Source organism: Perissodus microlepis, chromosome 9 (genome assembly GCF_051167445.1).
Source record: "Perissodus microlepis isolate ML-2025 ecotype Zambia chromosome 9, ASM5116744v1, whole genome shotgun sequence".
In the NCBI taxonomy this organism is placed as follows: Eukaryota; Metazoa; Chordata; class Actinopteri; order Cichliformes; family Cichlidae; genus Perissodus; species Perissodus microlepis.
Genome location: NC_140469.1, coordinates 28,503,427 through 28,556,142, shown reverse-complemented (window position 1 = coordinate 28,556,142; position 52,716 = coordinate 28,503,427). Strand labels below are relative to the sequence as shown.

Here is a 52,716-nt window from a genome sequence, read left to right as displayed (position 1 = left end):
GGTGTTACCCTTTTTCCTGGGGTGGAGAGAAGCAGACTGCCCCAACTCGGCAGCAGCAGGGAGGCCCCACATTCCAGACCCCAATCGGACGGCCAACTCCTCCTCCTGGCCCCCCGCTCCAGCAGACAACAGAGAACGGGGGTGTGTGAAGACTCCAAACCTCCCTCTGCCTTCTCATATGTAGTGTTGATGCATGTGTGTTCTAAGGTGCATTTAAAACCCAGGAGGGCATGGAGCTACCTGCCAGAGAGCAGCAGGTAAGCGCATAGCCTCTCCTGAGAGCCCTCAATGTCTACGTGTATTTAAAATTGAGAGGTGGGCAACGAAGCCAGGGGTGAGGTGTACACCCTGATGGTCTTCTGGATGACGTGACACAACGACCAAGACTGTCCAAGCCGGGGCTCAAACCGGCAACCTTCCGATTACGAGGCGAACTCCCAACTCTTGAGCCACGATCGCCCGAGTTAACAATTAAAAACGATAACAAAATAACACTGAAAACTGATAAAAACCCTGAAAACTACACATTTCACACCCAAGCCTCAACTCTTGCGGCCCGGTGCCAAACAACCGGTCTGGGGATTGGGGACCGCTGGCTTATTGAATGTTTTGGACCATGTTTAACATAATAATAATTAGCCATTAATTGGAAGAGATGTATTGTTGATTTGTCTGCTATTTGCATACTGTCTCTCACTATATAAAATATATAGTGTATTATTTTACTTATTTTGTATTTGTTGTATTTTATTTGTATTTTTTGTATTCTCCTTCTGCTATCTGTACCTGAGCTGAGGTAACGCTCAAATTTCCCCGCGGTGGGATCAATAAAGTTTTATCTTTATGGGCAGAGGACGGGTTCGCCAGGCCACCCAACAGACCAGGACAGCCCCTGTCTGAGCCGCTCACATTCATAAATCCACTCGCACTCACACGCTCTGCTCAGTCACACTGGCTCTGATTACTAATCACTAACTAACTACTGTAAACTACTGGAACAACTATCTCCTCAAAAATGTTTGTTAAATTAACCAAGCTTATACAGACTGTATATAACTACCAACTACCAGCTGTGACAATCAGTTATCTATTTTGGCCTCAAGTGTTCCTGACAAACAGCACAGTTTAGGTAAATGGCCTGTATTTGTATAGCGCTTTACATAGTCCCCAAGGACCCCAAAGCGCTTTACACATTCACTCATCCACCCATTCACACACTGACTGTAAGCTACATCGTAGCCACAACCGCCCTGGGGCGCACTGACAGAGGCGAGGCTGCCGGATACTGGCGCCACCGGGCCCTCTGACCACCACCAGTAGGCAACAGGTGAAGTGTCTTGCCCAAGGACACAACGACCGAGACTGTCCAAGCCAGGGCTCAAACCGGCAACCTTCCGATTACAAGACGAACTGCCAACTCTTGAGCCACAATCGCCCCAGTAACACAAATGTAATATCCAAACTCACTATGTCATCATTTCAGAGGATTTTTAATTTGATTTATTTTCAGATAAAAGCAAAACTGAATCTGCATTAGCTGTGCCTGGACTGCATTTGACCAGACATGTCAAAAACTGCACTAACTGACATTTCAGTCTTAATATATGAAAGTCATCTATTTTTATGTATGAATGACCGTGGAAATGTTCCTGCTGTCATGAGCTAAAATGCTTTCTGAAAGGAAAAACATCTGCAACTAACACCAGCAAGTAAGAGCTTATAACGTGGTGTAACCTTCCTATTAGTTTAGACAGATGGCATCGTCATATCCTCTGTGTCTGCGTGTTTGTGTGCGTGCAGAGATCAAGGCGACTGTGGGGTGAAGATGTTACATTAAAGTGCAGTAAGAAAATCACAGTGGACACAATCTGCACACTGCATATGCAAATCCACATTGCTCCCGATACTGGCATAAATATTTTCAGCTTTATCAGTGCTGTTCAATCAAATATGCAAATAAAATGACCTTTGACCAGGATGCTGTCGTCAGGGGAGAACTACAACAGGAGCAGTCTGCCGCTCCCCTGTCAGTCCAATGACCTTCTGCACCGTAATGGCTTGCGTGGTTTCAAGAAATCCACGGGACTGCTGGGAGTGCGGGTGATGGGTCATATTTATAGGCCTGGACGTGCTTGTATCCATATGATATATTGTTAACGGAGTTGACTGAAGTCGTCTTTATTGGATACGCCCTGTTACGTTACAGGGCACCTCTTGTGAGAGCTGCGATGCATGCATGGAGAAACGTGAACATTCCTCTTATTTTAATAAAGTTTTGAATGATTTTAAGCTTTAACGCAGAGGGGACGATGAAGCGGTGTCTGCTTGCCCTGTCCCTCCTGAGCTTGTGGACTCTCGCAATGGAAGGTAAGAAATTTCTGCTTGTTTTTGTTTTATGGCCCAGGTCCATTCGCTTTGACCTCGTACACGATCTCTGTCGCCTTTCACAGACAATGCGGGTGGCTCCACTCCGCGGTCTACCGGTTGTCCCGGTAATTTATCCGGTGTCCAGTCTAGGAGTTTTAACACTGCCAGTGTTTCAAATTATCTGACAAAATTAAAAGCCTCGCTGAAGGAAAGAGAAATGGTTTTTCTGCAGCTCATGCAGATGCGTGTCAATGTTATCTATAAATAATGCAGAGTAACATTAATACATGTAAAAATAAATAAATAAAGGCCATCTGCCTGGATTCATTACAGCGTGTTTCTGTGGCATAACCTATCAGCTCCCGTGGAAACTCCGGGTTGTCTGCGTACATGGTCACCCTGTCAGCTTTTTGACATTTGCTGCTGATTCTGAAAAAACCGCCCACGTTAACTAATGGTGCTGATGATTTAACCTGAACAACTGCCGCTGGACTCCGTGTCAGCTGCTATCAGAAGGGGTTGTTTTTATTCGACTTCTTATGTCTCAGTGTTTCTGGGTGCAAAGAATTCCTTTATGATACGATGAATTGATGATTTTCAGCAGTTCAAAATCACACCTGTGTGTCTGACAGGGTTTCTATGAGACACACTGACTTGATGTTGATGATGAGTATGCCTCAGAGAAAGAAATGCCTTGTTTCTTTTGTCTTCTCCAGCTTCACCACAGAGATATGTGTTCTTGTTCTTCTATTTAGTTTTAAAAAATGTTAGTGTGTAAAACTGATGAAGAAAAAAATGCATATTTGAAATAAAATGGTTGAACAGATTTTCAGAGGAAGAAGTCATAAATAAACGTTTGAGCGAATTTCTGAAGGCTCGTCATGTTGCAGTATCTCTGTCAGAGAACGAGCTCGTCTAGCTAAAAGCTGTTTTTCCTGAGTTGGACCTTTCAAGTGTTACGGTTTTAAACTTTTTCAGATTCTGAGGAGTCCTGTCAATTTAAAACGGTGTTTATGCGTCATACAAACTCTCCAACAATCACAAATCTCTTAACCAAAATAACACTTGCTTTTTTCATCGTAACATTTACCACTAAACTGCGTGCAGCAACCTTTTTTGTGCGGCTTGTTCTCATAATATTCTGTCGCCAAACCTTTGCGTTGTGAAAGAGTAAGTCTGACAAACACATGCTGCATGTCTCATTTAAACTCTGACAGAAGCTTGTTAACATCTAAATAAGGTTTTGTTGTGGTGCAGAGCATCAGTAAATCTGGCCCATGGGCACAGTTATTTCTGCCATTAACCTAATTAAAAATATATTTGCATTCCCTTTCAGAGCGCCTCAGGGGAACCACAAGATGAAGTGTATATGTAACCTAATGTGATTTTTCAAGTATTCTCAGTATCTGACATTGTTAGCCACAAATCAGTCCGTGTCGAGCACAAATGCAGTCCTACAGCTCTTCAACATCGCTCAGATCCATGATGCATAAAACTGTGTCAAAATACAGCAAGTAATTTGACTCTGGAAGATCAGCAGTGTTTTAGATCAATGTCTGAATCTTGCAGTATACAATAAAGAATCCGGGAGCAGCAGTGTGGCTTCATGCTGAGGGAGCACAACAGATGTGATTTTTGCTTTGTGTAGAGAAGGCCAGAAAGACTTGCATTGCGTTTTGTGGATCTAGACAAAGTGTGTAATAGGGTGTTAAGTAAGGAACTGCGGCACTGCATGAGGAAGTCAGGAGTGACAGAAATGTGAGGCTGGTGTAAGACATGTATGAGGACGGAGAGACAGTGGTTAGGTGTGCAGTAGGAGTGACAGACTGGTTCAAGGTGGGGTGTTAGATTATTTTGGTGAAAGAAGAGCGCACAGGCAGGGTGTAGTGGGTAGAGATGAGTGTGAGGAGGGGTGACTTGTGACAGAAAGAGATCTCCCAATGAGATTTTCAGTGAGAGTGATCAGGATGGACAGGATTAGAATCAAGGATATAATAGAGGACAAAGCTAGGATAAGATTGAGGCAGGTGAGCTGCTGTGGTGATCCTTAAAGAAAGAGGTCAAAATAAAAAGACAGGTTATTTTATTTCAGTGTATTGATGAGTTAGGATCTGACGGTAAATTATATATTTTATGTATATCTTGTGTAGTTCTGCACACCGTACAAGTGAGCTATGTCAGAGATTTCAGGTTTAGAAGGTGGACTAGTCGTAATAAAGAAGCCCTCAGATATATCGATAACACTAAAGAAAGCCTTCATACATATTTAATGAGGTCAGCTGCACAAACAGCTTAGTCCTTGGACCAAATTTCCTAGCACTCTGCACAACCGCAGCTTTCAGCAACTAAAATGGCAGTTTGCTTACTCGGCAAACCACGGCAGCAGCTTTTTGACACAGTGACACTGACTGTTTCTAAATTAGGTCCTCGCACTGAAGTCAGATAAAACTGAGGCTATTGTATTTCAGAAACACTTTGTCTAACCAGATGCTTACTCTGGATGGCATTATCTTGGCCTCCAGTAAAATTGTTGTAGTCTTTGAGTTCTTTTTGAGGAGAATATGTAATTCATGCGCACATTTAACAAATACATGGGAGTCTTTTTCTTGCGTTTGTCAAAGAGAGCAGTCCCACATCTATCTTTAAAGTTACAAACATCCTGTCTTAGAGTGATGCTAAAAAACTCGTTTATGCATTTATTACTTCTATGCAGGACTAATTCATTGTCACGTTCTTCTAAAAGTTCATCCGGAATACTGTAGCAAGAGCACTGACAGCAACTAGGAAAAAGAATGCATATTTAGCTTGTTTTCATTGGCTCCCTGTTAATCAGGAATCATATGTAAAATTTCTCCTCACCTATAAGGTCTTGAATCAGGCCCCATCTTATCTTAAAGATCTTATAGTACCATATTACCCAATTAGAGCACTTTGTACTAACACTGCAGGCTTACATGTTGTTCGTTGAGTATCTAAAAGTAGAAGACAGGAGTAGGAGGCTAGTTTGAATCAAGGAGACAGACACTATCTCTGTCTCCTTGATTAAGTTTAGCAAAAAGTAAAGTTTTAAGTCTAAAGCATATAATTGGGGCTGGATCAGGTGACTCCGAATCCTCCCTCAGTTAGGCTGCAATAGGTCCAGGCTACTAAGACATTACCATGATGCACTGGGTTTTTCTTCTTCACTCTCTTCTCTTTAGTCACTGTGTGTTTCTACATCATTTTGCTTTTAAACATTAGTCATTATTAATCTATGGCTCTCTTGCACAGTCTTTATCCTGTCTTCCTCCATCAGTCACTGCAGATGGCTTCCCATCCCTGAGCCTGGTTCTGCTGGAGGCTTCTTTCTGTTAAAAGTGGAGTTTTTGCTCATAGGGGAGGGTCATCTGATTGTGGAGGTTTTCTCATATAAATAAGACTAAAACTAAATTGAACCCATTTTATTTCCTCTTTTGACAGTGCAGAGAAAAAGAGGTCTTTAACACTGCCTTCCACCAGAACTACACTTGTGGTTGTGTGTTCACAGATTGTCTTCTATCTTGGATGTAAAAAAGTGGTTATTTGAGTTGCTGTTGGTGTCCTATGAGCTCAAAGCCGTCTGGTCATTTTCCTCTGGCATCTGGCATCAACAACAACAATGCATTTTTGCCCAGAGACTGTGCACTCACTGATATGTCCTCATTTTCAGACAGGTCTCTGTAAATCCTCGTAATGGCTGTGTGGGAAGATCCCAGTAGATCAGCTCTGTATGAATCACTCAGACCAGCCTGTCTAGCACCTTTCTCCCTGAATTCTGTTGCTCATTTGAAGTAGCCATCATGTGATTTGATTGGCTGAGTAATATTTGCTTCAAGTAATTCAACAGGTGTGCAAAATCACAAAGTGCAAAATGTGTTAGGTTAGTTTAGTTCACTTTACATTTGTTTTTGTTTTTTTTGTTGGTTTTTTTTCTGTTTTATAGCAGAAGAGACAATGAGTTCAGGCTTTTGCCTTTTAAAGAAAGATTTAACTAGATGCTAGAAATGTCTCCCAAACCAGGAAAGGATTTTCTTTGTCAGTGTGAAGATCTGAACATATTTGTGAAATTTTACCAGCAATACTATTAGATTCAGAAAGCTGATTTCATTTAAACATTTAAACTTATTTTCTAATTGGTGTGTTAATTCTGCTTGCAAAATAATACAAAATCGCTTGGATGTTGTTTCTGCATTTTAAATTTGAAGCTACAGACCCTTTTGACGTTGCTCTGCCAGTTTGTCTCATTTAGCACCTTTTTCCTGTAGTTCTACATGTTTTTGTTGCTGTCTGACTGCAATAAGCTATGTTAGCAGTCAGGGATCTCACCTTCTTCAGGCATCCTGGTTGTGCATCCCCTTCAGTTCTTGTACATTATCTGTGTGTCAACCCTCAAGTGCCTTGCACAGAAATGTAAGATTTATTCATCTTCTCCTGTTTAGTTTACTGACGTTTATCAAACTGATTTAAAAAGATGCTTATTTGAAATAAAACGGGCAGATCTATTTTTAGATGAAGTCATAAATAAATGCTTGGTCTCATTTCTTAAGACGCATCATGCAAATATATTTCCTCAGAGCAAAAGCTCATCTAGCATGCTTTTTCCCAAATTGAACCTTTCTTGTGTTTGTCTGTTCTGATGTTTCAGATACTGAGGAATCCTGTAATTTTATGGAGAGATGCATCTTACCATGCAGTTCCCAGATTGGGAATGAAATCGTCATCCACTGGTTTAAGACACCAAGAGACCTTCGTGTCCACTCGTACTATCACAGCAAAAACCAGTTTGGACACCAGGACCAGTGCTTCAGAAACAGGACTTCAGTGTTCAAGGACCAGATCTCCAGTGGAAATGCCTCACTCCAGCTGACTAGTGTTGAGGTTCAGGATGAGGGCAGATATAAGTGCCACACCAGCACCATCGGAGGAAACCAGGAGTCATTTGTCAACCTAAAAGTAGATGGTATGAGAAAATTGCAGTAAACATCTGCTCATTTATAAAGATCACTCACTGCTTGTAATCTTCATTTATTTCAGCTCCAGTTAAAGAAGTCAGTCTTGATCTGGTTGAAAACTGGATCAGCTGCCGTTCAGAGGGAATCTACCCTGAACCTCAGCTCTCCTGGTCCACCAGCCCTCCATCCAACATCACCTTCACTAACACCACCACAGTCGAGCGGACTGAGCAGCTGCTTTACAACATCAGCAGCTCTCAGATGCTTTCAGCCGGTGTTTATGACCTTCTCTTTATCTGCACCATCAGCACTCGCAGGAACAGGAGGAGAGCCACTCTGCAGAGACTATGTGAGTATTTCAACCAACTCAGATTCTCAAACTTTGGTGCAGAGCAACTGTAGGTGGGTCAGCTACTCAGGCCCAGTACGACGTACACACAAGACGTCACTTGTGCTTTCGGTTTAAAAGAACAAACTTGAGTATTGCCTGAGAAGAGCTGTGCAGTTAAGGACATGGCATCACTTGTAATAAATTCACTGTGATTATATGCATGCAGATGTTTACCTTGGATAAATGTAACTGGGTCTGAATTGTGTGGGAATGTTTGGGTTAAAGTGGTGGGGACCCGATTGCTTAGGACTTCCTTGTAGTTGGAGTATCTACTGTGGTTTTCATTGTCTTTCAGCTCATATCAGTGGTCCCAGTACTGGTGTAACAATCACCTGCACCTCGCCAAACACTTCACTCACCAACGTCAGCCTCGTCTGGAAATTCAACCACACTCAGACCATCGTGAACCAGACTGGGACCAACTTTACCTACTCGGTGTCAGACGAGTGGAGGGAGAAGGTGAAGAATGTGTCTAAGTCAGGCAGTCTCATGCTAAAGGACTTATCTACAAAACAGGAGGGGATGTACACCTGTAAGCTCAGTAATGCTGAGGGGACTCACATTACCCACATCCACCTGAGAATAATCAAAGGTGAGATTAAGTTAACCTAAAAAGTCAGAAAATAAGTGTTGGGGGTTCTTTTTGTTTGTTTGTTTGTTTTTGCCTGTCCCGTGTGGTACTTTACCAATCAGAATTGTTGTCTGAAGGCCAGGAAAGATGCCCAACAGATTTAGTTTTTCAAGTGGAGAAAATATGGCAATGTCATATTGGTCCACTTGATTTATCTATGGCTACGTTCACACTGCAGGCGAAAGCGCATCAAATCCGATTTTTTTCTTTACCCTGTGCGACCCATATCCGATCATGGTATGACAGTGTGAACGGCACAAATCCGATATTTTCAAATCCGATCTGGGTCACTTTCGTATGTGGTACTGAATCCGATACATATCCGATGTCTTAGAAAGTGACTGCTGTTTGAACGGTCATGTCGCATTAAATCCGTCTTTTACGTCACCGACACAAGACAGACGCCAATTATCAGCGCCAGAGAAGCGCCCGAGAAGACATCGCGAACGCTTCCTGGCCATCCTGTGTAGATGTCAGTGAAACTGTTGGGAAGACAACGTTGGAGAAACGTGAACATGTTATTTGTACTGTATAATCTGCAGATTCTGACAGAAATCTGCAACTATCCTTTGAAGCACCGCTCCTCTAAAACAGCAATAAGGATCATTATTGGGTTATCTACATTATTATGTAAATAACAAAATAACTTAAAGCAAAAATTGGGAAACGTAAAGTCCGAAGTCTTTATATTAAGGCCATCTGTCAAACAATACTGTTTGCTCTGGGTCTAAACAGAGCGCGTTGTGTATGACATCTTCTTTTGCGCATGCGGGCCGCTTTGAGCGTTCACACTAGAGCGCGTTTCCTGTCGCATTTTATTTGTAGTGTGAACACGCAGACAAAAAAAATCGGATTTGATCAAAAAATCGGAATTGAGCATTAAGACCTGCAGTGTGAACGTAGCCGTTGTTATTATTATTATTATTATTATTATTATTATTATTATTATTATTATTATTTCTTAAGTGAGTTTTTTTGGAAGTTCCCACTGCAGGGAAAAACTTTTAATGAAAAGATATCACCTTCAAACTTCTATTTGACTATTAACAAACATTTTTTTTTTTGCATTAATATTAATAGTTTTTTTGAAATGATAATGTTTCAATATTCAAAATAGGAAATCTGATCATTGATAAAGAGAAATTCAAGATTATTAAAAATAGAGCTGTCTTTCGCAATTATTTTTGGATTGAACCTCTTTATGCTTCTGAGTATTTCAGTTAAACAATGTAATGGGGCCATATGAGCATCTCAACCATTCATTTTTATGCAGCAAATGTCACATTTTTACTGATATTGTCTGTTCAATCAAAAACAACACTCAACATTTAAGTACATACATACAAATGTATACAAGCTTTTTAACAAAACTAATTAATGAACAAAGGTAGTTTGTGTCAGGGTCGATGGCAGGGACTCAAGCGCAGAGCAGGTTGACGTTTCCAAAGTTTATTTACAACATCAGTGCAGAATATATACAGTGAAAGGGAAAATCCAGGGTTCCAAAGGTCCAAGGGGGACGCTCTCTCACACTCGTTCTCGTCTTCACGCCCAAACTCACACACGTTCGCACAGCGGGAAGGTCACAGGTCCGGGGAGGAAAACTATCGCACAGGAGAGGGAAATTATTCACAAGTCGCGAAACACTTAAGCACAGCTTCACGGGAGCTGAGAGTATCAGCCCGTGAAGCACAATCATCCAGCGATGAGAAGATCTGCGTCCCAGCCTCAAATAGTGGACAGGTAATGACAGCTAATTGCAAACGTGTGTGTGGGCCAAGGGTGGGCACCTGCAGTGAGCTCCGCCCAGGCAGAGAGGAGGGAGAGAGAGAGAGAAAGAATACAAAACACAAAACGCACGGGGACCATGTTTGAGGGCATTTTACAGTTCTGTTGATTTTAAAATGTCTTCTGCACAGGAAACTGTAGAATATCAGCATCATTACTGGATTGTATTTACAAAGTTTAAAAGAAAGAGGAAAAAATATAGAAACTGTATTTTAACTGCAAAGTTTTATACTGGATTTGAACTGGATTCCTTGAGGAATTTATTAGTAGAAATTGACTCTTCTGTTTCAGGACGTCACATTAACCTTGTAGCCATTATCACAGCTTTGGGGTCTGGAATTGTACTGATCGGCCTATTGACAACTGCTGCAATCTGCAGCACACAGAGAAGGGTAAGAGGCCTGTATTGCACTTTTCATAATTCATTAGCTTGCACCATCAAAACTGAAAAGGTAAAGCTGTATGGGCTGACTGAGTAGTAGGAGTAGGGCTCAAACACAGGACTCGGAAACACAGGTGAATAAAATAAAAAGGTGTCTCTATTAAACTGAAACAAAGTACAATATAACATGAGTAACAAAACGAGGAAAATTAAAACTTCAGCTCAGCAGGGAAAATGTACTTTGATGGAGAACACAACTGTGAGGGACAATGAGACAAAGGAGAGTGAGAGACTTGCACAATATTTACACATTAGGTAACTGAGGAGATGGGAAACGCTGAGCTAGTCTGTCTGCATCATTCTGCCATCATGAGGGAAACTTAGCTGTTCATGTTGGAGTTGATAATTATTGAACTACTGTTACTAAACACGTTTAAGTTAGATTCACAGAGTGAAAGGTAAATTTCAGCAGTACAACAATGATTGTGACCATGCTATAATCTAACAGCTATTTTATGTTTGTCATTGTTCATTGATTTGTTATTCATTACTGCAGCTCTGCTCCTGTTTGTCGCTGCAGCAACTCAATACCTGTTTTCACTGCAGCGATTCTGCTTCTTTTCATCAGTCAACGCCGAGTGTTACCAACACCAGGACCATGTCTGAGACTGCAAATCCTGAGCATCCTGAGCCTGAACCTTTGCAGCCAGAGCTATAGTGTCCTTATCCAACTGATCCAGGGGCTCAGTATCCAGAGGTCCCCAAACCAGCTGATCCAGAACCCAGGAGTCTCATGTTCCCTGTGTCAAAAGAACCAAAGACCTGCACTAAGAAGATGATCTCTAGTCATGATGGTGTCACACTGTAAATTTGGCTTTTTCTTCAACCATGTCATGAAAGTCTTACACTTTGGTGTCCTCAGAAGCTCATCTCTGGTTTTTGTAGATGATGTGGTTATGTTGGTTACATCAGGTGGTGGCTCCAGCTCTCACTGGAGCCGACACAGCAGAATGATAATTAACATCTCCTCCAGGTCTGAAACTGTGGTTCTCAGCTGGAAAGAGGTGACAAGTCCACTCAGGGTCAGGAACAAGTTGCTGCACCAAGTGGAGAAGTTTAGGTATCTCAGGGTGTTTTTCACCCGTGAGGGCAGCAGGAGATTGTGGACATGGATGAAGTGATGCAGATGCTGCATCTGTCTGTTTAGTGAAGGGAGGGTCAAGCATGAAAGTGAAGTCATGAATCACCTGTCCATCTATGTCCCTACCCTCACCTATGGTCATAGCTCTGAATAGTGACTCAAAGAATAATATGACGGAGACAAGTAGCATAAATGAACTTTCTCTGAAGGCTGGCTGGCCTCTCCCTTACAGACATGGTGAGGACTTCAGCCATCCGAAACGGGCTCAGAGTAAACTTCTACATTGAAAGGAACCAGTTGAGGTGATTTGGGAAACTGGCAAAGACAAAGGATAACGAGAGGATGGGCAACAGGTGGGAACACAGTTGGAACGAATTACTCCCTAAAGAGACAGGAAGCAAAACAGAACACAGGACTCACTGATTTAACTAAGCAGAACATGGATCCATGTCTGTCTAATGTAATATTTTTAAGGCTGTCATGGTTTGCAAATTTAAAGTGCTGGGGTCCAAAGTGATATTTTTTTATGGGGCCTCAAATTCCTCGTGGCAGAATATTTGCTGCTTTTCTTATTATTGCAGGGTTGGCAACCAAAGTAAAACTTTCTGGAACAGCGCTGCCCCCTGGTGGGTAAGGTTTTAATTACAAAATAGTTTTTCAGTTACTGAATGAGAAAGAAAGGATGGACACAGTATATCCTGTCATTTCAGTGCTGTTATAAGACATTGTGAGTTTAATTGCATTACACATTAAAACAAGTATCTCTGTGCTTCTAAGGCACTTAATGCATTTCAGCTCCACCAAAGCACAAACTACTGCACAGTTTGCAGCTTTAACAGCAGCCGTCTGACAGTAGGGCGCTTCAACTGTGACTAACAGTTTCTTCCTTTTAAAGGGAGTTTTTCCTTCCCACTATTGCCATGTACATGCTCATAGCACAACATAGTCCCTAAAATGAAGACATTTATGTGCAGAAATCTAGTTGTAGTGGCCTCCTAAGATCCTACATCCTCATATGAGGACTTTACGTTTATTTTCTCACTGGCACTGCACAAATTATGTATAAAGCAATAAACAACCTACTTCCTGCCAATATTCTTAAAAAAAAAAAAAAAAAAAAAAAAAAAAAAAATTCTAAAAACGAACAGGGATACAATTTGAAGGGGGAATTAAATTTAAAGCTTCCCTGTATCTCTAAAGTGTGTGTGTGTGTGTGTGTGTGTGTGTGTGTGTTAATTACTAAACAGTGGAAAGGGGGTGGGTTTAAATGAGCTTATGCTTCTTCCTACTCCTTGTCGAACATTTAAGTTGTTTATGATTATTATTGCTTTCTTTTTCTTTTGTTTTGCTTTGTTTGTTTGACCCTTTCTTCTCTGTTGCCGTACTATTTTAATACGTGTTATACACATGTTCAGAATAAAGAGTCAATGCAAATACATTTTGACTTTTCTGCACAGTATTATTTATTCTGCTAATATTTTGCTAAACAATGACAAGGACTTTGTTTTATGCTGTAAAATACAGCTATCGTCTCTATATTGTCCTTCAGACTTTTAGATAGTTGAAGCAAATGTTTATTACCCTTGTTTCTGGAATAAGAAAATAATTATAATGAAGGTATTAATTATTTAATGATACTGAAAATTATGTTTTGGTTACTTTGGTATCTAATTTTTTATCGTCTCTACTTTAGTATAATCTCTTATTTTTTTTTTCTGTGTGTATTTGGATGTTCGCCTATATGAGTGTGTTTATGCAGCTCCATTGATTATTTTGCTGTTGTTATTGGCCAGGATATCCTTGTAAGAAAGTCTCATGTACACGCATTGTTACTTGCAGTGTTTTAATTTAAAGCCGTAAGATATCTCCATACGTTCCCCTTTCTCACTCTCGCGGCTCACGTTTTGTTTTTTAAAGGCAGCCTAGTCACGTGACCGCGCAGCAACAAACCACTGTGGAGCAGGAAGAAGGGGGCGGAGCAAAGTGTCGCTGCAGGAGGGGAAGTGTTTGCACTGACAGAGCAGCTTTTTCGTGAAACGGGGGCAAAGTACTGAACTTAGAGGAAAGAAATTATAAAAAGCGTCGATTCAATATCATACCACCTATCATACCTACGTTAACGTCTACATTTGGATCGATCCTCTTACCCTTGTCTCCTGGATCGTAGCTGAGATCAGCGTTAATCACGTGGGTCTCTGCTCCCTGATCTGTTTCCTGTGTTTGGAAAGAGTTCCAGCTTCATCACGGAGTTTCTCTCGGTTTGTGAGCTCATCTAAAGGTAAGCACCGAGCTAACTTTACTGTGAGTTCAGTTCATGTTGAGTTTAGCTCCTGAATGAGGTCTTCTGCTGCTCTCCTCGGTGTCTGTTCACAGTTTATTGTGAACAGTTGAGAGAAGAGTGAGAGAGTGTTTGGAGAAAACCACCAACTAATCATTAGCTCAGCACGCTGGGAGAAGTTGAGCGTTTGCTGGCAGAAAGTTGGAGCAGAAAAGTCTTTTCATTGTCCCTGCAGCTGTTTTTCTGCCTGCACCAAACCTCTACAGCCTCATTTCTATTTGAAGTGATAACAGGAAATGGATGAGAGCGATCTGCTGCAGTATCAGGGTCACAATAAACTTTATTGTCCAGCTGCTGTGGATGAACACATGAGAGGAACTGAACTCCTAAAATGATCTGTAGACAGCAGCTGGGTAGTAAAGGGATTGCAAAAGAGAAAAGAGGAGCATGGAGATACCAACAAGAACACACAGGACAAAACGGAAACTGGAGGAGACAAAAAGATAGACATGCAGCAGTGACTCGGTCACTGCAACATCCTTATTTACTGTTCAAGTGGGCACAAGTAAGGAATCCATGGTGCCTTTAGGTGCATACCCAGCAGTCTACACTCCAAAAGCCACAGGAGTTCACTCCAAGCATTTATTAAAACCACTCATTCTTATGATCTGAATATTTTAACCACGTGTTAAGCAGCAAGCTCCACCATATTGTTGTTAACCCTTTCTCTGATCGCATTAATGAAACCTTTTGTAATAATTATATAACAAAGACTTGTGCATTATACATGCCCTGTACTTTAGGTATGATTACTAAACCTCCACGATATTTGTGTGTTTTTATATGATTAGCTGGTTTAACTGAAGACACATAGTTATTAAATCCTAAAGTCAGCATGTGCCATTCACTTCTACATTAACAGATGTTACAAATTTAAAAATAAATAAATGAAAGCTCCTCAAGTACCTGTGTAATCACTTTAATAGTGGTTACATGCTCAGGTCATTTCTTTACTACAGTTCTAATTAAAAATCTCTGTCTGTATGACATGTTGATGAACAGGTGCTGCTGGAATCTAAATGATTCCATGTAGATATCATAATGGGCATGACTTATCTGATAATTAAAGAAATTCACAAGGTTAAATTAGTTTGTCTTTTTCACAGAGACATTTGGAGCAAGCATATGATGGAGTATACTGGTTACAACGTAATATTTTTGATGTAGAATATAATAAGTAGAAACCTATTAAAAAATACCTGTAAAGCAATGCATATGTTTTGTGTCACTTTAGTTTTGGCCCTGTTTAACAAACACTTTGCTGAATTAGTAATAAAAATGAGGTTGTTTTGATAACTTTAATATTGATATAATGTTAGCTCTTAATTACTTAAAATGCTACAAAAAATTATAAGAAAGTAATGAGAATGTTTTTATGTCAACCAGGAAACCTGAAACTGTTTTAAAAAAACTTTTCTGGCTTGAGTTTCCGATGCACCTAAAGGCACCGTGGCTTCTCTACTGGGTCGACACATGCCTCTTTTCCAATAGTTCCTAGTCAAGTCGACTCAATTCTTAACTCATTACAGTCGAGTACCAACTCAGTGTACTTAGGGCCGTTACAGTAACACGGAGAAAAGTCCCATGACATAATTCATATACATCAAAAACAACAGAACAATGGAGAACATTGAGACGATGGTACTTGCTGCTGAACTGAGGGTAAGCATCTCCACCTCATTTCTGGACCACAGTGTTCGCATCGACTAGGTAAAAAATTAACTACCTGGTACCAGCTAATACCTGAATGCTGAAGGTTGAATCGAGCTGAGCCAAGTAGGTGGTAGTGGAAGGGGCTAATATTGGTCAGCAACAGCAATCTATTGTCAAGAGTAGATGCTGTAGCCGCAGTCAAGGGGAGGAAGATCTTTTCAAGCAGGATTTGTAAAAAGCATTTTGACAGTCACACAAAGATGGACAGCTTTTGTTCTGAGGGTTTGGAAAGAGTTTGTCTCTGTCAGTGTCTGCATTCACTTTGTTCCTCTAATAGAAAATCAATGTGTAGATGTTTATTCATGCACTGACTGCTTCTATTCATCCTGCAGATGCTGGAACAAATTAATGGTCTAAAAGTTGTTTTGCTTGTTTTTTTTTTTTTTTTCTTCCAGGGATCAAATACAGACATTCACAGAATAAATGTTGTTTTTATTCAAAAATACATATTTTAGTGCACATTAGAATGAGAGTTTTAGATGCCTACCCTAGATAATAGGCCAGAACTAGTCATATCCCACAAAAGTGTATAAATCCAAATCCATCCTTTGAGATATGAGTTTAAGGCCCTTTCATAGTAAAAAGGCTGCTTAGAACCAATGTCACAATTACTCCTGAAGTGTTACTTAATAAGAGAGTTACCCTACTTTGCAGTACAATGATTTCTACAAAGAGTCACAGAGTAAAATTTGTACTTTTAACATATGAGACACTTTGACTCTTCAGTGCAGTGTGGAGCCTAACAAAGATCTGTTTTGTGTCCCAGCTGATCAGCAGGAGGAGAAGAGTCTGACGGAGCAGCAGAGGAACATTTTCAGCCATCTGGACTCAGCTGAGTCACTACAGAGGAAACAATGAGCTCAACACAGAAGGTGAGGAAAATATTGCTGTTACATTTTTTTTTAAACTGATGTTAAAAAGACAAAATAAAAGGTCACAGGACACTGAAACAAAGACTTTAAAAATCAAGATTAAAATTAAAACCACACATTTTTATACATTGAATAATTTTTTTCAGTGAGCAGTATTCAGGACATTTCGTTTTGATAACAAGAACTGAGAGAGTTCTGAAGGCAGGAGGAATCTAACCCTGTATTATCAACGTATACCTAGGAAAGTGTAATTCCTTATCAGGATGTTCAAATAATGCTTTGAAATTATGTTTAGGATGACCAGATAAAGTAATTAAATCATGAACTGTCACGCTGTGCTAATAAATGTTACAAACAAATAAAAGAAAACATGGAAAAGTATAGACCTGCTACATATTTAGTGCCATTCTGAGTTAATATTAACATTTGTGTATAAGGACTCATTGAGTTACTTTTAAAAAATCAAATGGCTTATTGGCTATTTTTGGTCTAAGATATATATTTTCAATTTTTTGAGCAATATAAAAGATGGACTAATCCATTGTGATGCGACCCTTTGAATTTGACCTCCACATTTTGAAGCATCAGCCACAATTATCTCCAAGTAAGGAAATAGGATGTTTTCACTGAGCATATTTGTCATAATTACTGAAATATTTGATGATGTCATGTTCAGAATTTGTATATGCAGATATTTTGAAGAACATCTGCTTGCTTTACTTCTGAGAAACTCTGCCTATCTAAGATGCCCTTTTTATATTCAGTCATGTTAAGATAATTGTCTAAGACGCCTCGAGTGGCCTCTAGAAGAACTGCAGGATTTGGCACTTCTGTGCCACCTTCAATTTTCAGCCCATTAAGTTTTGTCTTGGTTTTCACTCGCACTTGGTGGGATTTCATGTGCTACTACCACATACTAAACATTTCTACATATTAAACAAATATCTAGGACTTCTTCCACTTGTACAATATTCCTAAAATTAGAAAAATTAGTTCATGCATTTATTACTTCTTTGTTGCACTTTTGTAATTCATTATTATCAGGATGTCCTTAAAACTCCCTTAAAAGCCTTCAGTTAATCCAAAATGCTGCAGCAAGAGTCCTGACAGGGACTAGAAAGAGAGAGCATATTTTTCCTGTTTCGGCTTCCCTTCATTGGCTTCCTGTTAAATCCAGAATTGAATTCAAAATCCTGCTCCTCACATACAAGGTCTTAAATAATCAGGCCCCATCTTATCTTAATGACCTTGTAGTACCATATCACCCTATTAGAGCACTTCACTCTCGCTCTGCAGGCCTACTTGTTGTTCCTAGGGTATTTAAAAGTAGAATGGGAGGCAGAGCCTTCAGTTTTCAGGCCCCTCTTCTGTGGAACCAGCTTCCAGTTTGGATTTGGGAGACAGACACTATCTCTACTTTCAAGATTAGGCTTCAAACTTTCCTAGTTATGCTGCAATAGACGTAGGCTGCCGGGGATTCCCATGATGCATCGAGTTTTTCTTCTTCAGTCACCTTTTTCATTCACTATGTGTTAATAGACCTCTCTGCATTGAGTCATATTCCAATAAATAAATAAATTATTATTAATCTCTGTCTCTCTTTCACAGCATGCATTTTGTCCTGTCTCTCACTCCACCTGGGAGTAGGTGGTTCTCCTGGAGGTTTCTTCCTGTTTAAAGAGAGTTTTTCCTTCACCTGTCACCAAAGTGCTTGCCCATGATTGTTAGGTTTTCGGGCGGGGGGGGGGGTGTATTACTGTAGGGTCTACCTTACAATATAAAGCACCTTGAGGCGGCTGTTGTTGTGATTTGGCGCTGTATAAATAAAATTGAAATACATGGAACTAAAAATTGATCTGCTTGAAATTCTCTTTTCTATTAAGCAGCCTTGTTGCTAACATGACTGCATATTGTTGTTGTTACTATATTTCAAACATGTAAACAATATATAGGTACATTTAGTAAAGAAAATAAGAGAGAGAAAAAAATACTACATAAAAGTCAATATATTTCAATATAGCTCCCGTTCTGATTCCTTTACATGTTCAAAGGGAGTGGGAAGAAGTACACACTTATTTAATCCCACCCCTTTGCCATAAGTTATCAGTTAATATTTAGTCAGCTTAAATAGTGAACAGATTTCTGATATAATATATACTATAATATCACATCATGACATTTTTTAAATAGAGACATTCACTTAATTTCAATATTTTTCCCTTTCTTTATAGTTCGAGAAGATCATATTTTTATAACTCTTTTTGAACTGGTTTATGTTTGGACATGGCTTTAATTCCATATTCAGACTGTTCCACAGTTTCACTCCATGCACGGAAACACAAAAGCTTTTTCTTGTAGTACGTACCTTCCCTGTTTTGAAGTTACAAAAACCCTTAAATAATAACTTCCTTCTTTCAAAAAAAACATGCTCTGAATATTATGTGGCAGTTCTTTATTTTTTGCTTGGAATAGACTTTGTGCTGTTTGGAATTTCACTAGATCGTCAACTTTCAATATTTCAGACTGCAAGAATAGTGAGTTTGTATGTTCCCTGTAACCTGCATTGTGGATGATTTGAGCTGCTTCTTCTTCTTCTTCTTTTTTTCTTTTTTTCTTTTTTTTTTTAAGAGTAAAAAGTGAATGTAGTGTTGTTATATAGTTGTTGCCCCAGGCCTCTGCACAATAGCTTAAGTATGGTGAAACCAGTGAACAGTAGCGAATATGAAGTGATGTTCTGTCTAATACCTGCTTTGGCTTGTTTATTATTGCAATGCTTCGTGATACTTTGGAATGAATATATCTTACGTGAGCTCTCCAGTTAAGTTTTTCAACTATTATTACCCCCAGAAATTTATTCTCACTGACTCTTTCAATATCAACACCATTTATATGAATCTTAGCATTTGTATTTAAACTACTATTTCCAAATAACATATGTTTAGATTTATTCAAATTTAATTATAATTTATTTTTATCAAGCCTTCGTGCTGTTTCATCCTCGGATTTTAAACTAGTATTAATTTACGGTTCATTTTGTTCCACGACTGCATTTCACTCATTGCCTCTGTTTGTATCTCTGTCATTGCAGGACCAACATGGAGCAGGAGGTCCGAGCACTCAGGAGGCCGACAAGCCTCAAAGAAGAAAGGGAGAGAAAAAATACACCTGTGACGAGTGTGGGAAGGCTTTTACTCGGCCTGGAAACTTAAAAACACACCAACTCATCCACGGTGGTGTTAAAGCATTCAATTGTGACTTGTGTGGAAAGTCTTTTACTCAAAAGAGTGCCCTAAAAACTCATCAAAGCCTCCACAGTGGAATTAAAGCACACACCTGTGATCAGTGTGGGAAAAGTTTCACATGGAAACAAGGCTTAGAAAGGCATAAGCTCATCCACAGTGGAGTTAAAGCATACACTTGTGATCAGTGTGATAGAAGTTTTACTCAAGGTAGCCACTTAAGGATTCATCAAGTTTCCCACTCAGGAATTAAAGCATACAGCTGTGACATCTGTGGGAGAACCTTCAGCCATATAGAGAATCGAAACAAACACCAGCGGATTCACACTGGACAGGATGTGTACTGCTGTGATCAGTGTGGCAAACGATTTGTAGCATACAAACATTTACAAATCCACAAATTTACTCACACTGATGAGAGACCCTATAAGTGTGACCTGTGTGATAAAGCTTTTAACGCTCCATATTCCCTGAAAGTACACCAACAGATCCACAGCAGAAAGAGACTCTTCAAGTGCAGTTACTGTGAGGTATGTATTTGTATTCTCCTCTCTTCTCCTCTCCTTTCGATGCGACAGAGTATCTAATCAATTCAGGTTATTTGTTTGTCTGTTTGTCACCAATGTATCATCCACAGTTTTCATGATGTCGTTTTCAAAGTTTGTGTGATGGTAGACACTGATAACTGCTTGAAAAGTTTTAGTTTTGTAAAAATTGGGTCATGGTCACAACGAACATGAAAAAAAGTGAAAACTTTAAATTGTGCACAATTTGTATTATCCACAATACTAGGCCTTGGAGGACATGAGCATCTAGGTTGGCTAAGCATTTGAACTTGACCTTCATTCTATGTGCCCAGGGTTAAAGTTTCAAGAAACCATATTGAGTATTATATCACATGCTAGGGCATGGAGAGAGCTGTACATGACACTTTCTTTTTTTTTTTTTTTATATGAAAACCCTCCGCTATGAATTGCTACCTTATCATGGTGAAGGGTTTTGTGTGTCCTGGAGATCCCAGGTGCTATGTTGGTAGAGTCTCCCATGGGAAATTGGTCCTTGACTGAGGGACAGGCAAAGAGTGATTCAAAAAACCTGTGTGAAAGAAAAATCTAGGGAACAGTTCACCTTGCCCTGGGATAGGGTTACCGGGGCATCACCCTGGCCAAGGCCTGGGGAGGGTACCTGAGGGTTAACACCTGGCGTCCAAGCCTTAGTTCAGGGGTGGCCAACTCCAGGTCTTGAGAGCCAGTGTCCTGCAGGTTTTACATAACACCCTGGGTCAACACACCTAAATCAAATGATTAGTGATTAGTTCGTTACCAGGCCTCTGGAGAACTTCAAGAAATGTTGAGGACGTAATTTAGCCATTTAAATCAGCTGTGATGGATCAAGGACACATCTAAAACCTGCAGGACACCGGCTCTCGAGACCTTGAGTTGGCCACCCCTGCCTTAGTTGCTGGGACCCAGCTGGGCACAGTTCAAAGAATGGCCCACCACCTGCAGGAGGCACCACACTGCATTTGGGTTTAGTGCACTCTGGTGGACTGATCCCCGGCTACCCAGGCTAGTGATTGGGACATTGTACAACACCTCTCTGGTTAGAAAAGAGCCTTAGTTATTGCATTTGGTTCAGAGGTACCAGCTACATACAGTCAGGCTCATCTGAACGTGTGGCTTGGGCTTGGAACCAGTCTGGATTTGCCCTTTGTGTGAGGTGTCGGGCTTGGCTGGGTATCTTAGTATCCCTTCGGGTTGCTGCCGGTATGGTGGAGTTTCTCCAGAATGAGAGGGTTTGTTCCCTATTCCTTTGTCAGTGAATAGGTCCCGACAGTCGTCTGTGCTTATGGGCCGATTGACAGCTTCAAGCAGGGGTGTCAAACTCCAGGCTTTGAGGGCTGGTGCCCTGCCGGTGCGTCTTATAATCCGGTGTACTTTATGTATGAATTCTGGCTGTGTTTACTGTTACGGTAAACACTTCAAGACATGTTGAAGTAATTTAGCCATTTAAATCAGCTGTGTTGCATCAAGAACACATCTAAAACCTGCAGGACACCACCCATCGAGCCCTGGATTTCGACACCTGTGGTTTAAAGTGTCCGGCCTTCTTGGAGTCCGTGGTTGGGGTGCTTGAGGGTGCTCCCCCTGTGGACTCATCCTACTGGGAGACTGGAAGTTTTTACAGCTTGGCAAAAGTCTTGAGCCAATACTTCTCCAGTTATATGGTAAAAATAATAAAATACACAATTTTAGTATGTAATGCATTAAGGTCAAAGGTCAAGGTGACACAAAATAGCAAGAAGTTTTTGCTTTAGTTTCCAATGTGTCATCTGCAGTGATGGGAATAACGGCGTTACAAGTAACGGCGTTACTTTTTTCAGTAACAAGTAATCTAACTAATTACTATTCCTATCGTTACAATGCCGTTACAGTTACTAACAAGAAAATGCGGTCCGTTACTATTTTTCAACAAACAGACGGTTGAAGCTGTGTTCAGTTTACCGCATCTTATATCAGTTGCACGGAAGTAGCTGTAAGTAATCTGGACGCTACAGCTTTAAGCAGCTGTGCGCTCCCGTGGACGGTAATCACGATCACTGTCTAGCACAACACCTGGAGCTAAGGGGGCAAAACAATCGCATGAGTGCTGCTGTTTGACTGAGGAAGAATAAAGTAGTCGTGGTAAGCGAATCACATGACCACTTAAAGACAAAGCAACAAGGTGATATATACCAGTTTATAAATTGTGTTGATAGGCCACGTAAAACCATGATAAACAATATATACGCGGCGTTTTTTCCTCAATAGTTTTGTCACGTTTACTAAGGACAGCGCAGCGAGACCTCTCTGCCAGGAAAAAAAAACTGGGGAAGTTTTAGGAGTGACGGCGAGAGAGAGAGAGAGAGGCAGCAGAAAAAGAGAGAGAGAGAGAGAGTTTTGAGATGTGAGAGATTTGTGATGTTTAGCGTGTTTGGAGTGTGTAGTTAATGTGTTGTCTTGTGTAGTTAGTGTGTAGTGTTGTGGATAGTTTTGTGTTGTGTATCAGAACAAAATTTGGCGACTGCTGTCTCCAGGTAGAAACAGGAGTGATACAGCTGCTGTCAGACCTGCAGGTATCAGGCTGTGATGTTCTCCTTTAGAGTGGACAGAAATTTTTGGAGTGGCACAAATAATTTGTGTGGCATCTTATTGAATGCAGAACAGCTGATTGTTCTGTAAATAGTTTGAAATGGTTATTTAAAAGATCAAGATAAAAGGTAAATGGATGCAAATAACTTTGTTTGCAAAACTTGTGCATAGGATTTTAAAACTGACAATTTATATTTGCATTTAAAGTTATGAAATATGATTCATTAAACATGTTTGTGGTTGTTACAGTAAAAAAATAACTTTTTCTACTCTGATTTTATGTTTTTTGTCTGATTTTAGATCAGTTGTGTTAATACATTATGTAAGAAATGAAAACATAACTGTAAATTCAGACACGTGAGGTTGTGCTGAAAAGGATGATACAAAACAAGGCAAAGTTTTTAAAGGTGAAATGTGGAGGTAAAATCAAAAGTAGTTCAAAATGGCCAATTATACCCTGGACCCCAGAGGGTTAAACGTTTTTTTGTTTGTTTTTTAAGTAACGCAATAGTTACTTTTCAAGTAATTAATTACTTTTAGAATATTGTAACTCAGTTACTAACTCAGTTACTTTTTTGAAGAAGTAACTAGTAACTATAATTAATTACTTTTTCAAAGTAATTTGCCCAACACTGTTCATCTGCCAACTTTAAAGCACTATATTAGTCTTCATTCTTTATTTAGTGAGTCAAACAAAATTCTGTTCTGGATACAAATTTGGGGTAACATTAAGTTAAGCGCGTGTGCATCTTGAATATGACGTGCTTATACTTTTTTGTATAATTTTACTTATAGTAGTTCAGTAAGGTAAGTGCTATGATCCAAATCAGGGGTGTCAAACTCCCCTGATTTGGATCAAGGACACATCTAAGACCTGGAGTTCGACACCTGCGCTCTAAACAGTAAAATGTAATTGGACATCTGCAGAGATGCTCTTTATTTCAGGCAACCTTCAGGATAAAAATGTTGAAGTGACTGACTGACACTGTGTTTGTGTCTTTGTTTAGAAGCAGAGCGACACAGATGGATGCAGTTCTCAACTCTGTCGTTGCTGTGGTGGTGGGAAAGAATTTTTTTGTGACTTTTGTGGAAAAATGTTCAGTCAGCAAACAAGCCTCAAAACACACCAGCGAAGACACACTAGACACAAACTGAACTACTGCAACAAATGTGGGAAAGGCTTCCCCACTCCAAGTACATTAAAACGCCATGAACTCATTCACAGTGGGGTTAAAAAGCACCTCTGTGATCAGTGTGGGTCATCGTTCATCAGTACAAGTCAGCTTAAAAGGCACAAGCGAGTCCACACAGGAGAGAAACCATACAAGTGCAGACACTGTGACAAAAGCTTCTCACATTCAGGTAATCGTAACCTTCATGAAGCTACACATTAAAAAAAGAACTATAGCTGTGACCAGTGTGACAAGAGCTTCAGGAATCTCATGTGGCAAATGAACGGTTTTACTGTTACCAGTGTGCTAAAACATTCACTTCATATTCTGCTCTCTGCAAACATCTGCAGGATCATGAAGGGCTGAAATCATTCCCATCACTGGATCACAGTGAATCAGAAGAGAGAGAAAGAACAGAGACTGAAAACCCTTGAGATCAGGCTCCACAGAGTTCAGATAGAATCTCCTCCTCCCCCTTTTGTGAGTGTGGACGCTTCCTCTCTTTGCTCTTTAAATGCTTTGCTTCTTTTATTGATTTTTTAAAATTTTTTTTATTGATTTTTATGCTGATTTTTTCCGTATGAGCTTACCTGCGATAGCTTCTGGAAACTTATAGATCATTAGGACTAAAGCGTTCTTAACAGAAACAGCAACATTTTTATAGTTACCGTATCTTCAGCGCTCCGTGTGTCTGTGGCCTAGACACAGCTAAAGCCTGATTACAGCGTCTGGGCACCGAACAGCCTCAATAGCCTGGAAAGGTGCTAACTGCTAGGCTAACTAGCAACAAGATGCCTTCCCTGTCCACAGATGACTACCACAGCCTCCTGCAGAAGATTCATCGCTTAGAAGTAAACGTGGAGGTAAATGGACTGTGTGGAAATGAAACAACCTTGCCTTTGATTCAAAACAATGGCGATGAGCAAGCTAGTACACAGCTAAAGAGCACAGATAACATGACCAAGAAAGTAGACTCTGTGCATTATAATAAATCCTCAAGCGATAATCCCCCCCTTATGCGTGTCTTGAAACCAAGACATAAATCATGTCTCAAGAAAGGGGGAGGACGTATCACAGGCAGGGCACAGCGAGCTGAAATCTCTGAAACTGACTGGCCTTCACTTCCTACGACACAGAGAAGCTCTTCTACCCCTGTATACGGGAGGAAACAGGACTGGACAACCGTGAATAGGAAGGTTAACAACAAACCTCCAAAACAACTGAATGTGAAACTGCAGAACAGATTTGCTCCACTATCAAAGGACCCTGGATCTATATCGGACAACCATCCATCTAAAAGTAGCGAAGTAAGGTCTGAAAATCTGTTGAAAAGTGAAAGGCCACAGGGAAAGCTAAAGGCTAGGCCTGAAACTCTGATTGTGGGTGACTCTGCCGTAAAGGATGTACAAAGCATGTGCAGTAAGAACTCTTAAGTCCTCTGCTTTCCTAAGGATATGGTCAACAACCTGAAGGAGAGAATTCTTCAAATTGCAGATGAATATCCAACTGTGACAAACATTGTTCTGATGAGCTGATGAGGCAGCTATGAATGAAAATGTTCTGCTCGTCACATTTTAAGCTTTCTAAACTGTTCTGCTACAGTGTTCATGTCGAGTGGTTCGCTTTGTTCTAGCAGTTGAATGAAGAAATCTGTTGTCGTGTTGTCAAGTTTTTATTGAATGTATTTAAAAACATGTTCTGCAGATGTTTTCTTGTTAAGGTTGTTGGTGTTGTGAAATTCTGCAACGATTAAATAAAAGTTTAAAATGTTAAATTAAGAAATAGTTTGAATCTTGATTTCACTTCCTGTATTTCAGAGTAAAGACTGAAGTGACAGCCAACCTGATGTAGCAGCCAAGAAAGATTTAGTTTGTCTATGAACAGTGAACACCTGTGTGGATCAACGCGCTTGTTTTCAAAAGGTTTCTCCAGGCATGGAGAAGATCCAGGCCCCAGACATCCAGAGGCCCCAGAGTGTGAGAGCCCAAGGAGGACCACTGGAGGGGCATCCGTGCCACCCTCTGGGAAGGGCTGAGGATCCCCAGACGAGGGGTCACCCAGCAGCCACAGAAGCCAGAAGGGGCTGCAGTAGCGTGCCTGCCAGCTCTGCCGGCATCCAGCTGTGCCAGAGTAAACCTAAGGGTCCCCGCACTCCCCAGAAGAGGCCTGACCAAGCCCCGGACCCAGGCCCTGCTGAGCAGCCACCGGGAGTGATCTGGTATATATCAGAGCGCCCAGCCCCGGACACGAAGAACCATCAAGAACCACCAACGCACCGACACCTGAGGGCATCAACCACCCCATACCTCCCTCATGTGTAGTATTGCTGCGTGGAGGATGAATGAATGAATGAATCAAGGCATCAAGGCTTTATTGGCCACATGCAGGTTGCCCCGCAGTGGAATAGAACCCCCCCCCCCCCTCGACTTACACACACAACATAGACATCACATGGGAATACAGGTCGGAGATCGGCAGCGTTACAGAAAAACACTGAAAAAGTACACAACAATGGGAAAAGTACAAGAGTAAAAAAAGAGACCTCTACTCATGCTGGGCTCCTGGGAGGACAGCATGAGAACAGGAAACAAAAAAACTCCTCTGCACAGAGAGCACATAAATGTCCACAGCACAACATTATGGAACACGTGACAAGCCACAGGGTTGGGTAGGGGGTGAGGAGTAATCCGAAGGAAACACAGCAGTCATCCTGCCCTGCGCTATTATTCCAGCGTGGACTCAGACCCGCCGTGTTCTCCAGGAGAGGACAAGCATCGAAGGCGTTTGGAAAGGGAGGGGGATGAGTGCGTGTTTATTAGTGTTAGTGTATGCGTGTCCAGAGTTCAGCTGAGACAGTGTCCTTCGCCCTATCAGGCTAAGTAAACAGTCTGCCAGCCAACCCAGGTGGCCTTGCATGGAGTGGGAAGAACAGTCAACACACAGTCGTTATCAGGGTGTTTTTGTTCGGCTCCAGCCTTGAGCCCACAGCTGGCGCCGAGGAGGTAGCCGCATTATGATGTTGATGTTGTTGATTTTTCTTTTATGCGAGCAGCTCAGGAGAATTTCAAAGCTGTTCTTTAACACTCCGACACTGGTCTCTCAATCTCCCGTTGGAGAGCCTCCCCATGATGGTATCAAACTTCCGTTCCGTGGTGTTGTCATTCTTTTGCTCAGATAGCCGATTCTGAGAACTCACAACTGCAGTGAGCTGTTCTGCGATGTGATCCAACTTTTGCTCAAAGGTGTCATTTTGAGCAGGCCTCTCCTTGATGTAACCCAGTATACGCTCGGAGGTGTTATTCTGAGTCTTCACGGTAGCTGTAAGCGTCTCCAAGGTCTTAACCATGCTGCTTTCAATGAGCCCGTTCTGAGAAGTCGCTCCTAGGGATTGATCTAATGCGGGTGCAGAGGCTGTATCAACTAATGCGATCTATTAGATGGTTTCTATATTGGCTAGAATTTAGATTATTTTTATTTCTCCAGTTCTTGAGGACCATTTTCTTGGCAGTGCATAGGGCAGTAAAAACGATGGCGTTATTTTTGTGCCACTATTCTGAGCGCACGTAGAAAAACATTTGCAGGTGCAAGTGTTGCATTTTGAGGAGAAATTTATTTTGAGCGAAGAAAAGCTGAAAGACCTTATACTGTAGTACCGTATGATCCCAACAGAGCACGTCGCTCTCAGACTGCAGTCGTACTTTTGCTCATTAGTTTTGAAAACTAGAATGAGAGCATAGCCTTCAGATATCAGGCCTCTCTCCTGTTGAACCACCTTGTTGACATTCTATGACATCCTTAAATCAGTTTACTGTTTTATATGGATGGGGAGGAATTCACATGAGCAGAAAGGAATAATTTATTCAGTTATCAAAGTAAAGAACAGCAAGTCTACAAGATGATCGAGGAAAACTAGAAACTAGACTCATTGTACAGAGCAGGTACTTCCTTAACAACAGTGCTCCCTAGAGTAATGTATGCATTACTGAAGACAGTAATGCATATATCATGTTATGTTTGATTTTTCGTTTTTGCTCATACATAACAGTTAAATATTTAGGATGTTGTGTATGGCGTTATATTTGTACCACTATTCTGGTCGCAAGTAAAAAAAAAATTGAGCGCACGTAAAAAAAAAATTGCAGGTGCAAGTGTTGCATTTTGAGGAGAAATTTATTTTGAGCGAAGAAAAGCTGAATTTGAGTGAACAAAATTCATTGCTGCGTGCAAAAAATGTATTTCAGTGTTTGCTATTATCCACACACACACAGAATAGCAGCACAAATGCACTTGCGCTCGCTCGCAATGTGTTGCTCACGCTCTCAACATTTCTGCCCGTGCGCGCTCAACTCTTTCTGTACACCGTTATATTTGTGCCACAAAACCAGCCAATCACAGACTTGGATGCAAAAAAAATCTGATTGGCTGTTTTGGTCTCCAATCAGCTCGAAATGACAAAATGCAATATCCCAGAATCCATTTCATCCAAAACTCAAACGAGGCAGTGGCGGAGAAACACAGTGGTGGAGTTTGAAATATTACTCTGTCTGGGTCACAAAATAAACTTTTAAGATATTTTCATGCAAGAATGGTGCTGTGTAAACTTCTAATATCTGCTCGATTTATCAAGACATCACATATTTGCACAAGTGCTCTGACGTTTTCAGAGATGCCTGTTACCCACCAGCTGACCGGGTGGTCACTCGGGTTAAACATAATATGTAAGGCTGAACTGACAAAAAAAAATCACTTACTACACCACCAGGTATTACAGGAAAACCATAAAGCCTTGTTGGTATATATGTATGATTTGTATCACCTTCATGTTTCCCTCTCACCACGTATCCAAACCGATATCATGAGCAGCAGCTTTTACAGCTGTGGCTCCAGCAAACGTCAGCTGATACTAGAAAGTAATATTAAATAAATTCTAACAACAGCTGATCAAGCTACTGTTGTTTAGCGCATCTGCTGCTTTCCTCTTTCTGGTGCAAAGTGGGCGATAAATAAACAAGAGAGACCATCAGCTGATCACTGATCAGTTTCATGATTGAAGTAGCAACAGGAGAGAGAGGGGAGAGAATGAGAGAAGAAGAGGCAGCTGACAGTGTAAAGACAGAATAACTCCAGCTTTGTGTCTTTTTTTTCATTGTAGCTGAAGTACAGGACGAATCGCGTTCCTTTCCCCCTCAATACGGATGTGTTGTAATTGGTCCAGCCGAGAGTTGATCGTGACCAATTGGCTAATCCACCACCTTTCATTGTTTATACCGTTACAAAAACAAACAAACAAAAACATGAAAAATCACCATCGGCCCACCGGGCAAATGTCCAGTATGCCCAATGGCCAGTCCAGCTATGCGGTCAGCTGGTGGGTAACAGGCATCTCCAAAAACGTTAGAGCACTTATACAAATATGTGATGTCTTGATAAATCGAGCAGATATTTGAAGTTTACACAGCACCATTCTCACATGAAAATATCTTAAAAGTTTATTTTGTGACCCAGACAGAGTAATATTTCAAACTCCGCCACTCTGTGTTTCTCCGCCACTGCCTCGTTTGAGTTTTGGACAAAATGGATTCTGGGAAATTGCATTTCGTCATTTCGAGCTAATTGGAGACCAAAACAGCCAATCAGATTTTTTGCATCCAAGTCTGTGATTGGCTGGTTTTGAGCGCGCACGGGCAGAAATGTTGAGAGCGTGAGCAACACTTTGCGAGCAAGCGCAAATGCAAAAACTGAGCGAGAGGGGCTGCTATTGTGTGTGTGTATGGATAATAGCAAACACTGAAATACATTTTTTGCACGCAGCAATGGATTTTGTTCACTCAAATTCAGCTTTTCTTCGCTCAAAATAAATTTCTCCTCAAAATGCAACACTTGCACCTGCAATTTTTTTTTACGTGCACTCAGAATAGTGGCACAAAAATAACGCTATAGTTGTGGGGATAAAACCAAACCTACACTTGGACCCTGAAACCGGAGCCAGAGCCGAAGAAAAGACTTTGGGGAATGCTTTCTGATGGATCTGTGGACATCACAAAAGTCGAGCAGGAAATCATTTACATTGTGTCTGTGTCCAGCAACGTAGAGTTTACTTCTGACTTTCTTGGACTGATTGAACTGGGTGCTGACCGCACCGCATAGGGGTGGACTTATGAGACTTCTTGAGGACACAGGCTTGGATGACTGGACAACAAAGTTGGTCGCTGCGTGCACAAACGAGGCTGCTGTCAATGTGGCTATGTTCAATGGCGTTGTGCCAAAACTCCGGCAACTTGCTACAGTTGGAGACTCTCTTGTGCACATTCTCTGCACAGCACACACACTGGAGAATTGTTTAAAATCAGTTGATCGCAAGGTTCCTAACTGTGAGACGTTTAATCGCTGTGTGGTCAAGCTGCTGCAGTTTTATTTGCAAAAAAAGTGGAGCAAAAAAAAATGCTACACTGAAGAAGCTGTGTGAAGAAAATGGGATCCCCTTTGTAAAACTGGGTAAGTCTCATAATACATGGAGGCATGAAGACCACCTGCCAGCCATTATAATGCAACTGGCTACAAGTGATAACAGTGACTTGGAGCATATCTGCAATAGAGCGTTTTCAATGCGTACTAAAAACCGTCTCCTGGGACTCACCTGAGTAGCTCACTAAAAAAGTTATGTGCACCCCTGGTTAGAGTCTGACAGCTGCTGGTAAGAATGACCTGCAGTAACACTCCTTCCTGCACTGTGGGTGTAAAAGTCTACTGCTGAACGAGCTGCTCAGTGCTTGTACCGTCTCATGCAGAGGTGGGAGGTGTTGTTCATGATGGATGTGAGCTTAGACCACCGGTCCGTCATTTGTTTCGTACCAGGTCGCGAGAGTTGAGGCTCAAGTATGAAATGTATGGTTTTCAGGGTTTTTATCGTTAACTCGGTTTCCCTGGGACTTCTCCCGTGTGTTATGAATAAATTTTAAATATTTACATGTTACCATAGCGACCAGAGAGCATTAAGGGGCAGAGAGGAGGATGTTACTCTCAATGTTGTTGGAGCATTTCAGGAGGAGGCTGCTAATAAAGTTACACAATTACATAGTGAATTCAGGTTTATTATTATATTTACAAAATACCACAGTTTTTGTCTTGGTCATATCATTTTATTCTGTTGTATTTATCTGCAACACCTTAAATGCTGGTCTGGGAAAATATGTTTTGACATTAAACTGGTCCATGGTGCAAAAAAGGTTGGGGACCGCTTGCTTAATACATGATAGACACCAAATAAACAACAAACTCAAAACACTGGGTCAAATACCCAGAACAATGGCAAGGACATCTATATTGTCTATATCTATGCATAGTGTTGCAATGCTATGAAGGAACTGCAGTGTTTGGAGGAGTTAAGCATGCCAGCTAACATTAATATTCTGATTCAAAAGTTTCCATTTAAACTGAGAGAAAAACGAAACAGGATCTTCAAGAGGACTGGCCAAAGAGCATGTTTCCCAGATTTTGGATAACAAATGGAGTTTCAGCTGTGCAAAGGGTCATAGCAAAATGTTTATTCTGTAAACTGTATGGAGGAAAACCCAGCCAATAGTACAGCGTAGTATTGTAAAACGGTATGTAGTAGTGTTCACTTGCATGACAAGCAGGGCCGTGCACCTTGAAGGGATTACTTTTTAGATACTGACTCATGTTTAATGCAACATCACAAAGTTATTGCTTGTCATGAAGTGAAAACCAGCTCTCCCTCCAGGACTATTTGACAGAAAAGAAGGTGAAAACAAATCCAGTACATTTCAGACCTCTCTGGAAACTGTGGATTTGAGAATATTTACCATTGCTACAAGAATGACAGAAATGGATAAGGTCTGGTACGTGTAGTTCATCTTCACACAAAAACAAACGTGATTGAAAAACCTGTAACAAAAATTACTTTTGTTATGTGAAGCTACAAACTGATGAACTAGATTACTGGTAGAATGATGTATGAATGAAACATGGTTTGCCCTCTTATGCATATTGTATGAATGTATCATGACTTATTATGGCTCCTTTCAGTTAAAAACCACTCCTGCATGTTTTAGTAATAAAATCTTTAATCAGTTTCATAAATTGTAACACTGCTCATTTTAAGTGGTTTTTTTTTTTATTTAGTGCAAAAGCTGGATATTAAACTCATAATCAACATAAGCAGCTGTTTGTTTTCATTAGTGTGTTTTCACTATGTTGACAAAACAGAACATAAAATACTTAATATAACCATGAGATGTGATTTGAGAAGTATTTTGTATATTGTGTAGGAAAAGCTGCTATGTACTGTAAAACTGAGCATCAAAGTCTGTGTCCAGCCAGAGACGTCTACCTCAGATAAAACTGACATATTAGATATCAAATAACTGAAATGGCTGAAACTTTAATCCCAATGTAAAACAGAAGAAAGTTCCTCCATCCCTATAACTGTGTTTTTTTCTGTACTGTGTCATAAATCTAGAGTGAGAACAAGAGTCTGATACATGAAAACACCCATTCAAAGGCATTGTGTAGTGCAGATTAGTGTGTGTTAGTCAGATGACTTCAAAACACAAATCTAAAGCAGGTTTTCCATCTATGAAAGTTCCTGTTCTGATGAGTCGAGAGAGAAAATAATTTCAGCTGCTAGTTCAATTCCAGCTTCTTTGGTTTTGTTGTTTAAGTCTTTTCAAGTTTCTATCAGTGCAGTTTGAGAATATTGAAAAAAACTATTCGGTGACAGGAAAGAACCAGCGAGGAAAATCTGAGAATATCAGGAACAACGTGAGCGTTCAAAGCTGTCATAGAAAATGTTTTTAGTTTAAGGTCAAAAATATATATGAAAAAAATCTAAAGTAAACCATACTCATTAAACTCAACATATTATTACTGCTTTGAGAATTACATGGAAAAAACAATAACAGATGAAATACTAATTCAAGAGTAATGTAAAAATATCAATATAAAGTTGATATTTCATGTAAAACTACATAGTACAGAATTAATAAAAGTGCACGTTAAAGTGAGATTTTGTTCATGTTTATCTTGTTTTGTTCACACATACTTGACTCGACTCGACTTTTGTAATTCCTTTATGATCACATTGTTCTAAAAAGCTTCCAGTTAATCCAAAATGCTGGAGTGAGAGTCCTGACAGCAGACAAATCATCTTTCTACCTTGTTAGCTTCTCTTCACTGGCTCCATGTTAAATCTAGAATTGAATATAAAGTCCTGAATAATCAGGCCCCATAATTTCTTAAAGACCTTATACTGTAGTACCGTATGATCCCAACAGAGCACGTTGCTCTCAGACTGCAGTCGTACTTTTGGAGGAGAGCAGAGCCTTCAGATATCAGGCCTCTCTCCTGTTGAACCAACTTCCAGTTTGGATTTGGGAAACAGACTCTTCTCTCTGCTTTTTCTTCCCACCATCACAAAGTGTTTGCTCATAGGGGGTCGTCTGTTTGTTGAGGGTTTTATCTAATACTGCAGCGGTGCAAACTCAAATAGCTGATAATGAAGAAAGAAAAAATACTGATGCAGGCATTACCAACAAGATGGATCGGCTCGTGTGGCGTCAGATGGATTTTTTTTTTCCTCAAAGGAAAACTGGCCTCAGTGATTCCTTGAAAGTCAGTGTTTCTGTTAAAAGACTCTTAAAAACAGTCACATGCTGTGTATTTATTATGAAGCACAACTTCTACAGCTCGTTGACTTTCTATGACATCCTTAAATCAGTTTACTGTTTTATATGGATGGGGAGGAATTCACATGAGCAGAAAGGAATAATTTATTCAGTTATCAAAGTAAAGAACAGCAAGTCTACAAGATGATCGAGGAAAACTAGAAACTAGACTCATTGTACAGAGCAGGTTGTTACACCAGGGATGTCAAACTTATGGCCCGCAGACCATATCTGGCCCACGATGCAATTACATCCGACCTGCAAGATAAATTCATACATCAGTTATTAATGGCACATCGGTAAATGGGAGCCACATCTTCAGCCCTGCTGAGAATCCATGCCCATAGGCTTTATTTTGATTGGTACACCATGCGGCCATACAAAGGCAAAGACTGTTGGGTCTGTGTTTCCACAAGCCCCACTGGTTTAGTAACTTATTCTCGTTAACGACAAAAACAAGACGAACATCTTTTACTTGCTAGCAAGGGAGGCCCCACCCGGTGTCTCAGAAAGCATTCTGAATCCTACCGCAAAATGACCCCAACGACGGCCTCCTCTTGCTGCCTTTTATTGGGAAAACAGTTCACACAATACACATCACAGCAAAGCACCGCCCACATGGTTCTAAGACAAGGCACTATGTGTGTGTACGTGTAAACATCTGTATGCATGTGAGAATGTGTGTGTGTGTGTGTGTGTGTGTGTGTGTGTGTGTGTGTGTGTGTGTCTCTGTGTGCGTGTCTTCCAACTGTTTCTAACAACATCCATAGTCATAATCTCCCCCACACCCAATATATGGATCCTTTCAGTTTCTTTCCTTGTTTTAACAGTGCTGTTTTGTGTTTTCTGTTAGCAAATCTCACAATGATGGCTGGTTAGTCACCGTCATTTTTTCGGGGTAGAGGGTGGCAAGCCTCAATGTTGTTATAATCCACTTCCACACCTTTGGACCGTAGAAAGGTAACCACGTGAAGCTCCGTGGAGTTGACATCTTTCTCTCCTGGCCCTCCTACATTGTCAGCTGCGACCCCCCGGGCGTTTGATCGGGGTTTGATGCGAAGCCCCGTGATGATGACATCGTTCATCCGGGTGTACTGCTCCAAATCCACCACTCTGTTCTCCAGGTACGCCAGTTGCCGATCCTTCTCGGCGTTCTGTATGCGGAGAACCTTAACTTCCTCGACCAGGACCAACTCCAGCGACTTCTTAATATCGTCGCCTTCCTCAGCTGATAGAACTTTTTTCGGGTCCATGCTGAGAGACGCTCTTCTAGCGTCTCTCAGCATATGAGAGGCATAAGAGAACCTCATCCTTGCTCCGATAACATACAATTAAACAATTAAACACAATGAACTGGTTGAACTAATAACAATAATAATCAGTTAACGATTTCAATGTGTCTGTCTGTATCAGCGCCTGTGTTTGTGTCCATGTCAGAGTGTTTTTGCATGTGTGTGCCTGCATCAGTGTGTGTGTCTATATATATGCATGAATGTGCCTTTTGTTTAATGAATTCATCTTGTGAGTCGGTTCCACACCTCTTTCAAGACTTCCACATGGCACTTTGTCACAGCCTGTGGGGGTGGAATGAGTTCAAGGACATCTTCAAACAGGTATCAGAGGATATCATCCTGATGCGGTCAGAAGAATCGGTTTGACCCAACACGATGCATTTGACCTGAACTTGTGTTGTTTGTATGTTTAGAATTCTTCCCTGCCTTTACATTCTTTCTCCATCTCTCACACTCACTCTGCAGGTATTTCTCCCTTCTTTCAGGATCAGCTTTAAGGAGTTCCCGATACCTTCTTTGCCTTTCTGCTGCTGTTGTTGGTGCCACCTTATTCGCATTCTTAACATGGAACATAAATCACATTCACCATGCATGTAGTATAAGTATGTTGATTGAATATAACAATAATTAATTTAAATAATTGGATAACTTAACAGCCAAAGTATTAAAATCTCAACCCCATCACAATCTCACAACCCCGTTACAATCAAAAACATAACTGGTTGAGTGTGACAGGGTTGAGATTTTTGCACAAACTGGCCACTGCTCAATGTAGTGAGTACCAGACAGAGAGCACATGGCATGCATGAAATTCAAAATCACCATATATTCATGAAATAACAAAAAACTTTTTCACAAGTTATAGTTTTCTATCTTTTTTTCATGTTGCGGTGTTGAGTCATTGAGTTTGACGACCACAATATCACAAGATAAATGACTAAAATAAAGGAAAAGATGGGAGCAACTTGCCTGTCTCTGTGGTCCTGTTGTCCAAAAGATTTCAGTGATACCACTTCCTGATGTATACGGAATTCTGGATCACACCATTGTATTTATGGGGGTGGGATCATTCATGTAACAGGGTTGAGGGGTTACTCAGGTACAGAAATATTGTGATTTTAATGAATAATTAACAATTAAATTTGAAAAAAAGAAACATTAACAGCAAAAGAGCACAAATAGATGTTTAGGTTGATATCAAAATTTAATAACTTTTTAAATAGTTTTATTTGGTATTGTCAAAGTACTTCAAACAAACTTTCATCAAGGCCATGAGGGACATGGCAAAGGCTGGTGTCAAATGAAAAAACTGTATTATTTTCCATAAAAAGATAACAATTAGTTTAGTTTTTTACATTGTATTAAAGGGTGCATATATATATGTAATAGGGGTGCAACGATACACAAAATTCACGGTTCTGTTCGGTTCGATACTTGATCCCTGGTAGCCCTTCGGGCAGGGACTCTTCAGTTTTTGGTAGCCCAAAATAAATTTAAGTAGCCCGAATATAAAAGAGCAATTTTTTGATTGATGTTTTGTTTCCTGTTTTGTTTCCGTTACAATACTATACATTAAAGTATAATATTGTAAAGGAAACAAAACATTAATCAAAAAATTGTTGAAAAACAAATTACAACATTGTATAAAAATTACAATCATCAACTCAAATACTTGGTTCTAATTGAACAGAAATTTCTATGAACTTGTAAGAACTGTGTAGAACATGAATCAGTCTGTGTCAGATCCTGAATCTGAAATTTCCACTGAAGTCACGGGTAAGAGGCAAGCGGAACCAAGATCTAGGCCATTTGCTTTTTGAAGTTTGCAAAGACTGCTAAATTTTGCCAGTGGTAGTTCACTCTTTGCAACATAGTACGCTGTTCTAAACTGATTTTCAGGTTTATTTTTAGTATGTTATTTGCAATTGGTGTTTGTTCTGGGAAAGATATTGCAGACTGAGCAATAATGCATTTCTTGCATTTCTCATGGGTTCTAATGGGGGGCCTTTCTTAAAATGACTGGTCCCAGTAACAAAGGCGCTTGTCGACTCAGAAATCAAGAGAAAACCAACAACACACCCGGCAGAACATTATGTTATTTACACAGGTGCGCATAAGTGGTCTGCATGTGCGCATTCGCTGTCAAAATAAAAGACGCGCACCAGATAAGAAGTTGCAACGCGCGGAAAAATCGCTAGCCCCGGGACATTTTGCGAGCCCTGTCTCTGATTGAAAGAGAGTTTATTACAGAGAAATGGCTCTTTCCAAAATAAAAGCTATACTATACGCTTCTTCTGGGCTATATTCTCAGCAGCATATTAAACATATCAGGTCCCCATAAGGAGAATCATGTGCTAACGGCTGTCTAAATGACTCGGGTAAAGTTTGTAGCATGCGTGCTTGTTGTTTTTGTCTGCTTCCACTTGTCTTTGCACTAGGATGCTATCGGAGTAAATGTGCAGTCATATTTGTTGTGTTCCCACTAGTGCTGTCAGCGTTAATCTCGTTGAAATGATGTTAACGCCACAACACGGAAAATCTCCGTTAACGAGCTACCGCGGATCGCCCCGTGCGTGTGGCTGGACGGCCAACACGTTAACGAGCTAACTGCGCTAACACACTAGTTCCCACCCATGTAATTGAGCATTGCATGGCACATCCAACATACTGTTTTACTTTAGTCCATGACGCGCTTACCTTCAGGGTCATACGTCACATGAAAACCAAAATAGTTCCAAACGCCAGATCTGAATGAGGGTGGGGGAGGTTCACTTTGCCATGTTGCAAGGAGAGCTTAACTTCTGTCTCGCTAGCTTGCTCTGGGCTCAGTGAATCTGCGTTCAACTACTCCGCCTAGGCTGCACTGTCGAGCGCAGATCCACTGAGCGCTCAACACAGACAGCATCGTCAGAAGGAAAGTTGATAAAATAAATTAAAAACTTTGTATTGTTCGATACATATGCGTAGCGAACCGAAAGCACTGTATCGAACGGTTCAATATCGATACGAGTATCGTTGCACCCCTAATATGTAAAGCTGTTTAAATACAAAGTTTGGTGATCCAATAGATGAAATACACCATAAGATGTGAGAGGGACTCAAATTGTGCGATTTTCATGGAATGACTCTACTAATGACTAATATAATAACTTCAATATTGGCCATATTATATTTTTTCATTACGAAAGTGAGATGACTTTAGTCTCATGAACAACATCAGCTAATTGTTATTTACTAGCTAATCTTAAAATGACTGTTCAGTACAGAAATGAAGCCCAACAATCATGTTACAGTCCTGTGGTCTCAGCCTCAGATACTCATCAAATCACACAGAGCTCATGTAGAAACAAACAAACAAATGAACAAAATATGTTCTTCTTCATTTCTGTCAAACAAAGCTGTATGAAACGTTTCCAGCGGTTAGTATCATGGTTGCTAGGCAACCTGGACAGCGCCTCGGAGGCTAGATCGTCCCATTTCACAAGCCTACAATTCTCTCACTTCTGGCCTTAGCGGTCTTTGAGTATGCGGCCCTTGAGGACTGTTAAGGCTTCAGAACCGGAATTGGGATACAGTCAGATTATGTAATTCTTATTTATGCATTATGTAACTCTTCTACACCCAAGAAGAGTTCCCAGATGGTACAGTGGACACATGTGTGACTCCTGTGATTAAAGTATCTTTCTTTCAGCTTAACGAGTGAACCGTCAGCTCGTTCAAATACACGTTAAAGTCGGTTTGGCTCGACACCACCGAACAGAGGCAGCAATATAACATAGCTAACATTAACAGTGCAGTGAATCCTGCTTGTGCCGTGATATTCAGGACTGTAAACCGAGCAGCATCACTGACTTTCAGCTTGTTGTGTTTGTGGATATATGACTGACTTTAATTATCCATAAAATCATCACATCTCTGTAAGATTAAGGTCGACTATCGAACGGCGTATATTTTAAAGTAAAGGCTTTAAAACCAAGTTAACGCTGAAAGTACAAACATCGCTAATGTCACATAACTTTGCCGACATGTGGCCAACAGTAATGTTTTAATGTTCTTCATTATTAAACATTCGCACACAAATAAGTGACATAATATTCAGTACTTTTAAAAGGTTACTCTTCGGCCGCTCCGCTTCAGCCGTTTTCTTCGGCAAAATTATCCACACCCACCGCCGCGCTATGAAGTCTGGCATATGAGGGGCCACAAAGTCTACACCGCCACATCCTGAAAATTCAGGGAAATGAAGGACGCATTTGAGGAATGCATTTCGAGCAGCCTTCGAATTGGGACAGCCTTCGTCGCGTCGCTGTGACGTAATCGGCCTTTAAGGCTGCAGACCCTGAATTGGGATACAGCCAGAGTCTCCATTTCAGACAGTATATACCAGCTTTTGTATTGAGTCGATGGGCCACGTAAAACCAGAGTTATGATAAAAAAAATACATGCAATGTTTTTTTCAGAGCAAAACAGTGGTGTTTACCGTGGGAAGAACGGTAAAAACGGCGTTTTCTACGGACAGCACTAGCAAACTATGGCGTTATTTTTGTGCCACTATTCTGAGCGCACGTAAAAAAAAAAATTGCAGGTGCAAGTGTTGCATTTTGAGGAGAAATTTATTTTGAGCGAAGAAAAGCTGAATTTGAGTGAACAAAATCCATTTCAAAAAAATGTATTTCAGTGTTTGCTATTATCCATACACACGCACACAATAGCAGCCCCTCTCGCTCAGTTTTTGCACTTGCGCTCGCAGCAATGTGTTGCTCACGTTCTCAACATTTCTGCCCGTGCGCGCTCAAAACCAGCCAATCACAGACTTGGATGCAAAAAAAATCTGATTGGCTGTTTTGGTCTCCAATTAGCTCGAAATGACGAAATGCAATTTCCCAGAATCCATTTCGTCCAAAACTCAAACGAAGCAGTGGCGGAGAAACACAGAGTGGCGGAGTTTGAAATATTACTCTGTCTGGGTCACAAAATAAACTTTTAAGATATTTTCAGAGGAGAATGTTTCTGTGTAAACTTCTAATATCTGCTCGATTTATCAAGACGTCACATATTTGCATAAGTGCGCTAACGTTTTCAGAGTTGCCTGTTACCCACCAGCTGACCGGGTGGTAACATAATATATAAGACTGAACTGACAAAAAATCACCGACTACACCAGCAGGTATTATAGGAAAAACCATAAAGCCTTTGAACTAAAACAAACGCTGTTGTGACAGTGATGTACACTGTCTTGTTGGTATATATGTATGATTTGTATCACCTTCATGTTTCCCTCTCACTACTGGTGAGTGTTTGCCTACTGGTGGTGGTCAGAGGGGCCGGTGGCGCCAGTGTCCGGCAGCCTCGCCTCTGTCAGTGCGCCCCAGGGCAGCTGTGGCTACAATTTAGCTTGCCATTGCCAGTGTGTGAATGTGTGTGTGAATGGGTGGATGACTGAATGTAGTATAAAGCGCTTTGGGGCCCTTAGGGACTGAGTAAAGCGCTATACAAATGCAGGCCATTTACCATTTTTACCACGTATCCAAACCGATATCATGAGCAGCAGCTTTTACAGCTGTGGCTCCAGCAAACGTCAGCTGATACTAGAAAGTAATATTAAATAAATTCTAACAACAGCTGATCAAGCTACTGTTGTTTAGCGCATCTGCTGGTTTCCTCTTTCTGGTGCAAAGTGGGCGATAAATAAACAAGAGAGACGATCAGCTGATCACTGATCAGTTTCATGATTGAAGTAGCAACAGGAGAGAGAGGGGAGAGAATGAGAGGAGAAGAGGCAGCTGACAGTGTAAAGACAGAATAACTCCAGCTTTGTGTCTTTTTTTTCATTGTAGCTGAAGTACAGGATGAATCGCGTTCCTTTTCCCCTCAATACGGATGTATTGTAATTGGTCCAGCTGAGAGTTGATCACGACCAATTGGCTAATCCAGCGGTCCCCAACCCCCGGGCCTCGGACCGGTACCGGGCCGCGAGAGTTGAGGCTCAGTTGTGAAGTGTATAGTTTTCAGGGGTTTTATTGGTTTTCAGCGTTATTTTGTTATCGTTTTGGTCATTTACTCGGTTTTCCTTGGTCTTTTCACGTGTGTTATGAATAAATTTTCTTTTTTTTTTCGGTACCGGTACTAGTTTTATTTTGTTGTATTTATCCGCGACACCTTAAAGGCCGGTCCATGAAAATATTGTCGGGCATAAACTGGTCTGTGGCGCAAAAAAGGTTGGGGACCGCTGGGCTAATCCACCACCTTTCATTGTTTATACCGTTACAGAAACAAACAAACATAAAAATGAAAAATCACCATTGGCCCACCGGGCAAATGCCAGTCCAGATGGCCAGTCCAGCTATGCGGTCAGCTGGTGGGTAACAGGCGTCTCGGAAAACATTAGATCACTTATGCAAATATGTTTGAGTTGGTGACTCACTCACCTCCTCCCTCCTGACTCACAGCTTCTTCTTCTTCTTATTGGTTGGCAACCAATGTTGAGGAACATTACCCCTGGCACACAGCTCAGTGGACATTTAGATGAGAAAATATATATTTGACACAAAATACTAATAAAATAGAATAAAAATAAATAAAATAAATGTTCTCTATAGAAATTTTTTTTGCTCTATAAATATAGTTGTTTTTCTTTTTTAAATCACTCATCTTAGCAGTAGGATTTACATGAAAGGAGAAACAATTTAAGTTTGAGTCAAATGACTCAAATAACCTGATTCACTTTGGTAAGCACCTCATTCAAACTCGATTCAGTAAAAAGAATCGAATTTACCATCACTAATAGCAAACACTCTCCGCTTGTGAGTGAAAAAAGGAAAAAGACCCCTTCCTTATTGGTGTTAAAGTTTACCATGTCAGCCAATCAAAAAACATGATATGGCAACACGTGGCACTTGGTTGTTTAGGGAGAAGGGGCAGATTTAGGAGACACCCGCGATGGAAAGCGGGCGAGCGAAAGAAAGAAAGAGAGAGAGTGAGTTGTTTGGAGGCTAGAGTTAGTGTGTTGTGTGTTTATTGTTTTGTGTTGTGTCAGTTATACTGCTGAATGTCACATTTGCTCCAAAAAAGCCATCAGAGGCAGATTCCAGTGTAAATGCTGTTCCCACATGAAAAACTGGACTGATCCACCTCCTGCTGTCAGACCTGCAGGGTTTAGGCCTGTGGTGTTCTCTTCTGTCTTATACTGAACACAAACTATTTTTTTGGACTGGCACAAATAATTTGTGTGCCTTCTTATTTGATGCAGAACACCTGTTTGTTCTGTAAATACATTTAAATTGTTATATAAAAACACCTGAGGCATTGGCTGCATTTTTAAGCGAATAGTACCAGATAACTGTTGTTTGCAAAACATGTGCAGAATTTTTAGAAATGTACAATTTCTATTTGAATTTCAAGTTATGAAAATGATTCTTTAAACATGTTTATGGGTTTTACAGTAAAAAATAACTTTTTTCTACTCTGAGTTTGAATTCTTGCTTGAACTTAGATAAATTGTGCTAATATAGTAGCCGAAATGAAAAAAATAACTCAAATTTCAGATATTTGAGGTTGTGCTGAAAAGATTATACCAAACAAGGCGAGATAAACTGTTTTTAAAGATAATATAGAGGTAAAATCAAAAGTAGTCAAAAACGGCAAATTATACCCTGGACCCCAGAGGGTTCAGCAATTACTTTGGTGTTCCTCCACAGAAATGTCAGAAGTAGTCTGAACTGCAAAAGAAGCACATATTCTCGGAAAAGTGGTTGCAGGAGGTGAGCTGGCTTCAAACAAATGATTTTCATGGCATATTCTGCACCACATCTCTGGGCGATCAAAGAGAAGAGGAAACTATATTACACTGTGAGAAGGCGACTGATCCAAAACATAAACATAAAACTGAAACTGGATCTTATTGTTTTACTGCAAAAGTACTCAAGAAGTGAAGGTTATTCGGGCCTTATTCCAGTTTTTAAAACACAGTAAATTGTTTGTGTGCATTTGAGGGTCGACGTGCTAGTTCACACTCCACACCAGTTGGTGGCGGTAATGCACAATTTTATTGTTTGACAACCGCCAATAAACGATGTAAAGAAGACGAAGCGCCTTCCGGGATGACAGACGGAGCTATTTTCTCATCTAAAGCGAAGAAAATAGTGAATTTGGATGATAAAACAAACTAAACCACCGTTTGGATCGATATCTGCATCGATCTGCCCACCCTTGTCTCCTGGATCGTAGCTGAGATCAGCGTGAACCACGTGGGTCTCTGCTCCCTGATCTGTTTCCTGTGTTTGGAAAGAGTTCCAGCTTCATCGCGGAGTTTCTCTCGGTTTGTGGGCTCATCTAAAGGTAAGCACCGAGCTAACTTTACGGTGAGTTCAGTTCATGTTGAGTTTAGCTCCTGAATGAGGTCTTCTGCTGCTCTCCTCGGTGTCTGTTCACAGTTTATTGTGAACACGTTGAGAGAAGAGTGAGAGAGTGTTTGGAGAAAAACACCAACTAATCATTAGCTCAGCATGCTGGGAGAAGTTGGAGCAGAAAAGTCTTTTCATTGTCCCTGCAGCTGTTTTTCTGCCTGCACCAAACCTCTACAGCCTCATTTCTATTTGAAGTGATAACAGGAAATGGATGAGAGCGATCTGCTGCAGTATCAGGGTCACAATAAACTTTATTGTCCAGCTGCTGTGGATGAACACATGAGAGGAAGTGAACTCCTACAAAGTCTCATTTTAATGAGTCTGGCTGCTGTAAAGTGATGCACAGGAAGATGTTAACAAAAACTAATGAAACAGAGATGAAAGTAAACAGTGTTCATATTTGAAAGCACAGAGAATAAAAATATATTGTGGTGGTTAATGTGCAGGAGAGTGTGAAGAATGTAATAATGTCTTCCTGTGTCAAACACAGCTGCAGTCAAAGCAGGAAAGAAAGCACTGAAACCACTGATCAAAGCTCATTAATCAAAGACCGCTGATCAATGGCCATGAGTACCATTCACAGAGAGTTGGGGAGTCGCTGCAAGTGATCAGTGGTTGTTGATCAATGTTCATGAGAATTTGCATATTAATGCTCAATAACTGACCTCCCAGCCCATTGTTCCTTCAGTGGTTCTAGTTTCAGTCATTATGCAAATGCACTGTTGAAGATTGGGGAAAGCTGCAGTCAGCTGAGACTGAAGAAGTCACTTGGATGAGTGACGAAATGTTTCTCCCACAAAAAGCTACGTCCAGATGAACAGAATCAAAGTTTGGGGAATGGTGGAGGTGGTGGGACTGGGGAGCTGAAGGAGTTGAAAGTGTGGGGTGGGGGAGTAACAGGTCTGTCCCTGTTTGTGGAAACCACAGGAGGAGCTGTTCAGGCTGTTGCTGGGTGTGAATTGTTGATGGAGTCTTTAAACTTGTAGTTGCTGTTTTCCAGACTGAAGCAGAGTCGTTAGCTGAAAACTGGTTTTAGAGGTTCATTCAGGACACCTTCTCAGGCTCTTACAGCCTTACCTGTATCATAACAAAGTGTATAAACCCCAATCCACCTTTAACATGGTCCTTCTCCCAAACCTTCAAATAGGACTTTCTGGCCCTGTCATAGTAAAGGGCTGCTTAGAATATTAGAGCCAATGTCACAAAGTTCCTCCTGAAGTATAAGTGAGTGAGAGAGTTTCCTCACTTTGCAGCACAACACGTCTCACAAGATTTCTACAAGCAATCAGAGTGAAATTTGTACTTTGTGTTGTCAGATGAACATATGAGACACTTTGACTCTTCAGTGCAGTGTGGAGCCTAACAAAGATCTGTTTTGTGTCCCAGCTGATCAGCAGGAGGAGAAGAGTCTGACGGAGCAGCAGAGGAACATTTTCAGCCATCTGGACTCAGCTGAGTCACTACAGAGGAAACAATGAGCTCAACACAGAAGGTGAGGAAAATATCACAGTTTCACCAAATAATCAGTCACGTCTCAAACTCTCATACTCCCAACCTGTTATATGACTGTTTTGTATATTATTGTATACTACGTATTTTTAAATTATGTTTACAAACACTAAGAAGTCACAAGCAATTATCCTTCTTTATTATTAGTAGTAGTGTTATCAATTCAGTTTTCAATTCAATTTTATTTATAAAGCGCCAAATCAGAAAAGTAGTCGCCTCAAGGTGCTTTATATTTTATATTTGTTATTAAAGACATGACGTGGAAGTACATTATTATCATTACTATTATCATTATTATTATTATTGTTGTTGTTGTTGTTGTTGTTATTGTCATTTGAGCTCTGTAGTGTGGGCAATTATAACGAAGCTCTTCATCATAATTTGTAGATTAATTTCTGTTGAGAGCTCCAGTAGATTATCTTAAAGTACAGGCTGTGATCAGCTGACCTGCTGCTCTCTGTGGATGTACACAACTGAATTCAACCAGATGTCAGCAGATGTTTCATGAGCTGTCCTGGCTGATTTGCATCCTCTACACTGACAGTACACTGTCTTTATATTAGACACTATACTGTTGGTATGAAGGTGGAACTCAGTGAATGAATGTCAGCATCATGAGCTTCAGTTTAAATGAATCTCTGCTACACTTGATGTAATCTAACTCTGACATGAGCACCACAGTCACTGTGCACCAGTCACACACTGTTCTTTACTTTAAATCCATCACAGTTCAGCAAACTAACCTGTTTATCCTGCACTAACCTGCAGAGGATCTTCATGCAGTCTTTAAATAACACAGTTAATCTGCCTCAGATTGTTTTGCAGCATTTTTCACAACCTGAAAAAACATAATGTCACATGTACAGACCCAATATCTGATTTCAACACATGAGGACTTACAGTGGCTTGCAAAAGTATTCGACCCCCTTGAACTTTTCCACATTTTGTCACATTACAGCCACAAACATGAATCAATTTCATTGGAATACCACGTGAAAGACCAATACAAAGTGGTGTACACCTTAGAAGTGGAACGAAAATCATACATGATTCTAAACATTTTTTACAAAGAAAATCATCTGTTTTGTAAATTAAGGAGTTAAAAATAAAGATGTTTTTTTTTTTAATGTAGTCAGTATGTTTTATTAAAAAAAAATCCCTCGGGTTACAATCAGACTCTGACATTTTCCTTCACTGATCCAAGCTAGTAACTGTTACATTGGATTTATTATCATTGAAAAAATGAGAAAATTATAGAAATATCTAATTGGAAGCAACAACAGGAAATATAAAAATAAGTATAGAGCTGGTAAACATTCATTACTTTTCTGAGTGTGTTAGCATGCTAGTATTAATATTTGTGTACAGCAGAAGGAATGGGCATGATTTTAGAGTGTTTGAACTAGAGATGGCACGATACCACTTTTCTATGTCCGATACCAATACCGATATCATAAATTTGGATATCCACCGATACCGATATGAACCCGATATAGTGTTTTTTAATCAATACAACTGTTTTTTTTTTTTATATCTTGCTGCATTTTGTATAAGTTCATACTCAAGTTAAAAAAATAAATAAATAAAAATTATAGTTTCGCAATACTGATCAATCTAATAAACTTAAACCTACACCATCCTCCCTATTCTGGTATTTTAAAGAGTACTTAGTGTAAATGTTAAGCAACCTAACTAATAGGCTTCCAACTCCCAGCAAAAAAAAAAAAAAAGGGAACCACCCCTCACGCTCCACCTCATGATGCTTAATCGACATAATCAACCTTAATTTGACGCAGTGTGGGAAAAAAAATGCACAGAAATAAATTATTTTTCAAGAAATATTAAATAGATTCAACATCTTTCTTCAACAGAATTGCAGAATTCACAGATGGTACCTTCCCAAAGGAAAAAGTAGTATAGCTTACTAGGGTATATTAGACTTAATAGTTACTATATACAATAATGGACTTCTATTCATTTTACATCAAATTAAAACTTTGGGTGTAAGATTCGGATAATTATTTATTAAAAGCTAGACATTTTAAATGAGAATAAGAAAGAAAAGTATGTCTTTGTGCCCCCTTTTCCCTGTTAATGCCCAATCGGCCCCCTGGCTAAACTTTGCTAGATCCGCCCCTGCACAGTTACCAGCTGCTGTTGTTCAGCCGCTGGTTTCCTCTTTCTGGTGCAATGTGGGCCAAAAACAAACAAGAGAGCCGATCAGCTGATCATTAATCAGTTTCATGATTGAAGTAGCAGCAGGAGAGAGAGAGAGAGGCAGTCGCTCAATATATTGGTTATTAAGCTTAACGCTGGAATGCTTTACAAACATTCAGAGATGAACTTACACACTTGCTTTACTTCTCTCTGGGAAAACTTCCTTGGAGATGAAATGCCGGGTTGTTAGCGAAGCTCCAAATGCTCAACCAGACCATCGACAGGTCTCGCACGCCACAGCCGCTCTATCACGTGATGCATACTGCTCCGACGTGCTAACGTTATGAGGCGAGTTACGGCGTGTCGCAAGTTTTGTGAGGTGCTTTCGTGATATTTAATGGATCGGATTACATTTTTTATTTCTCTCCGATATCCGATCCAGTAATTTAGGTCAGTATTGGACCAATACGTAATATCGGATCAGTCCATCTCTAGTTTGAACAGTCATGAATTATTTTTAACACCAGGTTGGATGTAATGTGTTAGAACTACCAGTAGGTGGGGATAAGAGACCTTTAAGGTGTTTGGTGCCACACTCCACCTTCAGGTTTAAAACTAGTGTTAATGGAGGGAGTTTGAAGGTTGAGTTTGTTCCACGACTGCATTTCACTCACTGCCTCTGTTTGTATCTCTGTCACTGCAGGACCAACATGGAGCGAGAAGTCAGCGCTCTCAGGAGGCCGACAAACCTCACAGAAGAGAGAGAGAGAAAACATACACCTGTGACGAGTGTGGGAAGGATTTTAGGCACAATGGAAGCTTAAAAAGACACCAGCTCATTCACAGTGGAGTTAAAGCGCATACTTGTGATAAGTGTGGGAAGAATTTTGCTTTGAAGGATAAACTAAAACAGCATCAGGTCATCCACACTGGAGTTAAACCGTTCAGTTGTGACTTGTGTGGAAAGTCTTTTTCCTGGGAGAATGGCCTAAAAAAACACCAGGTCATCCACAGTGGAGTTAAAGCGTACAGCTGTGATCAGTGTGGCAGAGCTTTTACTCAAAGTAGCAGCTTACAGAGGCATCTAGTTACCCACTCTGGAATTAAGGCATACAGCTGTGACATTTGTGGAAAAACTTTCAGCCACATAGGGAGCAGAAATACACACCTACGCATTCACACCGGACATGATGTGTACTGCTGTGAACAGTGTGGCAAACACTTTGCTAAACACACAGACTTACAACGCCACATGTTTACCCACACTGAGGAGAGACCTTATAAATGTGACCTGTGTGAGAAGACTTTTAAATCTCCACATTACCTGAGACTACACCAACAGATCCACTCCAGAAAGAGACTCTACAAGTGCAGTTACTGTGAGGTATGTATTTATATTTTTATCTTAACAACTCTGCTCATTAAACTGTGTTAGCATGTTAGCAATTCTACTGCATGGAAAAGCAGAACTGATTGATTATTCAGATTTTCATTTCAGTTATGATTTTAGTATTAATGTAGTATTATGGTGGTAGTATTGTAGTTATTGCAGCCCAGTAAACTGAGTGTGTTAACTGAAACAGTAAAATGTAACTAGACGTCTGCAGAGATGCTCTTTATTTCAGGTGACGTTCAGGATAAAAATGTTGAAGGACTGACTTACACTGTCCTTGTGTCTTTGTTTAGAAGCAGAGAGACACAGATGGATCCAGTTCTCAACCCTGTCATCACTGTGGGAAAGAGTTTCATTGTGACCTTTGTGGAAAAACTTTCAGTCGACGATGCGCCCTAAAAAGACATCAACGTAGACACACTGGAGAAGAACTGAAATACTGCAAAGAATGTGGGAGAAGCTTCCCTACATCACATCACTTAAAAGAACATGAACTGATTCACAGTGGGGTTAAAAAGCACCTCTGTGATCAGTGTGGGTCATCCTTCATTACTGCAGGTCAGCTTAAAAAACACAAACGTGTCCACACAGGAGAGAAACCATACAAGTGCAGACACTGTGACAAAAGCTTCACACATTCAGGTAATCGTAACAATCATGAACGTACACACATGGAAGGAAACTACAGCTGTGACCAGTGTGACAAGAGCTTCAGGAATCTCAGATTATACTCTGAACACAAACGATCCCACGTTACTAATAAACTGTTTCACTGTTACCAATGTGCCAAAACATTCAATTCATTGTCTGCTCTGTGCAAACATCAACGTGATCACTCAGGGCTGAAATCACTCCCATCACAGGATCACAGTGACTCTGAACAGACAGAAAGATCCTCTTCTAGTTTGAGGGTCAAACTTAAAACCCTTGAGATCAGGCTCCACAGAGTTCAGATGTAAAAATCTGATGAGACAGCTGTGAACAAAAATGTTCCTCTAGTAACATTTTAACCCTCAGGGGTCACCGGCATGTCAAAATCACATGACCAATTTAAAAGCAAGAAGATGCAGTAACCCAGAGTCTCCATTTCAACTTGAGTCGAAAGTGTGGACTTCAAACTATGTACCAGTTTTTAAATTGTGTTGACAGGCCACGTAAAACCAGATTTGTGATTTAAAAAAAAATACACGCAATTTAAAAAAAAAGAAATAAAACAGCATTGTATTTAGAGCACGAAGAAAGGGTATAAGCGGCATGTTCTAAGGAAGGCACTAGCAAACACTCTCCACTTGCAGGCAAAGAAATGAATAAATAAAAAGAACGCCCCTTCCCTATTTGTGTTAAAGTGTACCACGTCAAACAATAAAAAACTATATGGCAACATGTGGCATTTGGTTGTTTAGGAAGATGGGGAAGTTTTAGGAGTGACGCCAGCAGTGTTGGTCAAGTTACTTGAAAAAAGTAATCAGTAACTAATTACTGATTACTTCCCAAAAAAAGTAATCCTGTTACATTACTGATTACTTATTTTCAAAAGTAATTAATTACTTAGTTACTTTTTAACAACACAATTTACAACCTGAATAGGTAATAAAGCGATAGATCTTTCAGCCCAATTCTACTTTTTCTACATAATCCATCATTCAACATGTAATCAAATGAAAAAGTCTCTTTTTAAAACTTTTTTTATTAGTTTTAATCTTTTAACTTTATGCATCAAGCAAAAATTTAATTATATGCAACATTCTCTGACTGGAAGAAATTTGGTTCAAACCTATTTTCTGCACATTCCAGCACATAAAATAAAATACTTTTTTGTGTTTACACTCAGTCTTTCAAATAGATGCAAGTAAAACACAGCAGAAAATAAATAAAATCAAAGACTAGCGGTCCTGTTGCTCTATTTTCACCTGTAAAGCAGGAGTAGGGTAGGCGGAGGTTTACCCTGGTGCAGGTGTGCCGCAGCGGTCAGTTGAAGAATCCGTGAGTTTCTCTGTGAATTTCTCATTACGTGGTAGCGCACTCGGTGCTTGCTTGGAAGTTTAGGGGTTTTTTCGCTGTAAAAGAAGTTTTCTTCCCACGCACAACGGACGCTAATGTTTTTGTCACTTTTTATGGAATCAAACTCAAAGTAAGGTCAGTACTTCCACGCTTTAAACGCTGCATGCTCATACTCTCTCCCGCACTGGATATATTATCTATTGTTGATCTGCACACAGCTGTTGTCACGAACGTTGCACTCGCTTACGTCACTGTCATGAGACATTCTCACAAAAAAAATCACGGTTTTAGTAACGCAGTAACGGAGCGTTCCTACGGGAAAGTAACAGTAATCTAATTACCATTTTTGCAATAGTAATCCCTTACTTTACTCGTTACTTGAAAAAAGTAATCGGATAACAGTAACGCGTACTGTAACGCATTACTGCTCATCTCTGGATGCCAGTGAGATGGAGAGAGTGAGCAAAAGAAAGAGAACAAGTTTTGAGATGTGAGACATTTGCTACGGTTACCATGTTTGCAGTGTGTAGTTGGTGTGTAGTGTAGTCCAAAGGTTTGTTTTGTGTGTCAGAAGAATGAGGCAACTGCTGAATGCAAAAAAGCCACCAATGGCAGTGTTGTGGACTTTTTATGACATATATACCTGTATACACTGGACTTACACTGACATGCATACACTATTGTTACATTGAAATTGTTAAATGTTGTCATTGTTTTACTTACATTTGCAAACCTTGTCTTAACCTGTATGTTTAGAGACGAGAGTTAATTAAACTTACTGAATGTGCACCTGGGACTCTTTCTCTCTGCTCATCTTTATTGCCTCATGTTGTGTCCAGTGTTTCCAAAGTCTATCTGGTAAACAAACCTGGGCTTTCTCACCTCAGCTGCCAGAAGGTGAGAAAACTGGATCTCCACATTGTTGAGGGAATAATAGAATAGAATTCAACTTTATTGTCACTGCACAAGTACAAGTCAACGAAATGCAGTTTGCATCCATCCAGAAGTGCTTTAGCCATGATATAGATATATTACAAATATATATTAGCAATAATGTAGATACATAAATATATTACAGAAATGGGTCTGTTATAGGTATGAGGGTACAAAATATGGGTCTATTTTGGGTATGTTATAATGTTCACGGTATGAAGGTATGTTATGAATATGCTATAACTATAGGTATGTACAGGCTGTAGTGGTGTACAAGCTGTGAACAGGATATAAATATGAGAACTATACAGAAATATGAAATAAAAAAAACTATACAGAAATATGAACTATGCAAGTTATAAACAGTTGTAGAATTAAAATTATCGTATTATACAGAATGATTATTTATACAGAATTATACAGTAGTGCAGTTAAGATAAGTGAAATATGTGGATAATTTCTACAGAGGCTATATAAAGTGCTAGTGGTTGTGAGTGGTGGTTCAGTCCATGTTATTCTTGTGTGTACAGTACAGTTGTCCATTGTTTTGTTTTTGTCCATTGTGTGTGTTTAGGTGGTTGTGTGTATTTTCAGTCCATGAGTTTAACGTGGGTCAGATGTCAGGAAGCAGAGTTCAGGAGTCAGGTGAATAAGGTTACCATGATGAGTCTGTGAAGGTTCTCAGTCATCCAGGTCATTGTCATCTAAGGAGCTTGGAAAGAAAAGCGTCTGGACTTCTTTAAGTTGTTTGAAGATGTTTCACCTCCCATCCGAGAAGCTTCTTCCGTTCTAAGGTCAAATGGCGGAGAGTCCCAGATTTAAACCCAGTGGGAGTTTCCCCCAAAGAGTGACAAAAGGACCCCCTGATGATCCTCTATGTTACGTGCCAAGAGATGTGGCTTTGCTTTTGTTCTATTTATCTTTCAGGTGTCAAGCCTCCACCTATTGGCCAGTTCGAAGTTGATTGGCATGTGTCTATTGGCTGGTCTGGGCCCAGTTGGCCAATCACATGCCGAGGATCACTACAAATGAGCAGCTCCCTGGCCAGCTGGTGGCTGCTGGCTTCTGTTATGACAAACATTTGCGAACAGGCTTCTTTGTAGTATGTGTGGTGGGAGGCTGGACAGGTAAGCAATAAACCCTGCCTGATTCTTAACTGTCCTGTTGTCATCCTCCTTCATTGATTGTGGTTGTCCGGTGTTGCTGTC

The 52,716-nt window shown here is 40.4% G+C and overlaps 3 protein-coding genes across 7 annotated transcripts; all 3 read left to right on the top strand.

The window, feature by feature from the left end:
* Positions 1–2,003: 2,003 nt before the first annotated feature.
* Positions 2,004–13,108, top strand: LOC146380704 (V-set domain containing T-cell activation inhibitor 1-like). The gene is made up of 6 exons (XM_084940153.1): positions 2,004–2,367; positions 7,031–7,345; positions 7,420–7,686; positions 8,024–8,320; positions 10,439–10,539; positions 11,158–13,108. Exons 1-6 carry the CDS (start codon positions 2,280–2,282, stop codon positions 11,245–11,247), a joined length of 1,158 nt encoding a protein of 385 aa, XP_084796279.1. The 5' UTR covers positions 2,004–2,279; the 3' UTR covers positions 11,248–13,108.
* A 531-nt stretch (positions 13,109–13,639) lies between these two features.
* LOC146380703 (uncharacterized) lies at positions 13,640–26,144 on the top strand. 3 transcript variants are annotated; one of them, XM_084940162.1, is made up of 5 exons: positions 13,640–13,948; positions 16,488–16,593; positions 19,682–20,362; positions 23,971–24,325; positions 24,486–26,141. In XM_084940162.1, the coding sequence occupies exons 2-5, from the start codon at positions 16,576–16,578 to the stop codon at positions 24,491–24,493; spliced, it is 1,062 nt and encodes a 353-aa protein (XP_084796288.1). In that variant the 5' UTR covers positions 13,640–13,948; positions 16,488–16,575; the 3' UTR covers positions 24,494–26,141. The 3 variants fall into 3 exon arrangements, with proteins under 3 accessions (XP_084796288.1, XP_084796286.1, XP_084796287.1); XM_084940160.1 differs by having other exon boundaries at positions 23,971–26,141; XM_084940161.1 differs by lacking the exons at positions 13,640–13,948; positions 16,488–16,593 and adding an exon at positions 18,368–19,398 and having other exon boundaries at positions 23,971–26,144.
* A 17,030-nt stretch (positions 26,145–43,174) lies between these two features.
* On the top strand, positions 43,175–51,389 carry LOC146380702 (uncharacterized). 3 transcript variants are annotated; one of them, XM_084940111.1, is made up of 4 exons: positions 43,175–43,447; positions 44,902–45,007; positions 47,885–48,565; positions 48,868–51,389. In XM_084940111.1, exons 2-4 carry the CDS (start codon positions 44,990–44,992, stop codon positions 49,531–49,533), a joined length of 1,365 nt encoding a protein of 454 aa, XP_084796237.1. In that variant the 5' UTR covers positions 43,175–43,447; positions 44,902–44,989; the 3' UTR covers positions 49,534–51,389. The 3 variants fall into 3 exon arrangements, with proteins under 3 accessions (XP_084796237.1, XP_084796238.1, XP_084796236.1); XM_084940112.1 differs by lacking the exon at positions 43,175–43,447 and having other exon boundaries at positions 44,400–45,007; positions 48,871–51,389; XM_084940110.1 differs by lacking the exon at positions 43,175–43,447 and having other exon boundaries at positions 44,400–45,007.
* The last annotated feature ends 1,327 nt before the right edge of the window (positions 51,390–52,716 follow it).

Bases quoted from the DNA above. Each gene is read 5' to 3' on its own strand.
- LOC146380704 (XM_084940153.1), top strand. From the start codon at position 2,280: ATGATTTTAAGCTTTAACGCAGAGGGGACGATGAAGCGGTGTCTGCTT. The intron at 2,368-7,030 runs GTAAGAAATTTC...CTGATGTTTCAG, and splicing joins GTGGACTCTCGCAATGGAAG to ATACTGAGGAATCCTGTAAT. The intron at 7,687-8,023 runs GTGAGTATTTCA...ATTGTCTTTCAG, and splicing joins AGCCACTCTGCAGAGACTAT to CTCATATCAGTGGTCCCAGT.
- LOC146380703 (XM_084940160.1), top strand. The intron at 20,363-23,970 runs GTATGTATTTGT...GTCTTTGTTTAG, and splicing joins TCAAGTGCAGTTACTGTGAG to AAGCAGAGCGACACAGATGG.
- LOC146380702 (XM_084940111.1), top strand. The intron at 48,566-48,867 runs GTATGTATTTAT...GTCTTTGTTTAG, and splicing joins ACAAGTGCAGTTACTGTGAG to AAGCAGAGAGACACAGATGG.